General features: G+C 36.5%; 1 long non-coding RNA gene across 1 annotated transcript; it reads left to right on the top strand.

Annotated features, from left to right (window-relative positions):
• Nucleotides 1-13469: 13469 nt before the first annotated feature.
• LOC140496612 (uncharacterized) lies at nt 13470-33684 on the top strand. Its single transcript, XR_011964343.1, has 2 exons — nt 13470-13944; nt 32568-33684. It is a non-coding gene; the product is annotated as an uncharacterized lncRNA (long non-coding RNA).
• The last annotated feature ends 38405 nt before the right edge of the window (nt 33685-72089 follow it).

Genomic DNA, 72089 nt, shown 5'->3' with positions numbered 1-72089 from the left:
ACAGGCACGGTATTCAGGTGCAAACTACGCGGCCGGAGAGCTTAATTAGTATCAGGAAAGCCTGAAGGCGCTCTTAGCGCGGGAGGGGCCCTTACAGGACAGAAGGCGCCTCTTCCCTTTTCCTCTCTTCGCTCTCCCTTCCCCCTCTCTCCCCACTTCCACTTCTGCTTCCAATCTCTTACTGTAAGATCTTTGCCTCCTTGGGAGATTTCTCTCTCCCTCCTAAGGAAGAGCTCCCCCTGCACATGTAACCAGGACCCTGAATAAAGCCTAACCCTTGACTCCGGAAAGTCTCTTCTCTCATACGTTTATCCGGTTTGGCCAATCGAAGACCTGGGACAGGTAAGGTAAGACTCGGGTAGCCCTCAGGCCTCTAGGCCTGGCAGTAGATGAAAATAAGAGGATAGCAAGTAGATGTGAAATGAGACAAACTTGTTAGCATTTCCATAGTGACCTATTTTCATCAGCAATGTTAGTGAAAACAGAGCATTTGGATTCAAATACCTTATTCTCCAAAGATTTTCTGAGAAGCTGTTTGAGAAATGACATTTGGGAAATGAAAATCAAGTAGAAAATGAAATCAAGTAGAGAAACTAGACCAGATGATATTCACTGAGACCACAAAATTTTAAAGGTTCCTAGAGATGGCTTTTTGATATATTTAAAAGTGGTTTTTGTTTCAAAAGACTCTAAAAGATAATAGTTGGCTACATTATCACCTAAGAATGTAAATGAGATGATATAAGAAAATTTACAAACCTACTTTCTAATTTCTGTTAAAACTTTATGAGATGAGGCATTTTTAATGTCATATCTATGAAATTGTTTTTTAATGTATTTTAATAAATTTATTTCAATATAACTGATTTTCTTTATAATCCTATGTGTTTTATTTTTGACCTTGAAAGTATAGTTCTGAAAAGGGCTCCATAGGTTTCACTAGACTGCCAAAAGGGTTCATGATACACAAAATATTAAGAACCAATACTTTATCATGATCATATAAAAACACATCCTTAAAAATATGAGAAGGTAATAGGTAAGCTTAGGCAGAAGATTTTATACAACCTGCATCTTAATATGGTATTTATACAATTGAATACAAAGTCTAGGTGATATATATATATATATATATACATATACATATTTAGTGTTTATTAATCATAATAAAGAATATGATTCCCACCCATAATGTTAAGATCATATATTAAGATCCTATGACCAAAAAACAGGGTCCAGGATAATGTTGGTCACAGAACTAGCTTTGTTCAACAACCTGCCAAGGAACCAAACAGGGAAAGTTGCCTAATAGAAGGCATCCTACACAAAGTTCAATAAGAAAAAGTAACAGCCTTCAAATATTTCTGTTGATGAAAGACAATGTGCTGGTTTATCAAGCCCTCCTTAGAACACTATGACACATTCTGAATGAGATCCATGGACATTCAAAACAAATGAATTTCATCCATACAGGAAAAACAAATGGGATGAAAAATTTATATTGCTCAAATTATGATTGGCATGCAAGAGACTACAGGTATCAGAAAGGAGCTTCATGCAAATAACTAGATAAAAAAATATTAAATAGAAAGAAAAGAATGGGTTAGACAGAACATGAGAAAATTATATAGTACTTTGCAATAGGACACAGGAAAATTCACAGTGATTTCTAGTCAAATTGGTTTTACTTGCTACTCTTCCAACTTAATTTTCCATTTCCTGTTTCTGTACTTCTGTGGGGGTTTTTTGGCCATACTACAAGGTCCCTCTTTACTTCAAACTCTTAGATCCTTAGATCTAAGAGGATTGCATTGCATTGTTTACTTCTTTCCCAGTGGGGCTATTCCTTCAAATTATCTTGAATTAACTTATCCGCATATACATTGTATCCCACCAGCAAAGAACAAGCTCATTGAGAGCCAGGAATATTTTTGCTTTGTTTTGTCTTTGCCTTCCTCATGTCTATTATGACTTCTTTCACCTAGAAACCACTGATTTAATACATTTGGATTGAGTTACCAAGCTCCTTGTTCCGAAATAACCCCTTTATTTCTTCAGTGCCAACATTATTGTAGTGAGTTAACAACTGGGACACCAAAATCTAAGGAGAATGAGAATTACAGGTGATACAAAGGGCAAAGATGCAATGGGGCTCTATGGGAGCTCCAGCCTAGCTAGGATGATCTGTATATTACATTAAAAGAAGTATAAAACATCTCACCAAGGACATATGTGACTCAAAATGTTGGTTGGTGGATATGTAGCAAGAATGAAGAATTATTGCTAGATAACCCAAGTGTTGGGACTGTTAAAATCCAGCCTCAGACACTTATTAGCTGTATGACCCTGGATAAGTCTCTTAACCCTGTTTGTACCCGTTCTTCATTTGCAAAATGAACAAGAGAAGGAAATAGCAAAGCTTTCCAATATTTCTGCCAAGAAAACCCAAAATGGGGTTTTTGGACATGACTAAAATGACAACAACATGGCATATATGGTATAATATTCTAAACTTATTTGCCAGGACATTGGTGGTCCAGTGGTAAAATTCATGTCATCATCTTAATGTCATGGTTCTCTTTGAGAACAAAGCACAAACACAACAACCTCTTGTCTCCCACACCAGAGACCAAGGTCCTACTTCTAGCAAATGTAGCTACCTTGGGGGCAGCGAGATGGTACAGTGGATAGAGTGAAATGTCCAGAGTTAGGAAAACTCATGTCCTGACTTCAGACATTTACTAGCTGTATGACTCTGGGCAAGTCACTTAACCCTGCTTATCTGGGTTTCCTCATTTGTAAAATAAGATGGAGAAAGAAGTGGCAAAACATCTCAGGCTCTGCTAAGAAAGCCCCAGATGGGGTCATGAGGGGTCGGCATGTTTAAACAACAATGAGTACTCTTGGGAAAAGTACCCACATTGAAGAATAATAAATATAAGTTCCATACAATAATTATAATTATTAATAGAATGGTTTTATTATTATTATGTAGGACTTTGAGGTTTGCAAAGAGTTTTGCAAAGATTATCTCAGGTCATAATATCCTTATTAACTCATACAATTAAAAAGGAGATGTACTATATATAATTATGAATAGTGGACAATGATAAAATAATTTAGTGATACACTATAATTTGGGATCAGATCTGAATTTCTAATTACATTTTATTTAATCTAAAAATTAAACTAGGCACACGACAATTGAAAAGTCAAGGAGATGGCCCCAAAAGTTCTATATCATAATGGCAACTTAAATTGCAAGTTTGGGACAGAAAAAAAGAAGAAACTATGAGAATTGTTCTTCACACTTTCATCTAATCACTTCTGTCATTGGCTCCCACCTCAACATTCATTTTGATGTTATGCTATTTCCATTGTGCAGCCAGGTTATTCTTCTGAGCTTTCCACCTTAATGTGGTTCTCCTAGGCTGGAGTACTTATGCTTCTCCCACCCTCCCAAACTTATCCATATCCTATCAATTCATCACAGTTCAGATCAGTTCTTATATCCTACTCTAAGACACTTTTCAACAGTTCTTTTTCTTGTTGGTCATTACTTTTGACAACACCAAACCTTTGAATGATGAAATAAAAGTATAGCTCAGGAAGTAGAGGCATAAGGAGTCTACTTGGTCTGTGCAAGATGAGGAAAAAGGGAAGGCAAAAGAAAAGAAAAATGAAGAAAAGAAACATTCTCTGTGTCTTTTTTGTTGTTACTTTGCCTCTAAACTTCAGTTCACTAACAGGGAAATATTATGTTCCTGAGCATGTGAAAAATGGCAGTTTTTTTTGTTTTGTTTTAGCACAAAATCCTTGAAACCCACCATTATATATACTATATGAACTGAAAACACATGAAAACACACAAAGGATCTATAAGTATATTCCATAATAGTGAAGTGATAAAATATACTTTTATTTTAGCTTCCTTTTAGACACACATTTTGACTAGAGAAAAAAATGAGTTTATTTTTGAAAGCAATATACAAGTCATATTTTCTTAAGTTTTGGTTTGCATCCAATTTTAAATATCCATTTTAACACTGAAAATTTGGGAATTGGATTGTAAATGAAAAGATAGATGCATATTCATATTTTGGGGAAAATTGGGAGGAAATTTGATCCATTTTTCATAAGTTTTCTTTCTCCTTTTAAAAATATGAAATGTATGCCTCCAGCACTTGAAACAATTTTTGCTTCTTGTTATTGCTTGAACCCTCTTCTTGCCCTCAAATTAGAGATTTTAATAATTTACATCACCAATTCTTTAAATACTCTGCTACACAAGCTGATCAAGTCCTCAGTTTCCTGAATGCCACATATCAATTACTCACCAATTGGGATACAACTTAGACTTCCAGATTCTAAGTATATTCCAAACTCTCTGGTCATATCCACTTGAACTCTGTCTAGGATAGTTTGCCCACTGTTATGACTACAGCTATCATCTCTATACATCAGATTCCTCAGTCTCCATGTCTACCCACAGCTAGTTCTACAACTGAACTCCATCAAGGTATCTGTACCTTTCTGCTACATGTAACAACTTTCATGTTCTATAGTCTCAAGAAATTCAAGATCATTCACACAAAATAAATTTTTTAAAAAGTCTTTCTCCTAAAATAATTTTATTTTCCAGACTTTTTTCTTATCAGTAGCATCATCTTCCTTCCATACCCAGGCTCAAAACCTTTAGAGTCATGCTAGTTAGTCTCTTTCCCATACCCAGTCACACCCCTAAGCTGTTTTATTCTTCCTTCATAATGTGCATCACTTACTGTATTCATTCTGCTATCATCCCATTCCAGTCCCTGACTACTTCATATCAGGGCTATGGCAATAACTTTTAAGATCTCCTTGTCCAAATTCCCCATACAATTTGCAGATTAATTTTCCCGTAATACTGTTTTGTTTATGGCACTTCTCTCAACCCTTTACTTTCTGCTCCAAAACTTTCAGTATTTCCCTATTATCTACAAAGTCTAAATACTTTAGTCTAACATTCAAAGACATTAGCAGTTTTGCTCTAGTTTATTTCTCCAATATTCTCTCCCACTCATCCTCTTAATGAAGCCCTTCTGCATACCAAAGCTGAATTGTCATTGGCACAGGTAGAATTATAGACTGATACAATGATAAAATGTTGGCACATAAAAAACATGTGATAAAGACTTGTTGACTTGAAATTAATGGCAATCATAACTTAAATCATATTTCTTCTCAGCTCCTGCTGTACTTTATTTACATCACTGCAAATCAAGTGTGTATCCTTCTTATACAACTTTTTATCTCCTTGATTAATTTGCACTTATGTCATGCTTGTAATTTTATTTCTTGATTGTGACCTCCTAAAAGAGCAGGGATAGTGCCTGGGCATGCATATATATATATATATATATATATATATATATATATATATATATATATATATATATATATATATATATATATATAGAGAGAGAGAGAGAGAGAGAGAGAGAGAGAGAGAGAGAGAGAGAGAGAGAGAGAGAGAGAGAGAGAGAGAGAGAAGACAGAGAGAGAGAGAAAGACAGAGAGAAAGACAGAGAGAAAGACAGAGAGAGACAGAGACAGAGACAGAGACAGAGAGAATGAGAATGAGATCTGTACAAGTAGAGGGAGCACTCCTCATAATTTCCACAATCCATGGAAGGCATCAAAGCAAATAGCAAAAATAAAAATACCATTTACAAACAAGCATGGCTTAATGATTTTGCAATGTTGTGATTATATCATAATACAGTAATCATTTATTAAAAGGACCTTATGGTAATGTCCTGGCTGACTTTAAACTCAAAATTCGAGTTGGGAATTTTGCCATTTAAAATGCAACTAAATGCATAATAGTAATAGTAATCCACATACTGTGTGTAATTCTCATTACAACTCTGTAATATAAATATTTTTTCTTGAAGACATTAAGTAAACTTTTTTTTTCACATTTGACAAATAATTGATAGCTAATGCCATGGTTTTGGTGTTTGCTACAAGCAGTTGGCACACTCCTCCCCCTACTCTTCCCCTACCCATCAATATATATGCATACACACATACCCAATTTTTGCAATGCTACTTCTCAGGTTATTGTAAAGTGAATAAAAGGTAAAAGCCAGAAGATGGAAGGACAGACAGGAGGATCAAGAGACTGCAAATTGACTTTAGCAAAAGTCCAATGGCTTTTGACAAAGATGATTTGCTAGTAAAGAAACTGAATTGAGAGTACTTGCTTGATGATGCCTAGGATTCATGCCCATTTGTGGCCCTTGAATCCTTACTCTATCGCCAAAAACCTATGGGATGGTGGACAAATGACTTTATCGTATGTGCCTCCATTTTCCTGATCTGTACAATGAAGAGGTTGGGTAATGGCCTCTAAGGTCTATTTTGGCTCTATATCTATGGTTCTATCAAATGTGTGTCCTTTTGTCTTACTTTGAGAACTTTTAGGACATTGCTTCACTTACTGCAGATACTAGTTTTCCATATATTCCATGTCAATAAATCAAGAAAACTTTTAGTGCTCTGATGGAAACCTCCTGAAAAACCTAAGTATTCCTTAAACTTTTCATTAGATACTATTTTACATTGGACCTATTTGACTGCAATAGTTGGTGAGTAGGATGGGAGTTAGAAATACGTCAGTATGACAGTATGTTCATGTATTTAATACTTGTAGTTTAGATAAAATAAAACAGGTAGCACTGGGAATACAGCCCCACTGGTTAGGGCAATCATTGACAATGACAACATAAAATTCAAAAGGTGATGGATCTTGTTACCAAGATGATGATCTGTAGAGCAGGTCAGATCTACAACAACCAACAGGACACCTAAAAGGTGTCCATAAGAGGGGGGAGTTTTAGAATGGGAAAGCAACGTTACTTGGAGTAGCATGGAAGGAAGGATTTAGGTCATAATCAATAAATTTCTCTAAAACCCATCTTTGATGATGTCACTACCCTATTCAAATACCCTTTAGTGGCTTGTTCTGGCTATCTGTTCATCTCCCTGTATCTATCTCTATCATCTCTATATTTAGCTGTATTTCTATTATTTCCTCACCCTTCTTCTCTCTTTGGACTCAATTTACATGCCAACATATATTCCTCTATGCTTTTAATATTTATTTTGTTGTTTCTTCTGCCTGGGATAAGTTCTTCTCCTGTCTCTCTGTCATGTAGAAATTCTCTCATCATTCACAGATAGTCCAGCACAAAAGCTACCCCCTCCATGTAGCCTTTTCTTATTCTTTCAACTAGATTTATTCTCCCTCTGACACATCTCCCTGCATTTTTGTAACTCATATCTCAGACACTTTGACTTTTGCTTTGGTTATTTGCATAGTGACGATTTTCCCTGCCCAATTAAAACTGGCATGAGGAAAAAGGAAATGTTTTCTTTATCTTGGTAATCCCAAGGCATGTAGATGCCTGATAAACATTTGTCAGACTGAATAAACAAGTTATACATAATAAAAGTAGGAATAAAACTAGAACTATAGAGAGAATAAGAAAAATACGCTCCGAATGTCATAGGAAAGATGGACCTATTGACTCAAAATGAGAACTAGAATGATCTGGAATAGGAGCACTATAAACCTTTCTTTTTTAAAGAGTAGACAAAATAGGTCAATATTTCCTAGAAAAAAATAGATTGAGAGCATAGGACATTCAGAATAAAGACAAAAGGGTCTCTTAAAGATGAGATTTCAAACAAGGAAACATGAAGGGAAGCTAAAGTGTAGTACCACAAGATTAGATAGGAAATTAACATAAGTGCTATTGTTATTAATACAAATTAATACTAATAACTTCAAAACAAAGTAAAGAAAAGAAAAAATATGTCTGATAGAAAATGGGAAATATGTGAAGCAGCAAATTATTGATAGTGGTCTGTGAAGATAAGAATGCAGGGAAGAGTTTGTAAAGCAAAATAATTTGGAAAGTTAATGTTATTGGTGATAATCATGGCTGACCTTATGAAGACTGATATTCTACTGTTTCAGGAAGATATCTATACTTTAAAAATATTTCTCCCACCTGTCCACCATTCCACTTGAATATCTATTGTTAAAAATTCATTTCTGTAAGTCTTAAGTCTTTCTGCTTAGTTGAAATAAAAATAACTGTAAGAGGATGATACCTTCAAGCGTCATCAGCTACCACTCTCGTTGTTCATCAGATGCTTTTCAACTTATTCTAGAACAAGTTTCTACAGGAGAGGAGGACATGGGATAAAGAAGAGGCTCCAGGAAAGTAAATGGAGAACCTCATAGCAGGAGGTAAGAGTATCTGGGGTAGGACAAGATAACCTATTTCATGGTTTCACCTAAGGCTGATTGTAGTATGAAGAAAAGTACATTTTATCATATGCTTCCCATCCCCTCAACTTTGGGGGATATTTTCATGGTATGTATGTGTATATGTATATGTATATGTATATGTATATGTATATGTATATGTATATGTATATGTATATGTATATGTATATGTATATGTATATGTATATGTATATGTATATGTATATGTATATGTATACATACACATATATATACATATATATGTATATATATATACACACACACACCCACACACATACAGACACATACACACAGACATGTGTATATATGTATATACATACACACACATATATATATTTAATTAAAAACTGGATAACCTGAAGTACAGCTGTAACAATATGGAACATGTTTAAAGGTCAGAGCTGATCACAACAGAGCTGACTGCATGCTGTTTGGGCATCGCTAATGATTAAAGCCGCACAATTCCACTGGTAGTTTAAAGTAACTGCAGTGATAAAAGCCACCATGAATCACAAAGAGTCAAGGAAAATATTGAAGACAAAAGTTATCAACAGACGAATTTTTTTCATCAATGTTTGGCAGATGGGGCTCATCCACATGGCACTTGTTTCTTTAATTTTTAAAATTAAATTATTTAGTAAATAAATGTTATACAGAGAATATCTAAACTGAATGGGTGAAAATGGATATCATTAGCACAGAATATGTGTGAAACATTGTGGTTGCTTTTATCACTTGATTATTATGTACCAAATATTATGCTAAGTGATAGGGATACACTTTTTTTTTTTTTTTTTAATGAGCCATTTCTTGTTCTTGAGGAACTAATACTCTAATTGGGAGAGGCAACACATAAAAAAGAAATACAGCTTCATGTTAGATGGAATGGAAATCCTAGGGGTGCAGCTGGGTAGATGGCAGTCATGCCATCCATAAGGCAGATGACAGTACTTTTGTGGACCGGAGGGCATATTGTCATGGCAGATGTCAAGGCTTGATCATCTTCCCTTTCGCTGGAAGGAATAGATTTGGTGATATACACTGCATTTAAAAAGTATGAACAGTTCAAACAGGTTTTGGGTGGCACTGGCTAAAAATTAAATGACAAAGAGGGCATGGGAAAAAGGGAAGAGGGACTGGTGGTAGATTGTCCTGAGCTCAAGGAGCCCATATTCTGTTTTGGAAAGACAACATATATGGAGAAGTAAAGGCTATGAGGGCTCTTGTGCTGAAGAGCACTTAGATGCAAAGATTGACAAAGCCATTTCAGGAAAAATGACAGTTGATTTGGTCATGGTTCTGTAACTGGAAGAAAGAGAGAATAGTAGGGAAATGGCAAGGTAATGCATAAGTCATCAAAATTTTGTAAGTATTTTTGTTGATAAGGTAACTCAGGCAAATGAAATGGTATAAAGCATACCTCACAACTATAAGGTAGAATCTAAACCCAGGATTGGTCTCCCAATCACAAATTCCCCAATCCAGTGAAATTGATCTCCTTAGCATTTCTTGCACAAGAACGCCATCTCCTAACTACAATTTTTGCATTTATTTAATATATTATTTTTCCCCAAGTTACATGTAAAAACAATTTTTAACATTAGTTTTTAAAACTTTTCATTTCAAATTCTCTCTTTCCTCCCTCCCCATACCCCACTGATTGAGAAGGCAAGCAATTCAATATAGGTTATGCATGTGTAGTCATGCAAAACATATCCATAATAGTCATCCTGTGAAAGAAAACAAACAAAAATATACTCAAGAAAAATAAAGTTTAAAAGTATGCTTCAATCTATATTCATACACCATCAGTTATTTCTCTGAGGATGGATAGTATTTTTCATCATAAGCCCTTCAGAGTTTTTTGGATCTGAGAATGGCTAAATCATTCATAGCCAATCATCTTATAATATTAATGCTACTTTGTATACAGTACATTTCACTTTGTATCAGTCCATGTAAGTCTTTCCAGTATTTCTGAGAGCATCCTGTTCATCATTTCTTATAGTACTTATAGTACAATAGCATTCCATCATAACCAAATACTACAACTTGTTTCATCATTCCCTAATTGATGGGATCCCTTTAACTTCTAATTCTTTCCCCTCAGAAGAGAACTACTATAAATATTTTTGTACATATTGTTCCTTTTCATTCTTGTTTTTTATGTCTTTTGAGATATAGACCTAATAATGGTAGTGCTAGCTCAAAGGATATGCATGGTTTTATAATCCTTCAGGCATAGCTCCAAATTATTCTACAGAATGCTTGAATTAGTTCACAAGTCCACCAACGGTGCATAAATGTTTCATTTTCCCTCCAACATTTGTCATTTAACTTTTCTGCTCTATTAGATAATCAAATAGGTATGAGGTAGTACCTCAGAATTGTTTTCATTTGCGTTCCTCCAATCAATAATGAGTTAATTTTTTTCATGTGGCTATAGATAACTTTGATTACTTCATCTGAAAAATGATTATATCTTTTGATCATTTATCATTTGGGGAATGGCTCTTGTTTTTATAAATTTGACTCAGTTATCTATATGTTTGATAAATGAATCCTTTATCACAGTTTCTTTATTTTTTTCATAGTTACAATTGCTAACTCTATTTCTCTCTTCCTACTCCCCCAACCCCATTTATTCTCCCCTTTTACCCCATCCATCCCCAAAAGTGTTTTGTTTCTGACCATCATGTCCCCCAATCTGCTCTTCCTTCCATCACCACCCTCTTTTCTTATTCCCTCCACTTCCTACTTTCCGGTAGGGTAAGACAGATTTCTATAACCAAATGAGATTTTAAGTTATTCCCTTTTTAAGCCAATTCCAATTAAAGTGTTCACTCATTCCCCCTCACCTCCTACCTTTCTCTCTCCAGTGTGAAAGCTTTTTCTTGCCTCTTTTATTTAAAATAATTTGCTCCATTCTACCTCTCCCTTTCTCTTTCTGCCAGTACATTCCTCTCTCACCCCTTAATTTTATTTTTTTAGATATCATCCCTTTGTATTCAACTCCTATCTTTGCCCTCTGCTTGTATATATACTTACTAACTACTCTAATAATGAGAAAGGTCTTATGATTTACAAATATCATCTTTCCATGTAGGAATGTTAGCAGTTTAAGCTTATTAAATTCCTTGTGATTTTTCTTTTCTGTGTACCTTTTTATGATTGTCTTGAGTCTTATATTTGAAAGTCAAATTTTCTACTCAGCTCTAGTCTTTTCATCAAGAATGCTTGAAAACCTTCCATCTCACTGAATGTCTATTTTTTTTTTTTACTCTGAAGGCTTAAAACTCAGTATTGTTAGGTAAGTGATTCTTGGCTGTAATCCTAGCTCCTTTGCCTTCCCAAGCCTTCTAATCCCTTAATGTAGAAACTAAAAAGTGTTGTGTTATTCTGATTGGTTCCACAGTACTTGAATTGTTTCTTTCTGGCTGTTTGCAATATTTTCTCTTTGACCTGGGATCTCTGGATTGTGACTATAATATTACTGAAAGTTTTGGGATCTATTTCAAGAGGTGATTGGTGGATTTTTTCAGTTTCTATTTTACCTTCTGGTTGTAAAATATCAGGGCAGATTTCCTTGATAATTTCTTATAAGATTATGTCTAGGCTCTACTTTTGAGTATGGTTTTCAGGCAGTTCAATCATTTTAAAATTGTCTCTTCTAGATCTATTTTCTAGGCCAGTTGTTTTTCCAATGATGTATTTCACATTGTCTTCTATTTTTTTTCATTCTTTTAGTTTTGTTTTATTGATTCTTGATTTCTCATAAACTTATTAGCTTCCATTTGCTCCATTCTAATTTTTAAGGAACTATTTTCTTCAGTGAGCATTTAAATCTTCTTTTCCATTTGGTCAATTCTGCTTTTCAAGGCTTTCTTCTTCTCATTACCTTTTAGACCTCTTTTCCCATTTGGCCCAGTCTGCTTTTTAAGGGGTCATTTTCTTCAGTAATTTTTGTATCTCCTTTAGCAAGCTGTTGATTCTTTTCTCATGATTCATGATCCATCCTCAATTGTTCCCTAAATCCCACTGATACATTATTTGTACAAACACCAAGGATAGACCTTCACCAGTCCTGTAAAGTTGAAATGTCTACTAATGTCCAAAGGTCTAATACTGGTCCTCTGCCTGGCTCACTGTTAGAAGCAGTAAGATGCAGCTGACTAATTTCATGGCTCAGGTATTGTAGTTTCTTCTTCTTTCTCTGGCAGATCCATATTAAGTCACCAGTAATAGATGTGTCTAAAATCAAGACTCTCAATCATATGGAAAAGGTGATAGGAGAGCTTCAGTGGATCAGACCACAATTAGAAATACCTACAGGTGAATTACACCCATTATATGACGTGCTGAAAGGAGATCCCGACTTCAATTCACCACAAATTCTATCAGGCCATTCTAATGTTAAAAAATGGTGTAATAGCTATTGGAGATGAACTGCAGGCCATAGAAACACAATTCGCTTTAAGATGTGATTACAGATATTGTCATTTTTGCATGATGAACAAATTGTACAATGATACTGAATTTAATTGGGAAGAAACAAGAGCTCAGTTGCATGGTTTAACACTCACCAACATTTCCAGTGAAATGAAACTGTTGGAAAAATTGGCATTGGATATAAATACTCAAGGGACAAAAAAGTTAATACCTGAAAATTTTGTTTCAGACATGATGCAACTTTTTGGTCATTCCATCTCATTGTTTAATTGGCTAGGTCCATTGTTGTCAGGAGGTATTGTTATCTTGATTGTTATATGTCTTATACCAGTATGTCTCAAATGTGCCCTACGAACTGTAAAAGATATAATGTGGATGCTTACTGAAAATCAGTTCAAGCTGAGAGATGTACAAACCCGTGAAGGTCATCAGGTCTAAAACAAAAAGGGGGAGTTGTTAGGGGCACTGACCTCTTCACCATCTGGGATACCACACTGATGGACATCAGGTAAACTGAGTCCGGTACAGGAAAGGGTGAACAAGATGGTGCTGGAAGGGACGGCCCCACCCCTGGTTTGCACTATAGTTCCAGCTTGTGTTCATTACTATAGCTTCGGGTTTGTTTGTGTGTGTTACCATGGTTCACTGGGCTGGCTGGCAGAGACTATATAATCAGAATGCTTGCTTGAATAAATTGGAGTTGCTTCATGACCCACTCTCCCGCCTCATTCTTTTACTCGCGAGCTCCACAAGAGGACAAGCAACCTGCTGCTCAGGCATAAGACTTGCTCCTCTCAGTAAGCTATGCTGTCACCAATAGCAACTTGGTACCCAAACTGGGGCCACAAGCAGGGGGAAGGAGCAGGAAGCTCAGTCAAGGGAAATCAAGTCCCTTAAGAAACTCAGCCGAGGGAAGTCAGGTCTCTCAGGAACCCCAGCTGAGGGAATCAGGTCCCTCAGTAACCCCCTGATTGAGTCAGGCTCTCCAGAAGCCTAGACAGTGTACAGGAGCTATCAGGACAGGGTCAAAAGCCGATACCTGAGTGCGACAGGAAACAGTAGCCTGTCTGTCTCACCGAGTTCCTCTGGAAAGCAGATCTGAGAAGCAGACACAGGAGAAGACGCATTCAGCTCAAGTGAGACGACGTGTAACTGTGAGTAAGATTGAAATGGGGCAAAGCTCACAAAAGTTGAGTCAGGGTTAGTACACATTCTTTCTATATAACATGCTGAAGAATGTGTTCATAGAAAATGGTGGCAAGGCAGTGCAAATGAGAACATTCATCACATCCTCACAGACAGCCCCATTAGAGAGTAGTACAAGGGACAATAGCCCAGAAAGGCAGCCAGCACCCATATATGTAAACTTAGAAGAGAGATGGAAGAACAGACAGATGGTGCAGAATTTGCAGGACAGTGTAAAGAGCTAACTGATAAATTGAGAAACCTACTGAAGAAAGAGAAAAGACACCTCAGAGATAAGGCTCTGAAACGCCCAGGTGAAAAGGAGGAGGCTAGGCACCACTGGACTTTGTTTCAGAGTCTCCCTCACTTCCACTTGCAGTTTCACAACTTTTTCTTTCAAAAACATTTTAAGGAGTGGCCACAGATGTGAAATTTTCTTGAGTAAAAGTTAGAACCATCAAGATTTTTATTTTACTCTATAATCCAGAAATGGTGTTAGAGAAAGCAATTTGTAATCTGAATTTTGTTGAAACTAAAAGATGTTGGAAAAGTTATGTTATTTAGAAAACCAGGTATTTTCACCTTTGCCTATTAAAAAAGTTACAGCTAAAAAGCTGCTGTTTTAATGTTAAACCTAAAATTGTTAATGGATTACTATGTGTGGAAAGAAATGAATGGAGTAATAATTTATTTAGACTGGTTCAGCCCATTCAGAACAGTCCTCCTATATGTTTGGGATTGGCAGGCATGGGATACATGCCAATTCCTTTTATTTTGTAAAACTGCCAACGCTTCTTTCATGTGGACATGGTCATCAGTCCTAAGAAAATTGTTTGGCTTGTATAATTCATAAATAATGAATGTGACTTGTTCAAAAGTTGTAACAATTGGCTTTTATATCAGGACAAGTTTTAAATTTGAGAAGGAAGGATCTGAAATGAAATCTCTTATGTATGTGAGTCTTGTTAATGTGCATTGCTTATTTCAACTCCATGGGAATACAAATAACTGTACTGGGCTTTAAGTTGGGATTAGTGAAATTTGCTGTTTAAGGTAAAAGCATTTGGGACCACAAATACTTTTGTTTAAGTTTGAATTTGGGTATAGTTGTCTGCATTAAATCAGTATCTGAAAGGATATGCCACAAGTTACTTAGAGGGACTGTGATCCTTCATCCTGTACTGTTATCAGGTGAAATTTGTATCTGGAGAGGAAACACCTAGGGGACAATTCTAGACTCAGTCTAGGATAGGATCCTCCTGGTCAGTTTCCACACTCTGTCCTTTTATAAAGGAATGTTTCCCACCTGACTGTTCCTGAGTCTGGCTATAATACAGATACTGCATGACTGGAAAATTTCACTCCTATCTGAATTCAAACAGAGTCAAAGATGTTTTATATTTAGGAATTCTTTAATACCTAAGAATCTGGTTTGTTATCGTTTGTTCATTTGTGAGAAGATTTATGGTACTTTGCAGAGTACTTGCATAGTGGCTAAATAAAATTTCTTTTCCATAAGGTCTCTCTCCTTAGACACCTGAGTTTCAGGTATCCAGGGCTTGTGGACGGTTGGTTTGTTCCCCCTCCCCCCTTACCAGCTACCAGCTTTCTTTGTGAAAGTGCTGTGGGCTGTAGCTGAAACTTGGAAGGTACCCAAAAGTTACTTAAATCTGCCCTCTTTTTTCAAACCACATGAGCAATTAAGTTGGATTATCTGTGTTAGGGTATAAAAATTGTGCTTCAGTTTGTTTTTTTTTTAAGTTGCCTCCCTCCACCAGGTGGAGAGACGTCTCTTTCTCAAGAATTGTAATATCACCTATCACCCTCTGAATCATCAAGTTCCTCATACTGGTTAAAGACCTAACCCCTCCAATGTTGGGACCCTGTGAGGCAGGGTCAGCTCTACGTCCAGTCTCAGCAGGAAGCAGTTTCAGAAGCTGAGACCTTCATCCCTTATCCCAAAATATGTTGGGTCCCATCTGCTTAAAGGGAGACAGCATGGGGTACTTGAGTACATGTACTCGGACCCCAGAATTCAGGCCAGGTAGAAAGGATGAATAGAACCCTGGAGGAATGTATTGCTAAGCTTAAGGCTGAAACTGCCAAGACCAAAAATGAGATGCTTTAAGTGTGGAAAAACAGGACATTACCAGAGGGAAGAAAGGGACTCCAGAACCAAGGGAACAGAACGCCAGTTAAGAGTAGGCCAACCACACCCTGTCCAAAATGTAAGAAAACAGAACATTGGGCTTCAGAGTGTAGGTCATTCTCCCCTCTCAAGGGTAGTACTCAATATTTAAACATGCAGACGGGCGTCCCTCCAGCCCAGGAGACAAGGAGGGGCTACTGGGAGGACGCAGAAAGGATCCCACAGGCCACTTTAGAATTCAGGAGGAGGTACCAGACACTCAAGTCGGTGCCATACAGTCAAAATTAATTAGAAGCCTAGGGAATTTCCTGATACCTTGCACAACAGTGTGTTTACCAATAGAGGGAGTATGCATCAAAACAAAGCAAGAGATTATCATTTCTGCACCAGCAAATGCTTACACGGGCTTACAGGCTGTAGTACAGCAACCACCAATTGGTACCTTGCACAAGATCCTGATGTGCAACTCTAACAATGTGGAGGTCAGTGCCCCTAACAAACTATTAGCAAATAATTCATAAAAATTGAAATTGTTAAATGTGGAAATTGATGCAAATAGTGATGCTCTCTTATACCTTCTACTATTGCAGACTCAGAATCTGAATGAGTACTTATATTTGGGATTCTGAGCAGAAATAAGTCTAAAGCCTATTGAGTGTCTGAATTAAATCCAGCAATAACATGATCCACCACAAGAGGTATGCCAGTGGGATGTCTAAGGAATGGCAAACCCATCCATGAAGGAAAAAATAGGGCAGACATTTCCATGCTTATCAGAGCATATGAATGGCTTTTGTATTTGTAGCATGGGAGATTGAGTCTCAAACTATATACATACATACATATACATATACATACACATACACACACACATATATATGTAAAACTTTCTTGTAAAGGCAGTGATATGGACTAATGGATCACCTGATAGCAATTTCTGATTCAATGATAAAAGGCTAGGACTTTTATTTGCTGCTTTATATGATCTATATGCTTTTAAAATCTAGCATGCAGAGGTTGAATGCCACTTCATTATCACATAAATTATGTAAAGAAGAATGCAAAAATGTACCAGAAATTAGGAAACTTGGGTTCTTCCTCTGAGTTTTTTCCCTAGGAAGTTGCATAATTTTGGACATATCGTTTAACTTGTCCATGTGTTAGTTTCCTTATCTGTATAGTGCAGAGTTTTATTTCTTCTAACTATAACCTATGTTTCTGTGATTATTGATTCAAATTAATAACATAGAAAAACAAGTCATTTACAGTTCTCAAGTTTAAGGAGATTGAAGTACTGAGAAAACCATCTGGGCAAGCAAACAAGCATTCTTAGGGAATATATGATTAAAACTCTCTCTTTAATGTCATCATTTTCATGACAACAGGAGGCATCTCTCAAGTTGTAGGCATGTGTGATCATGTTTAAGGGGATCCCTGTCTACAGGAGAGAGCAATATCTCCCTTAAGAAAGTTCCCAGTAGAGGATAATCCCCAAACTGGTAGAAGAAATATTCTATTCTTCAGGGCTGTTTTTATAAAGGGGAAATCTCCATCCACTTCTAAATTGAACAAAAAGGTCAATTATCATCTCATTAGAAATTATGAATAGAGGGCAGTTGATGGGTCTAGATGTTGAGAACAGAAAAGGAAATTCTATATTATGAATTAAATATTTCACTGTACCTCTAGAACTATAAGGATTAATAAAACATGCTTAGAGTAACAAAAAAACTTATACAAACCACATTAATAAACAATGGCATGCAACTTTTCTACAAGCTCAAAACATTCATATACATAATCTCAGTTGTCCTCCTTAATTCATAAGTTAGGTAGAGACTAGGATTATTTTCATTTTTCATTTGAATAAATGAATGAAAAATGAATTTTTCCCACCCAATGGTGCCCACCATTGTTCTAAACCCTGGGGATTCCAGCACACACAAAAAAATGAAAATCATATGTCACATCGAGAAGCTTCACAAATGTTAAAACTCTATATCTGCCAGGTACTTTGCTAAACACCAGCAATCAAAAGAAAGCAAAGGTTAATCCCTGCTCTTGACCTTACAGTCTTATGGGAGAGAAACAACCAGAAACGAGTAGGTAATAAACAGGATGATGAGGAGACGGCCAAGAAGTGAAGTATGTGACAAATTGTAGTTCTGCTCAAGAGTTTATTGCTAAATTTTCAGTATTAACATTTTTACCTCAGAAATCAGAAAACGCTACAAATCAAGGCTTGATTCATTGTTTCTTGATTACCCAGACTTGAGTGATGAATAAAATGTGAACAATGCAGATTAAATATGAAAGCAGGTTGCATGTATGTTTTCCCTTCAGATATCCAGGTGTTAAACATTTAACAGCATACCATTGCCTTAATTGATTTCTCTGGAAGTTCTACCACTAGGGGACTGAAATCAAAATGGAACATGACTCTTACTCTAAGGTTTTCTTCTACAATACTGAGACGATTTTTAATTATCAAAACTATAAAATTTGACTTTACTGTGACACATTTGTCTGGCAATTAAAAACTTTACAGATCACACAATTATTGGAATTATGAGATTAGGGAAATAGATCCACAATCTTTAAGTTTAAGTTAAATGAGGCAGGTAGATGGTACAGTTGATAGAACTTTGATCCTGAATTCAGGATGACCAAAGGAAAAGATCTAGACTCAGACATTTAGTAGCTATCTGACCCTTGGCAAGTCACTTAATCTCTGTTTTACTCAGTTTCCTTATCTTTAAAATAGGGATAATAAGAGGATTTACCTCCAAGAGTTGTGAAGGTGGAATGAAATATTTATAAAATGTTTTGCAGACCCTAAAAACTATATAAATGTCATTTCTTAATATCATTGCTGTTATCATTATATGACATGAAATGCAGCTCTCCATCCTGACTTAAGACAACTGAGACTGAAGCATACTTCCCTCTCCTTTTACTTAATATATATTTATGTATAAAGCTTAAATATCAGAAAATAATACCTTTTACTTTTTTTCTTATGACAGAAATAGGATTGGACTTTTCTGTTGTGTGACTATGAAGCATAAATTAGTCAGTACTAGAGGAAATAGTATATAGTATCAGTTGTTAAGTTTTTACTGGCTGCAATTATGCAGTGTTGTATATTGGAATGTTCCAATTGATTTGGCTAATAAAAGGGAGAAAAACACTATACTCATGACATAAGTTGCAGCTTTACATGCCAAATTTCATCTTCTCATAATTGTTTGTGAACCTAATATAAGTCACAGAGAAGTGGTGGACTCCAGGTATGGAATAAGGTAAGCAGTAAGTTGTCAAACAGAGTTAATATGTCCATCCTTTTTGTTAACCAGGAGTTGTCATTAGGAAACCATAGAAATGAAACCAAAAGAAAAGAAAGAATCAATAAAACATTGATTTTTTTAAAAAGCACGCTGAATAAGCCAGTTGGGTTCTACACTTGGGAATATACCTCTCTCATTCTAGAAATAAGCTTTAATACTTATGCTGACTAAATATCCATTAAGGAAAACAACTCTATCTATCTAGCCGTGCAATTTTCAAAATTAACTCCAATCACATTTTTAAAATAACCGTATATACATATATGTGTGTATGTATGTGTATATATATGCATGTACATGTCTATACACATATACATAGAAATACATATGTACACATGCATAAACATGTATGCATGTGCACATACATAAACATGTATGTGTATATGTATATGCACATGCATACATATACATACACACTGATTGCGCACATTCTCAAGTGTTGCTAACTACTTACAAAATGCATGATTTGAGTGACTGGCATTGTCATTGTTTACAGTATAAAAATGCTCTCAGAGTATTGTGCACAATGCTATGTCAGAATTGATGTATATGTTTGTCCTTCATTGCTGAAGAAGACCATGCCATCAGAGAAATAATGACATGACTTGCACTTGACTTTGTTTTGAGTGCGGGAGGGCTGTGCAGGTCACCAGGCTCACTTCTCCTCCAGAGCCATCTGAATCCAGTGACCAGATATTCATCAGGATGACTATAGATGACCCAGGATGAGGCAATTGGGGTTAAGTGACTTGGCCAAGGTCACACAGCTAGTGAGTGTCAAGTGTCTGAGGTGAGATTTGAACTCGGGTCCTCCTGACTTCTGCACTGGTGCTTTATCCACCTTGCTGCCCTGTCAGAATTGATATATAAAGACTGAATATGTTAATATGCATTCCTACAATTTTTTGGGAATACAGGGAGCAAAGAATGGGGTCACAAAAATTCATTTATGTGGCATAGGATTCTGATATTCTTGTTCTATTAAATAAATGAAAATGCACAGTTGTTAAACCATAGGGAAGAAAGCATCAGTTGTAGGGCAAGATGAAGAAACGATGACACCCAGTTGGGTTTAAGCATGCTCAACTTGGAGCAGCTTTTATTTCTGCTTCTCCTGTGTGAGTTACTCTGGGACTTTTCGGTATGTTTCCTGCTATTAGAGATTGTGAATACAAAAGTTGGCCCACATTGAATAAAAATAAACTCTGGTCCACTTTTGACAAAAGATAATGCTGAGCAGCCCTCTATAGGCAATACTCTCATTAAACCAACGGAGATGTCAGGATCATCCATTAAGCTCCCATGGGTTGGCAGAGAGACTTGTTCAATTTTGACCTGTCTCCAGTGGAAAGTAAGAATGTGATTAAAAAGAAGACATGGGATTTTCTTAGATATTAATGAAGCAAGGACAGTAGCCTTGGTATGAGTGCTTGAGAGGTCAGTCTTGATTTTCATTAAAATGCTCTCTTTTAAGTGGCTTATAATATGTTCACGAACATTTAAAAAGGTATGGAATTTGGCAAGTGATGCTGCAGCTCAGACATGGCTATGAATTCTGCTTTTGTTGGCTAAAAATATCACAGCATTCCAATGTAAACCACTGCATAAGATGGTGAAGAGCAAGAATAGAAGAAACCCAAGACAATAGTATATATTATTCCTTTATTGACCTAGATATGCTTCCATATGCACACAATACAAAAGTGCAAATTTATTTCAGTTTTAAGAAAAAATAATAAATAATAATCATTTATAGCCTTACTCTCCACATAACTAAATTAACCAATATGACTATATCCTGGACCCCATCTAAATTCCTCAATTTATCTCATATTTACTAATAATAGAAGACACATATGATAAAAGTGTGTACCTGTAGTGGTTTTTTTCTAAATAGATTTTTAATACATTTGAGAGTTGTTATGTGTTATATTGACATTTTATAGTTTTTATTTACTAATACCAGCTAGTCCCATTAGGCCCACCTCAATTAATTTTTGGCCGTTGGATACTTTTCATTGTCAGTCTATGATTTGAGAGATAATTAAGCAGCTAATATTGGATCCGGCCCCTCAGGATTTAAAAGTAAAGGTTCTAGGGATTTCCAGTGTGAGGATACCGACCCCAAAACAGAGTGATCTCTAGCTCCTGTAGCCCATATATCATTATTTTCACAAATGAGGTGAAAGATGTGTATATAGGATGAAAGATGTGAACCAAGTTCTTGCAAATCAGTGGCAGAAAGAGTTTAATGGTTTCACCTAGAAGACTCACATTTTCTGTGAAATATTCTTTAATAAACTATGGTGTACAAAGCTTCCTTGGAATTGAAAATGAACGTTAAGCCCTATTTTACTGTTTCAGAGGACACTCCATACTTAATGGCATAACAGTATCACAAATACCATTTTAAAAAGACTTTAGGGGAGAGAAAAAAAGGAGCCACTTAGGGTATTGTTTGGCTTAAGGGATATTGATATATTCTTTCCTCCAAAGGTTCAAAAATGCATTCTCAGTGGTTTGTAGACTCTTGAAAGCCAGAAGTATGCTCGGTCCCCTGAGTATACCACTAAAGGTGGATTTAGTAGCAAAAATTATAGTGTGCAAGGGCAGAAATATTGTTACAGAATAAATTAATGGGATTTCTGTGCTTTTCCTGAGCCAGCAAAGTAGGGGGTGAGGGTGGGAGGAAGTAGGAAAAGATATTCTTTCAATGTAACATGGAATGAAGAACGAACGTGATTCACATTTTAATCCTGGATCATATATTATCATAACTATTCCCACAGTACTTGTAGTGACATTAGGACAGTGTTGCCAGCACACCATTTTATCAGAGGCACAATGAACAGTGCGCATATAATTATGCAGACACACCAAAAGAATTCAGACACTCTTATATGCTACCAAACAGGACTTGATAAGCCTGTCAAAGAACAATACAGTCTGTATTAGCAACTTTACTTCAATATTTTTTATTAGAGGAGAAAAAAAAACTTCACAAAACAACTCATCAGTAAAATAAGACCACATATCCCCAAAGTTCTTATGTCCTTTAGAAGCAATCTGCCTGTTTTAGGATTCCCGTAATCTCTCAAAAGAATAAGATTTATTAGTAGGCCAAAGTTAACATCATTTAAGAATATCATAAAGATCCTAGCTACCAGTAGGGCATACCCTTAGAATTCAGAGCTCAAAGTTATCTTAGAACCCATCTAGTGCAACCATTCATTTTACATTGGAGGAAAATGAGGTCCACAGAGGGAAATTAAATTACTTAAGTTTACCCAGAGGGTAAGTAACTGAACTGGCATTTGTAATGCTAGTGAGAGTTAAAGATCTTCCCTACCCATTAATGGGCCTGCCCATTAAGGGAAGCTTGATTAGGGGGCGCCCACATCTTTTGTTAATTTTCTAATGAGGTCCTGGTTCTCAAGAGTTATGATGGCTCAGGCTCTGAAAAGTGTATAAATACTCCAAGGGGAGGTTTTACTTTGAGGCTTACTCACTGGAAGTGTTTGTTTGGCCAGAGGAGACTCTGGGCAGCCACTAAGGAGCCCCCTGGCTTTGAAAACCTAGATGTTGGCATTTCTTTCTCTGGTAACTATGTATGTATGGTGAAACAATTGACTCTGTCTGTTGATCTGTGATGTATGTGTAGCTTACAGTCAGACAGATGGAAGTTCCATGTATTGGTTGATCTTTGTTTCACTGTTTGGACTTTCTCTGAAGTTCAGGATGCCGACATTTTCCCCTGACCTAAGTGAATGATATATGTGCTTGATTAAAGTAGATTGTTGACCCCTCAAAAGTTGCTTTCCTTTTAGAAAATCAGATCGAAGAACCTGTGATAGCAGGCTCTCCTCTGTGTGTCAGGGTCCCTGGTGTTACAGCATTCAAACCCATTTGGAGTCACTGACTCCAAATCGTAAATTCTTTTCTTTAGGCTACATTGTATCTCCATTAAGTGATGCCAGCTTTTGATGTTTCTGCAATCTTAAAAAAAAATTCATAGTTCTCATACTTCAAAGAATTTAAATCTACTAGTCAGATGCAATATGTAAAGAGAAAAGGATAATACAAAGAGACCATAATGGGTTCAAAGAAGAAATGTAGACAGAGAGATTTGAGGAGAGAGCTACGAAGGTTTTGGAAGAGTAAACCTGAGCTCTCACTGAACCTTCAAAAAAGAAAAACAAAGGCAAAAAAGTGCTTTCTAGGAACAGAAGAATGGTCTTTGCAAATGCAGGGAATTAGAAAGCAAGATGAGCAAAACTAAAGAGTCAATTATTCAATATGACTGGAGCCAGAATCTATAAATGTCAGCAATGGGGATTAAGGCTAGAAGCTAAACTAGAGCCGGATCCTAGAAGGTCTTAGATTTCAGTCTGAGAAGTGTTTATTTTGTTGTTTCATGCTATCTTCAGACAATAGGACTACATCAGAGGCTTTGGATCCAAAGAATGACTGAGTTAGACCCTTGAATTAGGAAAATTATTTTGGAAGCTGTGTGAAGGTTGGACTGAAGAAGAGGGACTGAGAGAGCAATTAGGGGATTATAGCAATGTGCTAGGTGAGAAACGTTGACCTAGGGTTATGACAGTGAGTGTGAAGAGAACAGATATGGGATACTTTTGTCAGAGATAGCAATGAATAAGTTTTACAAATTAATTAAAGGTGGGAAGTAAAGAGAAAGGCTGAGTCAAAGATGATACCCTAGGTTTTGAGCCTGGTGACTGGGAAGATGATCATGGAAGTGAGAGAACATATAAATTTGGGAGGAAGAGAAGGTTTTAGCTGGAGTGAGATGATGTTTTGGAATTCTGTCCATTGATTCCTTTTTATTTACTCAGTCTTCTGTATGACGAAAAACAATCATTTACTTGCCAGATAAACAACCAATTAGTGGAACAGTATCATGGCATGGGCCTCATAACAGGTGGGATACAAAGGCATTCACAAGAATGAAAAGGAAGCTAGAGAGCAAAAACAGAAACCCTGAGCAAGAATTTCAGTTTGTGCTAAGGGAGGCAGAAAATACCCTGCTGAGATCCGTTACTTCTTTAACTGCTGTGCCGAATGTTCCTATGGGAACTATAGAGTATTTATAGAATTCAGCAAAAGGAATTCTTAAACGGAAAGAGCCCCTTTTCCCAAGTAAGTGATAACAGAATCAAAAACCTAGCATCTCAACGTCTTATATTGTAATCCTCGTTGTTTTTGACAAACCATTAAACTATATCAATATATTTTATCACTAAATCCAATATCTAAAACTTAAAAGAATCAAGGCAACTGTACTTTATCTCAATAATAGTAATAATATATTAAAAATATTTCATTTTTCAAACATCGTAGCTAATGTCTATAATTTAACCCTTCACCTTCAGATGGCAAATTATTTTCTTTTCTTTTTTTTTTAATTTATTTAACTTTTAACATTCATTTTCACAAAATTTTGGGTTACAAATTTTCTCCCCTTTTATCCCCTCCCCCCCCAAACACCAAGCATTCTAATTGCCCCTGTGACCAATCTGCTCTCTCTTCTATCATCCCTCTCTGCCCTTGTCTCCATCTTCTCTTTTGTCCTGTAGGGCCAGATAGCTTTCTATACCCCTTTACCTGTATTTCTTATTTCCTAGTGGTAAGAACATTACAGTTGATCCTAACACTTTGAGTTCCAACTTCTTTACCTCCCTCCCTCTAAACCCCTTCCCTTTGGAAGGCAAGCAATTCAATATAGGCCAGATCTGTGCAGTTTTGCAAATGACTTCCATAATAGTTGTGTTGTATAGGACTAACTATATTTCCCTCCATCCTATCCTGTCCCCCATTACTTCTATTCTCTTTTGATCATATCCCTCCCCATGAGTGTCTACCTCGAATTGCATTCTCCTCCCCATGCCCTCCCTTCTATCATCCCTCCCACCCTGCTTGTCCCCTTGTCCCCCACTTTCCTGTATTGTGAGAGAGGGTTTTCCTACCAAAATGAGTGTGCATTTTATTCCTTCTTTTAGTGGAATGTGATGAGAGTACACTTCATGTTTTTCTCTCACCTCCCCTCTTTATCCCTCCACTAATGAGTCTTTTGCTTGCCTCTTTTATGAGAGATAATTTGCCCCATTCAGTTTCTCCCTTTCTCCTCCCAATATATTTCTCTCTCACTGCTTGATTTCACTTTTTTTTTAAGATATGATCCCATCCTCTTCAATTCACTCTGTGCACTCTGTCTCTATGTATGTGTGCGTGTGTGCATGTGTATGTGTGTACTCCCACCCAGTACCCAGATACTGAAATGTTTCAAGAGTTACAAATATTGTCTTTCCATGTAGGAATGTAAACAGTTCAACTTTAGTAAGCCCCTTACGACTTCTCTTTGTTGTTCACCTTTTCATGGTTCTCTTCATTCTTGTGTTTGAAAGTCAAATTTTCTTTTCAGCTCTGGTCTTTTCATCAAGAAAATTTGAAAATCCTCTATTTCATTGAAAGACCATTTTTTCCCCTCAAATATTATACTCAGTTTTGCTGGGTAGGTGATTCTTGGTTTTAGTCCTCCTTCCTTTGACTTCTGGAATATCCTATTCCATGCCTTTCGATCCCTTAATGTAGAGGCTGCTAGATCTTGTGTTATCCTGATTGTATTTCCACAATACTTGAACTGTTTCTTTCTAGCTGCTTGCAATATTTTCTCCTTGACCTGGGAACTCTGGAATTTGGCCACAATGTTCCTAGGAGTTTCTCTTTTTGGATCTCTTTCATGCAGTGTTCTGTGGATTCCTTGAATATTTATTTTGCCCTCTGGTTCTAGAATCTCAGGGCAGTTTTCCTTGATAATTTCATGGAAGATGATGTCTAGGCTCTTTTTTTGATCATGGCTTTCAGGTTGTCCCAAAATTTTTAAATTGTCTCTCCTGAATCTATTTTCCAGGTCAGTTGTTTTTCCAATGAGATATTTCACATTATCTTCCATTTTTCCATTCTTCTCTCTTTGTTCTGTGATATCATGCTTTCTTGCAAAGTCCTTAGCCTCCATCTGTGCCATTCTAGTTTTGAAAGAACTATTTTCTTAACTGAGCTTCTGAATCTCCTTTTCCATTTGGCTAATTCTGCTTTTGAAAGCATTCTTCTCCTCATTGGCTTTTTGAGCCTCTTTTGCCAATTGAGTTAGGCTAGTTTTCAAGGTGTTAATTTCTTCAACATTTTTTTGGGTCTCCTTTAGCAGGGAGCTGATCTGCTCTTCATGCTTTTCTTTCATCTCTCTCATTTCTCTTCCCAGTTTTTCCTCCACCCCTCTAACTTGATTTTCAAAATTCTTTTTGAGCTCTTCCATGGCCTGAGCCCATTGGGTGGGCTGGGACACAGAAGCCTTGATTTCTGTGTCTTTGCCTGATGGTAAGCATTGTTCTTCCTCATCAGAAAGGAAGGGAGGAAATGCCTGTTCTCCAAGAAAGTAGCCTTCAATAGTCTTATTTCTTTTCCCTTTTCTGGGCATTTTCCCAGTCAGTGACTTGACCTCTGAATATTCTCCTCACACCCACCTCACCTCCTGATCCTCCCAGCCAGCGTTTGGGGACTGAGATTCAAATGCTGCTTCCAGCCTTAGGGCTTTTGGCGGGGGCAGGGCTGCTATTCAGTATGAGTTTATGTTCAGGTGGTCAGGTCTGGGCAGGGCCACCTCTCAGGCTCAGTTCCCTCAGGGGGTTTATGCACAGACCTCCCACAATGGATCCAGGCTCCCGCCCGTTTGGGTAGCCCCTGTCTGCAGCCGCCTCTCAGCTTCTACCTCCCGGGGGTGCCCGAAACATGGGGGCACCCCAGTCCCTTCTCGACCCGCCAAAGAGACTCTCTCACCAACCCCTGTCACCTGTGGGAGGAGGGACTTGTGCGGCCGCTGGAGATCCCATCCCTGAAGCCTGCTTGGGTCTGTTTCTCTTGGTGCCATGGCCACAGCAGGGCTGGGCTGGGCTGGGCTCCGCGTGTGCAGCGCGACGGACCTTTAGCGAGAGGTTTGCAGGTCCCTCTGTGGGTGGAGGGACCTGCGTGGCCTCTGGAGATCCCGTCCCCGAAGCCCACTCGGATCTTTTCCTCTCGGTGCTGCGGCCACGGCAGGGCTGCCCTCAGCTCCCAGTCCCGGCGCCCAGTCCGCAGTGCGAAGGACCCCCCACGAGAGGTTTGCAGGTCCTTTGGGAATAGAAATCTCCCTTGCTCCAATATTCCGTGGCCTCTGGGTGCAGAATTTGCCGTGAGTTACTCCCCTGTAGCCGTTCTGTGGGTTGTGGGTTCGGAGCTATGTGTATGTGTGTCTGTCTACTCCCTGGCAAATTATTTTCAATACTAATGCATTTATCTGAAATACAGCCTAAATAAAATCTTAATATAAAATCCATATTTATAAGAGCCTTGATTTCAAATAATTAGCATAAATAGTATAACAAACATTCTCTATTATCACTTTATGCAAATTGTTCTAAATCAAACGTAAGTCTCCTATCTAGCCAATCAAGGGGTATACTTTTGAAAGCAAAAGATTTCCTTTTCATTTTTCATTAATGTACCAAACTGTTGTTAAAACAATTGTAGCTACAGACCTTGTGGAATATTCATCAATTTTTTATCTTTATGCAGTATGGTGACTGAAGAAACCACTAGAACTGCTAGGTATTTATGACAAGTTCTACTTATTGTACATGAACTGAATCCCCATATCAAAATTCCAATATGATGAATTCCCTGATCCTACTTCCTTAGTGTGGTGAAAGCTCTTAACTTTGAGCCTTTCTAATTCTCTATCATGCTTAAAAATACTACCCTCATACACACACACACATGTATGTGTGTGTGTACATATCTACATGAATATATACACATATATTTTATACACACATGTGTGTTTCTGTGTGTATATAGGCTGGTAGGTGGCAAAGCACTAGACCTAGAGTCAGGAAGAGCTGAGATCAAATGCATTCTCAGACACTTAGTAGCTGTGTGACACTGGACAAGCCACTTAACACTGTTTGCCTCAGTTTCCTCATCTACAAAATGAACTGGAGAAGGAAATGACAAACCACTCTAGTATGTTTGACAAGAAAATTCCAAATGGACTCACAAAGAGTCAGACATGACTGAAATGAGTGAACAACAACAAATATATTTACTTGTATGTATAAATTCATATGCATGCATATGTTTGTATACACACATACAAATTGCCCCCCTAGTTCTGCCTTTTCTTCCCCTTATGTAGAAACTGTATTGCCTTTGCTTATTAATTTTTTGACTCAGATTAATTGCCAAAGTAACCATGGGCTCCCAGATTGCCTTTCTCTGATGGTTTTTTACTTTCTTGTTAATGAATGAATGAATCATTCCATCAGTCTATTTTGATCCTTTATTGCAATAGTCTCAACATGAGATTAAGAAGTTCACAGCTAGTAACATGCAGGCTGGAGGAGTCACAACAGAAGCACAAGTAGAGCATGTGTTTATCAAAGAACGGCCAGAGACAGCTTGATCCTATGAATATCCAAGTGTGCCCAGGGGTTTAAGTGGTTAGCATTCAGTGGTCTCTTTACTCTTGTTCATGTTTGATTCCAACTCAAGGAAGCATCATTATTAATACATTTTGTACTCCACAGAGAGGGACACCATGATATAATGGTATAAACATTGGATGAGAAGCCAGGAAGCTTGAGTTTTAGGCCTAAACCTGCAAATTATTGGTCATTTATGTTACTTCTTTGACCATAACCTTTCACCTCTTCAAAAGTCCAACAACTTAGAGACAAACTGTGAAATAAAATTAGATAATGTGTGTACAACCACATAGAAAGCAGTATAAGCTATTAAAACATAAATATTGAAAACATTTTAAAGGTTATGTGTCTGTTACTGAAATTTCTCCTGTCAGCAGTATTTGGGCTATCAGAAATGTCAAACTAAGATTAACGGGGCTGCATGTGTTATTTGATTCCATTAACAGGCTATAGGTTTGATTGTCTAAGGTTTGTTTTCTAATATGTGTTCTAAAAGAGAAAATCAGTGTTAATGCACAAAATCATAGATTTAGAGTTGGAAAGGACTCTGTTGACCATCTAGTTTAACTGACATGTAGAAATAATTCCCTGCACATGTAACTAAGACCCTGAATAAAGCCTAACCCTTGTTCGACTCCAGAAAGTCTCTTCTCTCATACGTTTATCCAGTTTGGCCAGCCGAAGACCTGCGATATAGGTAAGGTAAGACTCGGGTAGCCCTCAGGCCTCTAGGCCTGGCAGTTGGTGCATTCCAAACAGGGACAGGCGCAGATATCCTGGGTGGTTGGGACACCCGGAAGGGGCTGTGAAAGACACAAGTCCCGAATCCTAGATTCAGAAGGAGAGAAAGAGTGAGTAGCTTCCCACACCCATGGGAAAAGGGCAGGGATGGGGAATCAATTGCCAGTAATAAAGCCAGAGGAACAGGAGGTCTGGGCTGAGATACTTTACAGGGAATGCAGGGAGGCGGGGGTCACTATAGAGTTAAATGACCTCCGAGAATTTTGTAAAAGGATTTGGAAGGTCTCTCCCTGGCTCGAGCAGACCGGAATATCAAGAGAAAGATGGGGAGCAGTCGGAGAACAAATGACCGCTTATGAACAACAATGCCCCAGGGAGCTGGAGGATTTAGATTTCCTGATATTCGGTGTGATTAAAAGTCTTTTGGAAGGCCCGGAGAGACCAGGGTGGGATTGGAATGAGAGTGGAAGCGGAGAGAGGGGAGGGGAGAACCCTGGCAAGCAGAAAGTTAAGGAGTGTAGAGAAAAAATAGGTTCGGAGCTCCATCTAGCAGATGGGAAAGGCGAGGCAGAGGAGAATACACCGTGTCTTCCCTCTGCTCCTCCTTATAGCATGCTCCATTGGTCAGACAGTCCAGGGCCACAGTCCAGTTTGGAAAAGGGAATACAAAAGGCCATAGAGAATGGAGAAGACGTAGGGACATTCCCTGTGCTAGAAATAGCGGACCCTAGTGTCCCCGGTGGGGTTCAGAGGAGCCACATACCCATAGAGTGGAAGAGAGTAGCGACTCTCAAAGAGGCTTGTACCAAGCACGGCCCCAATTCACTCTTTGTCATAGCCATGCTTGAGACTCTCAGTGGTCAGTTCGTTCTGACTCCTAATGACTGGAAGAGCTTAGCCAGAGCCTGCCTTACCCCTGGGCAGAATGTGATTTGGGTATCAGAATTTTCTCAGAAGGTAAAGAGCACTACCAGTGGGCTGGGGGCTCAGGCCCCCCAGGCTTATCAGCAATTTACAGGAACAGGGCAGTTTGAGGCTACAGGAAATTAATTACAGTACTCGGCCGCCGATTATGTCTTGATTGCCGGAATGGCTATTGCCGCCTGGAAGGTTATAGCCTCTAAGAAAGAGAGAGAGTTTCCCATGACTAGGATTATGCAAGGAAACACTGAGCCATTTACTAATTTTGTGGCCAGGCTGCAGGAGGCAGTGGGTCGAGACATGGGAGAGGAGAATCAAGGGACAGAGATAGTGTTAAAGACATTGCTGCGGCAGAATTGTAATCATGACTGCAAAAAGGCAATGCTGGGACTGCCAAAGAATGCATCTGTTGAAGAAATGATACAAAGATGTGAAAGGGTAGGAAGTCAGGTGTACTTGGCACAGGTGCAAGGGAAGTACCTGGCCGCAGCCTTAAATAACATCTCTCTGGAGAGAAAATGTTTTCACTGCGGAAAACTGGGACACCTTAAGAAAGAGTGTAGGAAAGAAATAAGTACAGGGAGGGGCCAGGACCCTTGTTTTTCATGTGGAAAGCCAGGTCACCTAGCTAGACAATGTAGGAAGTCGGGAAACGGGGTGAGGGGCCCCTCAAAGGCCCCAAAAGTGTACCCTTTGGCAGAGAATTGGGACGGCCCCTTGGAGGGAGAATACAGGAGATTATGGGGCCAGAGGAAGGAATGCAACACCTTTACAGCTTAGATAAGTGCCAGCTTGCAGCTCATCAGTTTACTATGATTCCCCTGAGAGACCCCATACAGGAGGAATCCCTGATATTACAGAACCCCTCTCATGCACCCGTAGTTATATATACAGGAGTTTATCCCACTGGCACCACAGCACTTCCATGTTCCAATGTGGCAGCCGAGCCAGCTCATATAGACAATCAGCTTCCCATAGCTATTGCCCTTCCCTCAAAGCACTCAGTTCAAATCCAGTTACTAAAGGAAATAGGACAGAATAGACCTGAGTGTACAATCTGGCTCAAGGGAATTCCCATGACTGGCCTCCTTGATACTGGAGCGGATAGAACCTGCCTTAGTGGTTGCTCAGTACCCCGGCACTGGAAGCTCAAAGAAAGCCAGAGACCAGTGTGGGGAATAGGAGGGTGCCAAAATACCTTAAAGACAATGCACCCAGTAAAGTGGGAGGCAGAGGATCGCCAAGGGACCATATGGCCGTTGGTGATTCCAGGACTTAGTTTTAACATCTGGGGCAGAGACATCATGAGCCGCCTGGGGATGAGGCTATCAAATTTTTAGTAAGGGCCATTGCAGTTGCACTGGAGTCCCCACCCTTGAATTGGAAGTCAGACACCCCGATTTGGGTGGAGCAATGGCCCCTGACTCAAGAAAAACTCCAGGCACCACAAATACTGGTTAAGGAGCGATTAGCACCCTGGAATGCTCTTGTGTTTGTTATAAAGAAAAAATCCGTAAAATTCAGGTTCCTTACAGATGTTAATCAAGCATTTGTAAGCACCAGGCAGCAGCAATACCAAAGTAAACAGCCAGTATGCATCCTTATCAACTTCACCTTAAAGGCGATCCTCGCTAAACAAAAAAGGGGAAGAGGTCGCCTAACACAATCAGAGCTTGATACAGCTGTGTATACACACAATTTTTTGCATATCTCAAAAAACTCACATACTGCTCCAGCTATGAGATATTTTGTGACTATTCCACGACAACACCGCAAGGAAAGTAATACCCAGGATGGAAATAAGGACACATGGGCCATGGTAAAGGATATGGCCTCAGGGAAATGGCAAGGTCGGTATAAGATACTAATATGGGGTCCGGGGTACGTTTGTGTCTCCACAGGAAAAGGAGATGCGTGGATTCCCATTAGAAGGATCCGTAGGTGGAAACCAGTGTCGGAGATGACGGAGACGCAGGAAACGACGAGTCCGGAGACCCCGGAGAAGGACCATGCACCACCTGAGTCTGCTGCTGACAGCTTTGACCCTGCTGCCCAGAGAGGAAGCAGCACTCATCCCAACCACTGACATTGCTGCCCACTCCATCTAGGCATCTCCTTTCAGCGGCTGAAGGAGGACTTTGGCATCACAAACCCAGGACACACGGTTGGGGGGGAGGTGACCAACTTTTCGCCTGAATACCACAGGCTTGGCCGTGAGGTCCATTTGCATGACTGAGGGGGTGGTGAAGTGTAAGGCGCCAGCACTAGCTGCTTCTCTTAGAATATGCTTTGGAATTAGTGATTGCACTTCCTCTTGTTGTAATTCAGCCATTTAGTTTCATCTTTGTTTTGTTGGATGCCTCTCTTTGTCAGTTGTGCTAGCTGCAGATTTCTGTGTAAATGAAGTTCTTGTTGTGGGGTACTCCTATGCTAAAGGCCTTCCTAACCCACTCAGCCTCCAGCCGCTATTTGCTCTAGGGCCATGTGCGCTCTGCGCAAAACAAAAAAGGGGAGATGTTGGGGGTGTAAGCTCAGTTCCATGTGGACAGTCTCGGGCGGGTAAAGGTGAGAGCTTCTAAACCTTAGAGTTCTCATGAGGCCCCCCAGGAAACAGCAGGGAATTGAGGAGTGAGATCTCGTGTATTTCCGCCTCTTCCCGTGAGAACGTGATGGGAGAGAGCATCCCCGCCCTCGAGACTGGCCCGGATCTGGGCACACCTATTGTTATCTAACAGGCATGGTATTCAGGTGCAAATTATGCGGCAGGAGAGCTTAAGTAGGGTCAGGAAAGCCTGAAGGCGCTCTTAGCGCTGAGGGGCCCTTACAGGACAGAAGGCCCCTTTTCCTTTCTTCGCTCTTCCCTCCCCCCTCTCTCCCCACTTCCACTTCTGCTTTCATTCTCTTACTGTAAGATCTTTGCCTCTTTGGGAGATTTCTCTCTCGCTCCTAAGGAAGAGTTCCCCCTGCACATGTAACCAAGACCCTGAATAAAGCCTAACCCTTGTTCGACTCTGGAAAGTCTCTTCTCTCATACGTTTATCCGGTTTGGCCAGCCGAAGACCTGCGATATAGGTAAGGTAAGACTTGGGTAGCCCTCAGGCCTCTAGGCCTGGCAAGACTTGAGTTCAAATTCAACCTCAGAGATTTACTAGCCATATGACCCTGGGCAATTCATTTAACTTTTGTTTGCTTTAGTTTCCTTATCAATAAAATAGAGATAATCATAGCACATTTCTTGCATCATTGTTGTGAGATCAAACGAGTTCTTGGAACATAGTAAACACTCTGCAAATGTTAGGGATTAGTATCTGTGGTTATAATAGAGAGGTGTCAAACTCCTAGTCTGAAAAACTATCAAGTCTGCCCAAATCATATTAAAGTGTAATTGGGAAATGTTTAGCAAATTATGTGAAAGTGCAATACAACATACATAATATTAATTTGTGGTATTTTAACTCAATATGTGTCATAGGGATCTGTTTCTATTTGAGCTTGAATCAGTAAGCCCTAGATTCAAGTCTTTACTCTGATACAAACTGGCTATAGGGCCCTATGAAAATCACTTCTCTTCTAAGTGTCCCAAGCGTATCTCTAATATTTCAAGCGTTGCAGTTCAGTAACTCCTTTTTCCTTATAGTAATGAAATGATAAGTTTAAGAAAAATCCTCAAGTTCTAGTAAATGTGAATTTTATTGTATTAGCTTAAGATCTATTTACTTTATGCCCATATGATGAAGTGCCCTGAAATAGTAAAAGAATGCATTTAGTCCTTTAAATCAGGAAATATGATTTCAATTCTTACAAAAATATGGTCAATTAATGTTTGGGTTTCAGTAAGATTAAAAAAAGTAATTGTAATATTAAATAAGGAACTTTAGTGGTAACTGAACTTATAGAATCCTTTCTCTCACATCTATATTTATGAAATTTAATTCCTTTCAATTGGTAAAAATCTATGTTCTCTCCCACTACTTCCATCAACCATTGTGGGGCGTTGGGGGGAAGAAAAGAAAAACAAAACCCTTGTAACAAATTTGCATAGTTAAGCAAAGTAAATTTCTACATTGGCCTAGCTAAACAAACAAACAAAACTATATGTGTGGGTGTATGTATGTGTATAGCATGAATATATATTTTATGGGTGTATTTATGCATGCGTGTATACATGTCTCAAAGTGAACGTTGAGTTCATCACCTACCTCTCTGTTAGGAAGTGGATAACATGTTTCCTTACTGGTCTTCTGAAATTTGGTTGGTCCTTGTGTTTATCAGATTTCTTACACGTTTTGAAGTTCTTCTGTCTTTATGATGTTGCTATAAATTTATCAAGTATTATATTAGTTTTGCTCACTTGACTGTTTCAGTTCATAGAAGTATTCTTGGGTTTCTCAGAAACCGTCATCATCATTTTTATCTGCATAGTAGTATTAATTACATATATTTTTGTTACATGTTAATTTGTTCAGCAGTTTTCTAATTGATGGTCACTTTCTTAGCTAACAGTTTCTTGCTCCCAAAAAAGAGAGGGCATAAATATTTTCATACATATAATATCCTTCATGCATATCTGATCTTTGATCTGATCTCTCTGGGAAATAGACTGCATAGTACTATCATTGGGTAAAAGGTTATGGGTGCTCATTAACTCTAAAGAAGTAAGAATAAATTGATATTCAGAATTGTTCATTTGGTTGCCTCATACAGACACAACCATAATTGTATTAGTTTCAAAAATAGAATTCTATGACATTTTGGAAAGAAAACTGGAATAAGAGGGCCAGATTTATATTCCTGTTACAAATATATTTTGAGAAACTGAACACCTGCAAAAAAACCAAAAAAACAAAAAAGAAACAAACAAAAAAAAAACTAAAGGCTGTTTTCCAAGATGACAGGGAGTAAGTAGGATTTGAACCCTGTTTTACTCCAGTGCGCTCTCCAGGATACTATGGAAATCTATTCTTTTTTTTTATTTTATTTTTAGTTTTCAACATTCTTTTCCACAAAATTTTGAGTGTGTGTGTCTGTGTGTGAGTGTATAATCCCTCCAGCAACCCGAATGCTGAGAAAAGTTTCAAGAGTTGCAAATATTATCTTTCCATGTAGGAAGGTAAACAGTTCAACTTTAGTAAGTCCCTTATGATTTCTCTTTCCTGTTTACCTTTTCAGGCTTCTCTTCATTCTTGTGTCTGAAAGTCCAATTTTCTGTTCAGCTCTGGTCTTTTCACCAAGAATGCTTGAAAGTCCTCTATTTCACTGAATGACCATTTTAATCCCCTGAGGTATTATACTCAGTTTTGCTAGGTAGGTTTTAATCCTAGTTCCTTTGACCTCTGGAATATCATATTCTATGTCCTTGGATCACTTAATGTAGAAGCTGCTAGATCTTGTGTTATTCTGATTGTATTTCCACAATACTCAAATTGTTTCTTTCTAGCTGTTTGCAATATTTTCTCCTTGACCAGGGAACTCTGGAATTTGGCTATAATGTCCCTAGGAGTTTCTCTTTTTGGATCTCTTTCAGGGGGTGACTGGTGAATTTTTTCAAGATTTATTTTATCCTATGGTTCTAGAATATTAGGTCATTTTTCTTTAATAATATCATGAAAGATGATGTGTAGGCTGTTTTTGATCATGTTAGTTCCATAATTTTTAAATTGTCTATCCTGGTTCTATTTTCTAGGTCAGTTGTTTTCCCAATGAGATATTTCACATTATCTTCTATTTTTTTTATTCTTTTGGTTTTGTTTTCTAATTTCTTCATTTCTCATAAAGTCATTAGCTTCCATCTGCTCCATTCTAATTTTTAAAGAATTATTTTCTTAAGTGAGCTTCTGAATCTCCTTTTCCATTTGGCTAATTCTGCTTTTTAAAACATTCTTCTCCTCATTGACTTTTTGGAGCTCTTTTGCCATTTGGGTTAATCTATTTATAAAGATGTTATTTTCTTCAGCATTTTTTGGGTCTCCTTTAGGAAGTTGTTGACTCACTTTTCATGATTTTCTTGCATTGCTCTCACTTCTCTTCCTAATTTTTCCTCCACCTCTCTTACTTTATTTTCAAAATCCTTTTTGAGCTCTTCCATGACCTGATACCATTGCATATTTATTTTGGAAGTTTTGGATGCAGAAGCCTTGATTTTTAGATCTTCCTCTGATGGTATGCATTGTTCTTCCTCATCCTAAAGGATGGAAGAAAATACCTGTTCATCAAGAAAATAGCCTTCTATAGTCTTATTTTTTCCCTTTTTTGGGCATTTTCCCAGTCAGTTACTTGACTTTTGAGTCCTTTGTCAAAAGGAGGGTATACTCTGGGCACCTGTAAGTTCTCAGTTCCTCCAAGGTGGCACAGTCAAGAGAGAGGAGTTAACGCTTCTCCTGGCCCGCACTCTTGTCTGTGAGAAACCACAAGCACTCTTTTCTGCCAAAGATCTTTCAGTAGGGTTCCCTCTCCAGAGTCTCCACCAGCTTCACCATGCTAATGCTCCTCCTGACCCCAGGGCCACCACTCAGGGCTGAGATCCAGATCAACAGCTCAATTCCCCCAGGGACATTAGGGCAAGGGCTCAAAAAATGGAGGCTGCTGCTGCAGTTGTTGCTCCTGGAGGGGCTAGACTGTGTTCCCTTCTCACCCAGGTGAAAAAGGTTTCTCACTGACCTTTGAAGCTGTCTTTGACATTTGTGGGTTGAGGGATCTCTGAACCACAGCTGCTGCCTGGGATTCTGCCCTCTGAGGCCTGCTCCAGTCCTGTTCCTGCTGGTGCTGCATGGCCAAGACTAGGCTATGTTCTGCTCTGTGCCCAGTGTGATAGACCTTTCCTGTTAGCTTTCTAGGTTGTCTTGGGCTGGAAATCTCTTTCATTCTATCATTTTGTGGCTTCTGCTGCTCTAGAATTTGTTTAGAGTCATTTTTTACAGGTATTTTATGGGCTATGGGAAGGAGCTTCTACAGGACCATCTTTCTACTCTGCCGTCTTGACTCTGCCCCTTATGGAATTTTATTCTTGAAATTTTAGCATAACTCTGATTGTGTCTAGATGAGTCAGTCACATGAACAGGACTGGTCATTATTTTAAGGAAAACATATATCTGATTCCCCTCCTAATCACCTCCATTTGTTGATTTGGTTATAAGTGGACAAAATTGTTCACTTGTTTGAATATTCCATAGACACATCCTTATTCTCCTTTTCTCCTTTGGGTAACACTGACTGAAAAGGCTTATTACATACACTGCCAGTGTAATGATTTCATAGCAATTATGTGAACCAGTTGCACTAACTATAATCCAATTTCTTGGTATTTTATCTTTTTCCACAGCTTTTAATTTTATGACTTTTCACTAAATTCCTCCTCTGTTCTCTTATTATGCCACAGGAATGTTTCTGAGTTCTCAACCTTTGTGCTAACAGAGGACAGGAGGGAAATGCTTGAAATTCAGGTCCAATAAATGGATATTTAAAGATCAGCCTAGCTCATTACCATACAGTTAGCCATTTGACAACCCGCCCCCCTTCTTTAGCAACATGTGAAACAGTTTGCAATAGTGGAAGGACTAGCTATTCCAATAAAATCATAAAAGTATTAAAGAAGTAAAATAAAACATTAAAGTATCATGTTAATATAAGAGGAGATACATTTTTAATGGCTCTGGAGTGAGAGGACATAGATTCGAGTTTCACTTGTCAATACTCCTTGTGTGTCCACATGCAATTCATTCAACTTTAGTAAGCCCTAGTTTTCTCATCTATAAACTGAAAGAGTTTGGGCTAGATTTCCTATAACGTCCCTTCCAGATGTGCATCAATGATCCTCTGATCCATGTGGCTTATATTTGGGCATAAGTCCATTCATTGTCTATGATGTCATAATTATGAAAAATATGGACTAGATTTAGTAGATACTCTGAATGGTTCTGATTAAAGTGATTATTTCATCCCAATGCTTTAGGAACATTAACTTGGCAATTGTGTGTATGATGTTCTGGGGGAAAAAGTATCTAGTTAATACAGGAAGGGTTAAATACTACTTGGTTACTAGAATAAAACTGGCAAAGGATAATAAGCTGCTGACCTAAATGTTGGCAGTGGGAATGAAATGGAGAGGATTGGTATACTGGGTTGAAATCCTAGCTCTGAATTTTCCTATATGTATGCTTATGTGTTGAAGTGAGGGAGCTAAGACTCAATAGTGTCTAATGTTCCTTATAATTCTAAATTCTTTTCTAAGTACAGTTGATCCAATTTAGTGACCACGTAGATAGGGGAGGGAAAGGAAAAGAAGGAATAAAAAAATGACTGACATTTGGATTCCGGATGATTGGGCAGATGGTGCCGTTGACAAATATGAGACAATAAATGATAAAGGGGCCCAGTTTACCTTTCTAAACATATTCTATATTAGTCTCCTTCATTCACACAATAATATAATCAGAAAAGTCTTATTCATATTCCTTACATATGGCATTATATTTCTCATTTCTAGACCATTGTACAGGCTGTCTCCCATGGTTGGAATGTGTTTCTTGCCTCTGAAAATCTCCCATTTCCAAATCTAAGTTCAAATGCCATTTTTATCATAGGCTTTACCCATCTGCCCTCACCTTCCCCACTTCATACTAATGCTTTTCACAAACAAATTAGTTTCTATGTGCTCTGTACATATTTTGCATCTCATTATATTTTAAAATCTAGGTCTTTTAATAGGCTCTAAGTTGGCTCTTTGAGGGTGGGCATTGGTCTCATTTATGTCTTGGTATCTCCAGGGCAGAGCTCTATGCCTGGAATATAGTAGGAACTAAGAAAACAAAAACAAACAAAGCTTATTGATTGACTGATAGAGTTCAGTTTTAAACAAATTCATTGTGCTGAAGGTCGGGAATAGCCAGGAGGAAGCTGGACATGCTGGTCTGATGCTCCAAAGAAAACTTTAGGTGATAGAGATAAATATTTGTTCATGTGAAAACAGAAATGATATGTGAAACTAGAATAGTAGATACAACTGCAATAACAACAACAGAAGACTAATTGTTTAATGACAGAGAAACAACTTGGAATTTTTCTAGGGCAGATTCACTTGATGGGTGGGACACTAGGTACAGTAGGCTCATGCAGAGAGCAGAAGGACTATAGGAACAGATCTACTGGGGAAGAGAGAAATCTAACTCCTAGGCAATCCAGCACACCCAAAACAGCACAGAAATTGAGGAGGATAATAAGAAGTAGAGAGAAGGGCACAATAGTACCATGTATAATGATAATTTAAATGGGAAGATCTTTCCCATTCATTAATCGACCCACATGACCTGCCTGGGTGGAGCAGGAAGGTTAGAACAAGAACAGGTAGAGGTAGAGCAGAGGTGAGAGGAACATTGATCATGACAGCAGTCAGAGCTAGGATGGATGTAGGCAAACAGGCAGCTGGCTAGTATGAGTGAGTTTGTTTGTGATTTTGTTTAAGGGAAGACTATTTGTGATTTGTTTAATGGAGCTGGTTTGTGGGAAGCCTAGCAGGGGGAAGGCTTGGAGGATCATCCTGTTCTCTGTCTTGTTATTGTGTATAGATTTGTGTTACTATGATGGATTTGAATTTCTGGTGTCTGAATAAATGTTTTGGTTCTGTCTTCCATGTGGAGAGTCTGTTATATTTTGTGATGCAGAATTGTGCTGGGATATTCATGGCTGCCACAGGCACTGTGAATATTACACTGGTGTCACACCATATGGCATCATGGATTGATGAAAGACTATAAGTAGGAATGCAGAGATGGTTATTGCCAGGGCATGTTGATACCCAGAAAAAGCTCTTGTTACCCAATGTTAGTCACTGCTATAAATGATAAAAACTGTATTAACATATTTGAAATGTTAAATCTATTTGTCTGTTCTAACTTGAAATAAATATCATGAGGTGATCATCAGATTGAAATAGGTCAGGAATTCAGTGGGAGGGTATAAGTGTGTACACATGTGTATATGTGGCATATGTATACATACACGTATATGTATATACACATATACTACATATACATGTATACAATAATGCACACACACATATATACACCACAGATGTGGAAATTCTCAAGGTCCCAAATGGCCTATATTTTTAAATGTTTAGGTGTAATATGAAGATACAATCGACCTAAAATTCTTATCAACACAATTTTAATAGTCCTGTGACATTGCCAGATCATCCTGTCTTGTCACAGATATGAAAGTAGTGTCAAATTTACCCTTTCACTTTTTCCAGATATGTTTTTAACTGCCAAAGGTTATGTCTAAGGTAATTTTACTCAACTCTGACCTGACCAGTAGAAGAGGGTAGAGAGATATGCATCATGGATATGAGTCAACGTACAACCACTTCTAAGGATCTGCTTAGGTGTTTTGCTAGTCATTCATTGTAAAAAAGAGCTCTCAGGTATGTGGAAATGATCTGTCTTATACTCTGTGTAGCCCTACCCCATGTAGTAAAGTGACTAGACCTTCAGTTTCTATAAGGAAGCGATAAATCAATCCATTTGCATATATTCTCATAAGCAAATGTGTAGTCAATGAAAATGTAGTGCTTTGTGTTCAAATATTTAATGATTAATGTCATCAATGGACATATAAATTCAAGAGCTTTTAAATTTTGTCATATTTCATCACTAAAAAAAGAAACAAATAGAATATATAAATTCATTAAATGGAATAGATGGCAATCCTTGATATAAATTTTTTTCTTTTTTTACTCCATGGCTTTTAACTTCACGGTGATTTGGGGAGTTGATTTAATATTTTTTCGTTGAATGTAAAATGGGACATACACACCTATCTCTGGTTGTGTGCACATACACATGTGAGCATATTGGGGCTTTTGATGATTACCTCTGTGATTTCATATGTGTAGGAAAACTCCCAGAGAACAAATTTCTTCCAGTGATGCTGATCAGCCCCCATTATCGTTCATTCTTCACTGTATAATCTCAATGAGTTAGTTTACTCACTAGTGAGAGCTTAAGTAATTAGCCCAGAAAGACAATGTATATCAGAGGCAAGACTTGCAGTGGGGGCTTCATAACTCTGAGAATGGCTCTCTTTCTACTATACCACAGCGGCCCTTGTATATATACAGAACAATACATAGTATATCTTTAGCATAAATTATCTATATTTTATGTATAAAAGTAGAATGTGAATGGAATAATAACCAATGAAATTTTTGAATGAAAATGAATATTAATAATTGTCTAGCTCATAGAATATTTATTCTTTGTGAAAAAAGTTTATAATTCTAACTTATCTCTTATACATTATTAGTCTGAATATTGATTAGGCAAAGTCTTGCTGATTTTTTATATGAAGGCTCCTTTTTATTTACTTTAAAAATAATCATTTTCTATGGAAATGCAGAAAAAGTTTTTATATTTGCTTCATTGAGGTTTTTCCTCCCCCATTTTTAATTCAACTAGTCATCAGCTACAATTCCTCAACTGCACATACCTTTGTGGTCTATTTTTGCTAAATGCTTCTTCTCTGGAATTTAAATTATGAAGAAAAAGTGGCTGACTAATCTGAATTTTTCAATTTATTCATGTTCAATAAAAAGCTATTCATCAGCTTAAATTCTGCTGTGAGTTCAAATCAAATTTAACTCACCTGGGAGTAAACAAAAGTGCTCTTCTTCCCCAGCACATAGGCTGTAGATAAAAATAACAAACATTTTTTCAAGGATCTCAGTATTCTAAGTCAATTTTCCTTTAACATGTTTGACAGAAAGAAAACCAAGATGGGGGCATGGAAATGAAGAGTACAGTGATGGAATCATAGATCTGGGATGTAAACTACTTCCTTGTGAAACAGATTCTTGTAATATATTTGACTTAAAACCAATAGAACTGATTTATTTTTATGTATTTATACATAAAGATAAATTTTCACACATACCATGAAAATTCCTTAGGGGAAGGGAATGTATCATTTTGGACTTTGTATCCTCTTCTTACACATAGTATGGAATTAATAAATGTTTGTGGGATTTAACTTAATTATAATGACAGCAACTTCATGACATAGAGACTAAAGGGCTGGTTTTGGAGTCAGGAAGACCTGGTTTCAAGTAATACCTCTGATAATACTTGCTATCTATCACTGGGTATAAAATATTTGTCTCCTCAATAACCTAGACAATTCCAAAGACTACAAAGTTCAGATAAGATACCAAACTGCATTAGTAGAGGACATTCCCTAGTGAAGAGTTCCCTGTATCAGTGAAATTACAGGTCAGACCTCTCTCTCCTATTATGATTGGCAGGGCTCATTGGATATTTGGCACTCATGAAAGTAATGAAAGACATGTAAAACCTGTGTAATGGGCACCAGTTCATTATTGAGCGTAAAACAACATCTGGTATATGGTAAGCCCTTAATAATGAATATTTAATAAACACTTGCTAATTGATTTGTACCTAGTCAATACTGGAAAATATGGACAAACCAGCCCCAGAATACCAGAACTATAAGGAAACTTAATAATCTAGTCCAACCCAATCATCAGTCTAATGAGGAAACTGAAGCCCCAATGCGTATTTGAGTGACATGAATGCAGATTTAGAGTTAAGACCCAAGTCATCTAAGTTCAATGGTGTTTCCATTACAGTACAAGCAGGTATGCATTAGAGGATGTGTCAAGTATGTTAGCACATCCTTAGCAAGCATTACTGGTGACTAGGATACCTCCAAGGAAGGACCAATAGTAATATACAGCCACTCTGCAGGTATCAGTGTCTCTCCCTCCACTAGTTATTGTGCATTGACTTTTTGTCAATGTATTGTATCCCCCAAGTACAGTATAAGCAGTTTGAGGGCAGGGACATTTATTTTTTTAATTCTCAGTGTCCACCTGACCAAGTGTCTTGTTTAAACAAATTGAATTCAATTATAATGTGGGTTATGACTCATTAGAAAGCTCCTACTCACGAAAAAAAAAAAAAAACCATAACATGTCACATGTAGAAATATTGCCAACCTATTCCTGAGCCCTCCTATGAATAGTTGATAAATAAGGTAAGTAGCATAGCACTAGAACGAGTGGTGGCAGACTGGGATTTCATACTTATCTGAGTAAGCAATACATTAATCCATTAAAAAAAAATAAACTCATACTTTTGAATTTTACAATTCAACTGGCTTGTCACCAAACTTTCCTCTGTGCTTAAAACACTAGTCTCACTTTGCCTTCAAAAATCCCCGACCTAAAATAGTCAAAATGGTATGAGTTTGATTTATCAGACTGTCTTTGTTATTTCCAAGAACAGCTTAGTTCCAAATCTCTATGCAGCTATTTTTAGCTACAGAAAGATCTAGGTAAAGCCAGCTCTCTCCCTTTTTCTTCAGAGACACTGATTTCTGTATCATTGGGAGTTTGGGCAGCTAAGTTTTATAGTCCCAGGGAAGGTGAAGAGAAAATATTTTAGTCATAGTGTGACCCCTGGACCAAGAGGTCCAAAAACTGGACTACTTGAACTACAAAGAAAGGACTGAAATCAGGAGACAAAAGCAAGTGTTGTCATTGGTAAATTGAGGGCATTCTGTAACAAAGTAGCATATTTAAAATTTAGTAACTTTTTTTTTTTTTACTAATTTAAGGCTCCCAGCAATGAGTTTACTTAACCAACCAACAAACAGAATAAATGACTCATATGTCCTTTGTGAAATTCTAGTATTTGACTTGATACTGAGAGAAAGTTCAGGGGGAAAAAATGACCTAGAGAATTATCTATAGTTGAAAGGAATTTTTAGAGATGCCTTGTGCCATGTCCTTTGTGATACATTGCCTCTGCCTGAGTTTTTGTTCCCAAAATTGACCTTTTAAAATCGTTCTAATAGAAATATCATATGACCATCATCTTTTTATGCTTTCATTTTCTTGGAAACAACAAAGTGTTATATGTATATATATGTGGGTGTGTAATTTATATACATAGATATACATACATAATTTATATGTGTGTGCACAATATACACATATATACATATAGATACACACAATATACATGTGTGCATGTATACACATGCAAATATATGTGTGTATATATATGTGAATGCATATACATACATATGTGGATTTGTGTGTATATCATTTTTCAAGAAAAAAGTACTAATCCTTTTTTCAGGTATTATGAAAATTTCTTTTGTTAGCCCAAAAGATCTGTTAAAAGAAACTCTAGCACATGAATTCAAATGAGTGATTAAAGAAGTTTTAATGACTCAACTTCATGCTAATGTCAAACAAACTAAGGAAATTTTCTTAATATAAAAAAATAGCAAAACCAAAATGTTGATTTCACCTACTGAATTTCAGACTGTTCCTTTAGAGTAAGAGATAGATAGATTGTTGAAAAAGTCTCAATTTTTGGTTATGATTCAAATGGTGCTGCAAAACAGTTAGCATTTCATTTACCCAAGAACAAATGCCAGCATCTAATAACCTTTGGCATGTAGTTACTTGAAGATTATTGAAGGATGATCATTATTCTGAAAGGAATTATGGGTTGTAAAATAATAAATTGAGACCTTTAAGGAACCTTGGAGACATTCTAGTTCAGCTTCCTCCATTTGCAGATGAGGACGCTGGGGCCAGGGAAGATATGCCACTTACCCATGGTCACACAAGTAGTAGGCATCATAAGTGGAATTTGATCATTGGTCATTTGACTCAAAATCTAATGCCATTTTCAATGTACCTCATTGCTTCTGCTTTATGAATGACGGATTTCCACTTGCTTGGATAGGATACACAGACCGTGGTATGTTATCCTGGAGTTTTCTTCTAATTTTATTCACTTGAAGCATAAATCCATTGCATTCAATATAGTATAAACTTAGGTTAGCAGATGATAACTTAGGGAAGGCTAAAATATATTATAAAAGTGAATTCTGCATCTGTGGTAAGTGGCTCCTTATTGCCTAAAATAAAATATAGATTCTTTATCCAGGAATTGTCTCAACATTCTGGCTTCATTCTACATTTCTGACTATTAACTCTTACCTATTACTTATCTTCCTATCGCCTATGTTCTCATTTAACTGAATGGATTTCCATTCCACAGTTCTTGTCCTGTATTTTTCTCTTTTTGTGCCTTTTCTTATATCAACCACCCTCTTGGAATGGACTTTCTCATCTCCATCTTCTTCTGTTGAACTGCCTGTCTTCCTTTAAGATCTAATGCCGATATTATCTCCTTCATGAAGCAATCTTTAAAGATCTCTGCCCCAACTGAAATGACCTCTCCTTACTGAAATTTCTAATAGGTCTTTGCCTGGACCTCTCCTTTAGACTATTCTTCATCTCCCGGTTATGTCTGTACATGCTTTTCCTCTCATTGTTCTGTTTTCAAGCAAGGTCTATTTAAGATCTCTTGGAGGCAGCAGGGTGTATTGAAAGGACACTAGATCTGAAGTAAAAGAAAATGGGTTATGACCTTGACTCTGTGGTTTATGATCACTATAACATAGGGCAAGTAATAATTCCTCTGGACTTTTACTTTCTAACTGTGTCTATGCTTGGATTTAGAAAATCAGGGTTTAAAACCAAGTTTTGCTATTTACTACTTCTGTGACCTTGAGCAAGTCATTAAACTTAGATCCCTGGGTAGTTCTCATATAAAATGAAGATCTTGACCTTCATGGACCTTTTTGGCAGTAAATTCTTAGATTCTATAACTAAATGATTTATATTATTCTTTCTGGCTCAGCATCTTATGATCTTATGTGTGTTACATATAGTTGGTGCTTAAGATTTTGTTTGAATTGAATCTACACAAACAATCAATATAGACTTTGCTTCTATTCCAGCAATATCACATATTGTAAACAACTGGACACAATAACATGTTTTTTCTACTTCTCACCCAAGGGCATTTTGTTGACAATATTTCCTCATGTTCCACTTGGAGAAGGGTGGATACTAGAACTTGGATGGAGTCAAGCTTGAATCTCTCTCTCTGTCTCTCTCTCTCTGCCTCTCCCTCTCTCTCTCCTTCTCCCTCTCCCTCTCTGTCTCTCTCTGAAAAATCTGGGGACTTTGCTTTGAGACACAACAGCATGGTCTGATGGAAAGAGTACTATAATTTAAGTCAGACTCATTACTTATAAGAAGTTTGAGAAATCATTTACACTCTTTGAATCTGAGCTTCCTTCTCTGTCAAATAAGGATAATGATACTTCTACCTTGCAGCTGAGAAAACCATGTAGAGAAAATCTAGGTGACAAAGTTTAGACTGGAGCTAAAGCCAGGAAGACCTGAGTTCAAATCCAGTTTCTGACAATTACTAGATGTGTGACCTCGGGCAGGTCATATAAACTCTATTTGCCTCAGTTTCTTCATCTGTAAAATGGAGATAAGATAGCACCTACCTTACAGAGTTGTTGCAAAGATCAAATGAAATTATAATTGTGAAGTACTTACCACAATGCCTGGTACCTAAGTGCTATATAAATATTCTGTTGTTATTATTTAAGATAATCACATGTACATAAAAGTCACATAAATTAGGCAATATGGAATAGTAGACAAAAAGCTGGCCTCAGAGGGAAGAAGCCTTGGGTTCAAAATATTCCTTTGCTAAATATTGATGCTGTGATCCTAGGCCAGTCAATTTACCTTTCCATATCTCAGGAAATAAAGGCAGTAAAGGTGATGACTTGTCCTGGTAGAGGAAGTGCTTCACCAGGAGATATATACACTAATGAAATAATTAATCCAACAGTCAATTTTTACATTCACATCTATATCAACACACCTGTGTCTATGTATGTCAGTATCTATATCCTTCTCTAAATCTCTCTACCTAAAAGTATCTGTCTTTCTTTTATAGATTTTATAGATTTATAAATTCTGTTGACAAGGTTAATGTCTACTATTTCTAATGTATTGGCATTACCTGAGAAGTAGGTCTGAGGGTTAGACATGGCGGTGAGGGTTAGACAAGTGGACAAGCCAGTATATGTCAGAGACAGAAATTAAAGAAAAGTTTTCTAGGCCTTGAGACCAACCGTGTGGTTTTTTTCATATATATAAGTGTATATGTATGTATCTCTATATATATTTATACATATATATATGTGTGTATGTGTATATATATATATATATATATATATATATATATGCATATCTATGTAGGTGTATGTATGTGTGTATATATCCAGACAGATCAATACATAGATGACAGATTTGATAGATAAACAGATATTGCCTTACAGAGCCTCAGAGCCTTCCAAATCAATAAAAATTTGGAAAACATGTGGCTACTGCTTAATAGCAGGATGAACATATATGTATGCAGCTTGTTTGTACATGCCTGTTTCCATTTAGTTTCCCACATTAGACTGAGCACCTTCAGAGCAGGAACTGTCTTTTTCCTTTGTTTGTATCCCAAGCACAGTGCCTGGCATATAGTAGGTACTTAATAAATGTTTACTGATTGACTCTCTGGCTGAATTAATGCAGAGAAAACACAGAAATAGAAAACTGTAAATGACTACAACGTTCTAGGTAGCAAAAAAAAAACCTTCCGTACTGCAGCCGATCCCTAATTTAATGATCACTTCTGGTCTCGGAGAACAGAGGATGAAAGTACTTTCCTCTACAAACTAAAAACTCTAAGGACTAAAACAAAACTAAAACAATAAACACAAAACCCAGCTTGGTTATACAAGGTGATTTACTAAGAGGGAGAAAGGGATAGAATACAAGGAAAATTTTAGGCAACGTAAAAACAAAATATATTGTTGAAATTTATGTTTGCAAGCTTACAGAAAGGAAGTTTAAGGACTATAGATCCACAATGTTGTCTCTGATTTTTGATGGGTTTGATTTGTCAGCCAGTTTGCCTTAACTGCTTTGCTTTGTTACAAGAAAGCATTTAATGATGATAGGAAAGGACAATATCAGGAAATGACTATGGTGTGAAAAAGATCAATAAAATATTATTTGAAGAAGACAAAACCTAAAGAAATGTAACTTATATGCCAAGAAAGAGAATTATCAGGTCCTACCATAACCTACTGAAATAATCATCTCAAATGAAAAGTTATTTTCTCACATTTTTTTCAGATGTTATATCTGTGGAAGTTAAAAGGACCAACAACCAGAAACTTAACTGTGAAAGACAATGAAGAATTTGGGAAGTCTGATTGCATTTCCCAGATATTTAATGAAAATCCAACTATTGAATCGGGGGAAGGAATTCTGCGTACTTTCATCTATTTTCTTCTAACTTAAGCAAAGTTTTTCAGAGCAACAATTCATTTTTAAAGCACTTGATGTCTGGGACAGAGTATAGTAATGTATGGCTATGGTATAGACTATACTGTCACAGGCAAGAGTACATCTGACACACCACACAGCTTCATTCGGATTCTGAATGGAAATAAATGAACAAATGAAAAGGAGGGAGGAGACAGAAAACCCTCAGTACTATGATGGCAAACATAAAGGGGAGATTGTGTTTAACAGCCTTTTACAATGCCTTTTTATGTTTGGGGCTGCAAAGCACAGTGACGTGACTCATAAACCTAAACTGCAAATGACTCGTTATTGTTCCAAATGTTCCTTGGAAATGTAATGTGTAGCCAACAATATTGGTTAGGGGCATTTTCTTTTATTTGATAGAAAAAAACCATGAAAGCAAAGATTTTTGCTTTGAGGAAAAAGAAATTGTTGCATTACTTTAAATACACTGTTCTCACATAACACAATAGGTCCTATTAATCTCTGAATAATACATACAAATTCAGTATTTTTATTTTACCATCATACTGTGCAAAAGAAAGCTTTCCTTTCATTAAAAAAGACTTCATCCTGAGGTAAGAGTATATTTTAATGAGCTTTTTACTTCACATGTACCTACATTGTGGTGACTACCTCAATTTTGTATTAAAAATAACCCATGTTTTGTCTAAGCTAAATGAGGCATCTTAATCATTAAATCTACCCTGGACTAAAAGAAATGTTTTTTCTTATATTAATCAACAAGTATTAATAATCACCTCCTAAGTGCTGCATATGATGCTAGACACCAGAGACACAGGTAAAAAAAAAATGAAACAATCTTTATTCATGTGTGCCCATATGTGTGCTTCTGTATACTTACATGCCTGTTTATGTGTGTGCATAATAATCAAATCTTCAGTTCTGTAAGGAAACTAAATTTCTAGCTATGGAGGCTCAGAGGACCAAAGTTTCAAGATACTAAGAGAATTATGTAATAAAAGTGATTAGTAAAGTTCATCTGGCACACAGGTTCTATGTAGGCACATAAATCATACAAATAATTATTTCTCTGTTGTGACAGAGGCTCAGGCAGTGAGGAACTCTAAGAGAAGCCTCCAGAGATTCTTACCACATTTATGAACTACAATCTCATCCATATAAAAGACAAATTCTGGTACAACAGATCATCCTGGGACAATGTTCAAAGGAAGGATCAAATAATACAAAGCAAAATTAATGTAATATATTCTTAATAAATATTAGTCTAATTTTCTTCAAGAAAGTGGTTAAGATCAATTGCCCTTATAAGTCCAACAAAGTTTTACTTAGAAAAATAAAGAAATAGAGGTAGTAATGATAATGAAAAAATAAGGATACTTATAATAACTTTTATTTAACACTATTCTAATATTTACAAAGCACGTTCTATTATATTATTTTTTCATTCTCAAAATGAAGATTATTTTCTCCATTTTACAGATGAAGAAACTGAGATTCAGAGAAGTTATAGGACTTATCTAGGATCACACAAACTAGTAAGTGTTAGAGGCAGGATTTGAGCTCTCATAGACCTGACTTCAAGTTTATAGTCAAACACAGGATGGCTACTGTGCTGGACTTATAGTGAAGAAGACCAGTTTTCAGAAAGAATTTCTGATACTTAACCAGCTGTTTACCATAGGTTTAACCTTTCTGAACTTCACTTTTCAGATCTGTGAAATGACAATATCCGTGGTATCTGTCTCACAGGATTGTTATAAGTTCACTTTGCAAACTTCAAAGTACTTTACTTAACAGTTTCTTCTTTTCTGCCTTCCTACACTAGGAAAGTCAATTTCCTGAACTATAGATGGGGGAATGATATATTCATAATCTATATCACTTGCATTTTTTAAGGAAAATACTTTATAAAACTTAAAAATGTGAAATACTGGTATAGTGACAAAAATGTTTGTTTTTTAGGTACAATTTCTATGTTCATATTAGGAAGACAAAACACAATTTACTCCAATAGACTACCTAGAAAATAGTCAATTGCTTTCGAGATATATGCTGACCTTCCTATTTCTCTTATTTTCTCTAAGATGTTTGCATCTTCCTTGTGCATCTGTGATTTCCTTTACCTCTATATGAATATGAGAAATGACAATATTTTAAATACACATAATCACTGAGGATCAAAAAAATCAATAGAAGCTCTGATATTTTTCACATATGTTGAGTTGAAGATCAACAAAATTAATGTTAAAAAAACTTATAAAAATTATGAGAAGAGGAAATTAGACTCCTATTGTTTCTGCCCATGTATTTACTCACTGTATGAAAACTAAACAGCATCTAGGAGGAGTAAAAAAAAGACCAAAAGAAAGGAGAGATGAAAAATGAAAGTGTGAGTGAAAAGGACACAGAGAGTACTTGGAAAAAAAATTGTAAATTTGTTACTGGAAAAGAAAACACTATAGAAAAAGCTTTACAATAGGCAAGGATTTGTTTCACTCTACATAAAGAGACATAAACACAAGGAAAATGCATGGATTATAAAAAAGAAACAGATTTAAGTTGTTCAGAACTAATCAATAATTGAAGTTATATAGGAAACACTCACAGATTTGAGTAGGTTCTTTTATTCATAAACACCAAAAATTAGAAAATAACATAAAAGCATTTTTACTAGGGGTTTGCTTTGAGAGAAACAACAGAAGGGTTCCATTGGTTATAATTGTAAAGGTGAGAGAGTGAATAAATCAATCAAATCATCCTCTCCACTTAAAATAAATAATATGCCAAGCACTGATACATTTTTCAGGTGAGAACATATATCAATTCTTTATTAGGTATGAACATGAACTACAGATCTCCCCAGATGTCACCCAGTTTTTCTTGATGAACCAAAGAACTCTGTCATGACCTCTAGGACCTATTTAAAACCATTAAGCTCATTGGAGTCAAGAGATTCCAGTATTTCGCATAAGAAAGAAAAGGACATCCCTGAGAAGAAATTTCTTGGGAATGGGCCTGAGGTTGCCTTGTCTTTGGAGGATCTTGTGAGTTTCAAAGGAACAGGAGGATTTCGAACTTCCCATCTTTCCAAGGATATCACGGAATTGCCTCTGAGACAGCAATAGCTAAGAACAATGTCTATAACAGGAGACAAGGACAGATTGAATGGGATGAGGGAAAAATACCTTTAAGACACTACAAAGAGCCCGATTGAACTTGAACCTATGAAATACCTATGGAGACTTGGACACTTAAGTCCAGCACAGTAGTCAATTTAAGTCCAGCACTTTAAGTCCAGCACAGGAGTCAAAAATACCTATGAAATCTATAAACTTTAACCTCTTGGCCTACTTAACTCAAGAAAGCTCCGCTACCAGGGATTCAGTAAGGAAAATTCTTGGACCAGAGCAGACAAAAGATGTCAGCACACTCTTGTTCTCAAGAATATCTCAACTCCTGTGAGGGATCTTCAGTTCTAGGAATTTCATAAATATTGAATTTGTAACATCCTTCTCAAAATTCAGGCAGTTTATAGATTACAACACTGTCATTTTTCCCCTTACTGTGACTTTTCATATTTCTCTCACTAAAATAAATAAATGAATTTCTTGTTACTTAATCAACATGGAAATTGAAAATAATTCTCTTAAAACTTCGAGTCATTCATGAATCTGATTACCTATGATTAATGAAATTGTGTAAAAGATGGTTTTTGAGTCTCATTTCCCTGAAAGAAAGAAAAGAAAGCAGGTGCTTCTTTTCTATGAGATATTGAACATGCATGAATGTAACTTTCCCCCCACTTTTTAATGATTGTTTCTAGTTCATCACAAAGGGAATGTTTCCTTTCCTAGGGAAAGTTCAATCACAACTAGATGTAGCTTTTTGCAATATACAAGCTCCTTGATAGAAATTGATTTTTTTCTACTTTAGTAAACCAATGTAACTTTTTTACAGGAAGAGGAAATTATCAAGAAGCATGTTAAAAAAATTTCTGATATAGATCAATGATTCTGCTTTTCATTTCCTTAAACAACCTATAAGTTAAAATCTTATGTCAAGACCCTGACCAGAAATTCAACTTTACTGAGTTTCTTTTTATCTGAGAAAGTACAAGCCAGCCACCATAAATTTCTTCTTCTCTCTTATCCATACATCAAAACTCCCCCAGATTTTCACTTTTCTCTTTATTAAACTATTCTTTAAGGAAGAAGAGATCTTATCCTTATTGAGACTAAAACCCCTACCTGTATCCTCAGCTCCTTCCTGGGCCATCTCCTATAGGGCATTGCACCACTAAGCAGTCTCCCTCTATTTCTCTCATCAAGTCTCCCAAGTTTACTTGTTCCTTCTTTAAAATAATAACATGTTTTATTTAAAGTTTTGAGTTCCAAATTTTATCCCTCCTCCTTTCTTCTATCCCCTCCTTAAGACAGTAAGTAATCAGATATAGTTTATACAGGAGCAATTATGTAAAACATTTCCAACATTTTGTATAAGAAGACTCAAATAAAAGGGAAAAGAAAGGAAGGAAGGAAAGAAGGAAGGAAGGAAGGAAGGAAGGAAGGAAGGAAGGAAGGAAGGAAGGAAGGAAGGAAGGAAGGAAGGAAGGAAGGAAGGAAAGAAGGGAAAAAAAGAAAGAAAAAGAAAGGAAAGAAGGGAGGAAGGAAGAAAGGAAGGAAGTGAAAAAATAGCACGCTTTGGTCTGTATTCTATCAATATCAGTTCTTTCTCTGGAGGCATATAGTATGCTTTATCATTAGTCCTTTGGGATTGTCTTGGATCATTGTATTGCTGAGAATAGCTAAGTCATTCACAGTTCTTCACATGATATTGCTGTTACTGTATACAATGTTCTACTGGTTCTGTTCACTTCACTCAGTGTCAGTTCATGTAAGTCTTTCCAGAGTTTTCAGAAATTATTCTGTTTGTTATTCCTTATAGCACAACAATATTCTATTACAAGCACATACAACAGCTTATTTAGTCATTCCCTAATTGACGAGATTCCCTTTGATTTCCAATGTTTAGCCATCACAACAAGAGCTGCTATCAATATTTTTAGACAAATAGGTCCTTTTCCCTTTTGGGATATCTTTGGGATATCGACTAGATTGCTGGATAAAGGGGTATGCATGGTTTTATAGCCCTTTTGGCATAGTTACAAAGTGTTTTCCAGAATGGTTGGAGTTCACAACTGTGATGCACAACAGCAGTGCATTAGTGTTCCAGGTTTTCCACATCCCTTTCAGCTTCATTTTCCTTTTTTTTAAATATTAGTCACTCTGACAGTTGTGGAGTGGTAATTCAGAGTCCATTTAATTTGCGTTTTTCCAATCAATAGTGATTTAGAGCATTTTTAAATGACTATAGATAGCTTCGATTTCTTTAACTGAAATCTGCCTGTTCATATACTTTGATCATTTATCAGCTGTGGAATGACCTGGTTTTTTTTTTTTTTTTATAAATTTGACTCAGTTGTCTATATATTTGAGAGATGAATCCTTTACCAAATATATTTGTTGCAAAAATTCTCCCTGCCCCAGTTTTCTGCTTTCCTTATGATTTTGGTTGCATTGGTTGTGATTGAACAAAATCTTTTTAAATTTTATGTAATCAAAATTATCTCTTTTATATTTTGGATTGTTCTCTGTATCCTCTTTGGTGCTTAATTCTTCCCTTTTCCACAAATCTGACAGATAAACTATTTCCTCCTCTCTAAATTTGCTTATCATATCATGTGTAAATATCATATCATATCATGTGTAAATCATGTACCCATTTAGATTTTATCTTGGTATATGGTGTGAAATGCTCTAGCATTTGTCAAGTAATAAGTTTTTGTTCAAAAGCTTGGCTCTTTGGGTTTATCTTGTACAACTTTACTATGGTCATTTACTATAATGTTTACTTGATCTTTCCCTGTGGCCCTCAAATAATCAGAGGTATATTTTGTCCATTAAAATAAATATTTACTTAATGTTATGATGTCCTAAAACTGTTGTGCTATTTTTGTCCTTTTCACTGCCTAACTCTTAGAATTTTCCACTGTCAATGTCTCTGTTTCCTTACCATCTACTTACTTGTCAACCACCTGGTATATAATTTCTGATCTTACTGTTCAACATATACTTCTTTCTCCTACTTTACAAATGATTTCAAATCCAGTGGCCTTCATGCTGTTTTTAGTCTCTCTGATTTCTAAGAAGATTTTAATGATATTGACCATTTCATCTTCCTTGACCTTGCCCTCTTTGATTGACTTACGTATCTTTACTATTCATAACCTATAATCATTTTGAGTTTATCATAGCATATGGCATAAGATGTTAGGCTAAACCTAATTTTTGACTGTATATTTTTCAGCTGATGAGTAATTCTTACCATTTTATGAATTCTTAACTAGGTAATTTATATTTTAGTGTTCATTGTGCACTGGCTATATATTTCTATTTAAAGCAACAATATCCCAATAGAAATTCATAGTAATTTTGAATTATCCCTTCTTCTAAGCTCCACATACTCAATCACTTGCCACATCATGCCAATTCCACCTACACAATATTGATTTAATCCTTCCCTTTCTCTACATTCAGTAACTTAGCTCATTCCCATATCATCTCTCTCCTGAATAAATATAATAATGTCCTAACTGGTCTGTCTGATTTGTCTCTTGCCTCTTAAACGCATCCCATCTACAGCTCCCTAAATAATCTTCCTTTTTAAATAAGTGCTTTTTAACGACAAGAAATCTATATTATCTTTCTCATCCCCTTAACAAAGAAAGAAAAGAAAAACAAATTCCTTGCAACAAAGACATAGTCAAGTGAAATAAAGTCTCACTTTGACTATATTAAAAATACATGTTTCAGTGTGCACTCTATATTAATCACTCCTCTCTCAGGAGGTAGATAGAATGTTTCAGCATTTTTATCCTTTGGAATTGTTATCATAGCACTGATCACAATTCTCACATCCTTCACAGTTGTTTGTCTTTATCTTGTGGTTATTGAAGTTTTTGTTGCCTAAATTGGTTTCCTGGTTTTGCTGGCTTCACTTTGCATCACTTCTTACAAGTTTTTGGACATCTGTGAAATAATTTTCTCATACAGCATCACATTATGCTACAATATTTATATACCACAATTCAGTTAATTATTCAATTCACAAGTATTCTTTTAATTTCCAGAATTCGCTTTGTTTCACCACCACAGCAATAGCTGTCACACCAACTAAACAATGTTCCTAAGGTAGATTAGTTCTCTAGATTAAAAAAAAAAAAAAAAAAGCAACTTCCAGTGGCTTCCCATTGTTTATAAGATAAAATGCAAACTCCTTAGCCTGACATTCAAGGTACTCTATAGCTGGGTGGCCATCTATCTTTCAAACTTTATTTTATATTACTCTTTGGTTTGCATTTTGAATTTCAGTCAAACAAGGTTACTTATTCTTCCTCAAAGGAGATCCACCATTTCCCACCTCCATGCCGTGGCACAAGTTATCCAATGAATCGGGGAATGCACCATTCCTTCTCTCAAGCTCTCAGAATTCTTGTCTTCCTTCAAGGTTCATCTCAGGTACCATGACTATAAGAAGCTCTGCTTGGCTTTTTCTATTTTTTGATGTTCATTCTCAATTCAATTATCATTGCCTTATTTTATGTCTATGGCACATGCTGTAGTCCATTGTAAGCTCGTTAAGGACAAGGACGATTTAAAGGACCACAGTCTTTGTATCTCCAATACTTTGCTCTCTGTAGCTGCTAAAAAAATGCTTGCTGCATTGAACTAATTTTATATTTTTTTCTTTATAGCATATGGGTGATCTATTATTGCTAGTAGCTTCCCTATGTCTACATCATATTCTACACCATTCTGTCAAAAGAACCTTGATCAAATTTGTTATCAGCAGTTCCCCTTGCCTTTGCCTAGGCACAGAGAGGCTATTTATGCAAACCTTTACTATCATTTACCATAAGGAGAGGTTACTCTTAACAATCCTCCCACATCCCAAAGGGATAGAGTTTGCAAAAACAATTTCCCTCCTGGCCACTTACTATAAGGAATTAAATGCAAATCTCATAGAATTATAGTTTTGGCTTCGCAAATCTTATCCACTTCACCTCTCTACCAGGAAAATTGCTATCTTGGAAATAAACAGTTGCCCTACAAGGATGAAGAATGCCTTAGATTCATGTGAGGCTGTATAAACCACAAACATGAATCCAAGTCACATATGCATCACATTTTACATATGTAATTGTGAAATATGCTCATTCTGCATACATAATTAGTGCAGCACAGATGGCACTGTGGCTTAGTTTAAAATAATGCATTCATTTAAATACTGTACCATAACTTAACTTTTCATTATAATGTCAGACTACTGGAAAAGTTTACTAAAATAAAATTCAGTAAAACCATGCAAATATGATAGCACTGATAATCTATATAAAGTAGCATTAGGCACCCCTGCATAATTTGGCTACACCAAAGATATATGATTGACTATCTTGCCTTTAATTTATAGGTATATAGATCATGTAATCTGAAATTTTGTTTGCTCAGCTCCAATATCCTCATTTGATTTCTGTTCCTAAATGACTAAAAGAAACAACTAAGCAGAAAGCATTTTATCACATTAATGTAACACTCAAAATTTGATTTAACAATATGATAGATGGAAGGATGGGGTCATTACTTTGCAATGCATTTATCATCTTTTACAATTCTCTCCTAAACTAAATTAACATGAAGTCAGTGTTTTAAGTCTAGCTTTACCAATGTAGGTTTTTTGTTCATAAATAATAGTCATAGAAAAAAATAACAAAATCACTAAATGCTATAAAAAAGACAGTAAGAGGAATTATTAAAGTGCTGGAACATAAAGTACACTACATGAGAAGGCAATCCTGAAGTGGACAAATCATTTGTCTTTCAGACAATATCCCTTCCATTGCAACAAGAAACAGCACTAGACTCCTCAGATTATTCTGAAATCTGTGAAAGATCACTACTTATGACAAAAGACAAAGCCATATTAAGCAACTCAGTAATTAGAAAGTCTGTCGATTTATAACAATATTTAAGATTCGGAACAATCAGTGACCCTACTAGACGCAACAATCTTAATTTTCCATTCCAAAACCAAATGAGGGATTTTGTTTTTTTATTGATAAGTATTAGGAATACTTAACATTCAATTAGATTATATATTGATTCAATTAGAATAGCTATAGTCTTGTTATTAAAATGCATACAAAATTAATATAATGTTTAAAATTGATAATTTGGTCTTCCTCCCTTCATCTCGCTAATATCATTTTCCTTCTACACAATTTCTCAGAAGCTCAGATTTAGTATTTTTTTCTTACCTCTGACTTATGCATGCCTAATATTGCAATATTTCACTCAATTGGGACCTTTCCTCAATACTTTAAGGATCGGTGATTCCATCTGTTTGGATGCTACCTCTGCCAAACCAGATCGCAACTCCGAGGTGCTTTGGCAACCTATCTTTTTAAATTCCTGGAATTAAAAACGTGGGTCACCTATTGTTAAAGTATCTCAGTACTTAAACTAGAATAATCCTAGGAAAACAGAAGTGTAAGTTAACACTATGGCTTCATTCAAAGGTTTTGCAACTGGGTGTAGGGAGTGTCAGAGTAATTTCACTTCATTAGCACAGTATTGGAACACCCTGAACCTCCCATTCCCCCATTCATGTCTAGACAAAGGGATCTTTACATCTCTTTATAGGGAATCTCCATGGAGGGTGTTGGTAGAGGTAGATGTGATGACATAGATCAAAAGCTGGTGATGTTGTGGATGTTGGTGTTCCTGTCATAGTTTCCAAAGTGATTGACTTCATTTCTTACCCCTATCTTTCTACTGCTGTCTCTCTGGTCTCTTGTGCAGTCCTGCTTCACATGAAAGACAGAAGACCTGTTCTGTGCAGATGATAGGGATGGTGTTTGTGTTGTCACTTCAATAGTGAGTAGACAAAGCAATTTCCTAGACCTATTATTCCAGTATCTCTAAGGAAAGAGAAATATGAGTTCATAAGCTATTCATAGTTTCATGTAGAACATTTGTGTAGGCTTTCGTTTTGTAAATTCAAGGTGCATTGTACTAAGTGTGCATGCTAGGAGATGGGAGACTATTAATCTTTTAACTGGGGAATTATTATAAAAGTAAGAAGATCTTAGAAAAAGCATTCCTGCTTCACCTTGTTGCCTTCTGGGACCTGACATCAATTGTTAACATCAACGAATCCACATTCAGAGAAATTGCTACACATAATTACAGACAAATAAAATGTTGAGTTTTCTCTCACATTTCCTCTACCTCCAGTTGTTCAGGTTAACTTGTCCTAAGGTGGATTATCAATGTATGCTTCTGTGTTTGAGAAAGATGATGCTGAAACTGCTCTAACCTTATTTAATTTTCAAAGAACTTGTAACTGGGGTGGTGTGGGATAATAAAAGGAGATTCTATAAACCTTCTGAATAGTGCATCTTAAGGTTTAATGACTTGGGTCACTCTTGATAACAAATCTGAATCCCTATATTATAAGTAAGCCTTTTTCCTCCTTATTTAATGCTCAATAGAGACAGGGGAAGAGACGTTCATTCAAATGATAATACTTTACATGCTCTTCAGTTTACTTATGATTTTCTAGTGAATTTATCTTAATTTATTGATTCTTTTTTTTACTCACAGGTCCTATTTTTTTTTTCACACCTGTATTCATCGATACTTTCTTCTAAAGATCTTTTTTCTTCTTTTAAAGTTATGGAAAATGGGATAGAGATAAAAATAAACATTCAGGTGTCTCAACTTGGAATATGGTGTAAAAAGTCTTACAGGAACAGGACCATCTAAGATAATAGGGGGAAAATTAGGCAAGAGGGTCACCTCCAGTTTTGTATTTCAAAAGCAGTATTTGTGATATGTTCAAAACATTCCTTTCTGATTGAAAATAATTTAATTATACGCATTGCTTTTAAATTATCCTCTGCATTTCATGTCAAAAAATTTCGAACTAGCAGAGGAATTCATGGAGGTAAGGTGTGATCTAAAGGGTTGGAAATATCTATTGATATTTTTTAAATACCTGAGAGTAAAAGAGGTTACCCAGAAGTGAAGGCCACCAGGGTCTTGTTTTGGAGTCAGGAAAACCTGGCTTTAAGTCGCATTTTGATGTATTTTACCTGTGTGACATGGGGTATTTCCTTTACCACTTTTTACCACAGGAAATAGCCTTGGTCTTATATATTAATATAATACATTAATTAATAATAGTAGTAGCTAGATGGGAGGATTTCTAAGGAGAATAAAAATACAGATCCTTCACAAATTTGTGTCCGAGGAGAGTAACACATTTTCCAGTACTATATTTTATTTATTTTCTTTTGTGGTACAGCAACTGAAGAAATAAGGTTCTAACTGAGTACTGTTAGGGGCAAAGAAGAGGGAGATTTGCTAACCAAATTGAAGGAAAATTCATTAGAATTTTTTTTTAAATTGAGAAGTCATGGAATCATGGGCTGGATTACTTGTACTATAATATTTTCTACTCTGTTTTTAAAGGGCATCCACTAACAACATGATAAAAAAAGAAGATACACGTAAGGAAAGTTAAAAAAACAAACAAAAATAGTCAGTCTTCTTTTTAAAGATCTCACCTTTCTTTGATTTCCCTTATAAACATCCACAAAATAAAATGAGAAAACATACTTGGATACAATATGAAAAATCTTGATTTATCTTGATAGCTAAGTGGTGCAGTGGATAGACTACCGTGCACTGAGTCAGGAAGACTCCTCCTCCTGAGTTCAAATCTGGTTCAGTGTCTGGTTCAGACACTGTGTGACCTTGGGCAAGTCACTTAACCCCGTTAATCTCTTCTTCATCTGTAAAATGAGCTGGAGAAAGAACTAGCAAACCATTTTACTAACTTTGCCAAGAAAACCCCAAATGGGGTCACAAAGAGTCAAATACAACTGAAATGACCAAACAACATATCAATCCTTAGACAAAATAGTAAAGCATATTAAATCATTTTTTTTTTTACCATTCCCCTGACTTTACCAGAATCCGCTTTGCACATAAGTAATTACATGATTCTTGAGCTAAGCCTTCTTTCCTTGGATCGTCTCTCCAGCTTTACCTCCCAATTTCTCAACTAATTGTCATGAATGTTATTGATTGTATAGCTTTAGTAAAAGTTACATACGACTTTGGAGTCATATGACAATAAAATTTCGAAGGGGCGCTAGTGATCAATTAGTCTACCCCTTCATTTTATAGATGGAAAAGCTGAGCCCAGGGGAGTAAATTAAGTGACCTTCTCAAGGCCACATAGGCCATGCATAGCAGAGCTTGATTTCAAACCCTAGTCTTCTGATAAAAATAAATCTCTCTTTCCATTACACCATATTGCTTCATGTGTTCTTTCCTCCTGAATTTTAATAAGGCCAATCTATTAACCAAGAGGTTCTTCAGTTGGGGTTGATAAGCCTTTTTATATTTAATACCCACACTTCAATATAATTTGTTTTCTTGGTAATTCTATGCATTTTATTTTGTGTGTTTTTAAATATTGTTCCAAGAAAAAGTCCAAAAGTTTCACCTGGCTGCCAAAGGGCTCCAGGACAAAAACAAAAGAAAAAAAACAGTTAAGAACGCTGATTCAATCCAGGGACTCTAATAGTGGGATTCCAGGTGTTGTCAACTAGATATATCACATTGTCAAGTATTGATCTACACTATATTGCAAACAGTGACTGGTCTAGGATCATACATCTAGTATGAGAAATAGCCTAACAATTTTTAAAAAATATTCATATGACAAGTAAACTATCTAGTAAGCCACCTAATTGCCCTATTTTATGCAAAATAAGTGGTATTAGGTAAATAATTAAATTTGCTGAAATGCACAAGAAACTTTACAACTTTTACACGTTAGAAATAAGCTTTAATGTGAAATATACCCTTCTTTGGTGGCAGTCACTTGTTTTACACATTTTAGCATTGAAATCACATGATTTAGACACAGTATTATATTCATTATAAAACCACACGTCACATTGGTTGGTAATTGTAACCCTGATGAACAATTTTATTTGGGAATTTCTGTAATTGTAGAAAAATCTGCCTCTCATTTTCTCAATATATTTATCATAATATTTGATCATTAATCCTTTCAAGGGATACAAGACTGCCAGACAAATTCCTTAAATTTTTGTTAGATATTTTCAAGTCTGGTGAATTTATAATTTTTTAGAATTTCCAGGCTAATCTGGACAACTTCTCTCAATAGTTTCGGCATAGCATTGAGTGAAAGTTTATGCTCCACCTATAAATGTTACATTTTTCCAATCTTTAGCATCCCAGTATTTTTATTATCTTAAATGTGATCAGAAGTTTTTTAAATTAAGAGCAAACATTAACAGCTGGTTTGGGGCTTCTCTGTCTGCCCCTCCTTTCTTGAAGATGCTCTCTCATACTTGAGACTTATACCACACAGTAGCAGAATCAACAAAAAATCTTCCAGCTGCCAAGTTCCTCTGAAAAGCTTTGTTTAAATTTTCTGCAAATTAATTAGATGACTATATTTTAATTAGAATATTTGGAAGTTGAAGCAAAAGTAGCATTGTACATATTTTAATACAAGTATTAAATACATTTTATAGAAAAAAAAGACATTTCATCACAATAGGCCTTCTTGCTAGTCTCCATAAATGCTATTCCAACCTCTCTCCATACCTTTTATTATGCCTAGAAAACTCTCCCTCCCTACTCCTACATCTTGAAATCACTATTTCCATCTCAGCCTCAGCTTAAATGATACCTTTTCTTCCAAGAAAGACCTTTCTTTTTAAAAATTAATTGTTAATTTTTAGTTTTCAACATTCATTTTCACAAGATATTAAGTTCCAGATTTTCTCCCCATCTCAAGACACCATGCACTCTGATTTCCTCTTCCCCCAATCTGTCTTCTCTTCTGCCACACCCTCCCCTTTCCTTATGCCATTCCCCTCTATTTTCTTGAAGAGCAAGATAGATTTCTATACCCCACTTCAGGTATGTCTTATTTCTCAGTCCCATGCAGAAACAATGTTTAGCATTCGTTTTCAAAACTTTGAGTTCCAACTTCTCTCTCTTCCTCCCTCCCCACCCACCTCCATTGAACAGTCATATTGTGAAAGACTATATTTCCCTCCATCATATCCTGCCCCCATCTATTCTATTCTCCCTTTTGACCCTATCCTTCCAAAAGAGTATTTACTTCTCATAACGATTTCTTCCATTTACCCTCCCTTCTATCATTCCCTCCTCTTGCTTAACCCATGCATCTTACTTTCCTGTAGGGTAAGATAGATTTTTATACCCAACTGAGTGTACATGTTATATCTTCCTTAAAACAAATCTGATGAGAGTAAGGTTTACTCTTGTCTTCTAATCTCCCCGCCACTTCCCTCCCATTGTAAAAGTTTTTTTTTTCTTGTCTCTTTTATGAAAAAGGTAATTTGCCCCATTCTATTTCTCCTTTTCTCCTCCTGATATATTTCTCCCTCCCCCCTTACTTTTATTTTTTTAGATATCATCTCTTCATATTCAACTCACCCTGTGCCCTCTATCTAAATATCTATATCTATATATCTATATGTCTATATATGTGTGTGTGTGTGTGTGTATATACACATATATGTATATAAAATACATATATGTATATAAAATCCCTCCAAATACTCAAATCCTGAGAAAACTCTCAAGGGTTACAAATATTATCTTTCAATGTAGGAATGCAAACAGTTCAACTGTAGTAAGTCCTTTTTGATTTCTCTTTCTTGTTTGCCTTTTCATACTTCTCTTGATTTTTGTGTTTGAAAGTCAAATTTTCTATTCAGCTCTGATCTTTTCATCAAGAATGCTTGAAAGGCCTCTATTTCATTGAATATCAATATTTCCCCTGATATATTATACTCAGTTTTTCAGGGTAGGTGATTTTTTATTTTAATCGTAGCTCCTTTGACCTCTAGAATATCATATTTCAAGTCCTCTGATCCCTTAGTGTAGAAACTGCTAGATCTTGTGTTATCCTGAGTGTGTTTCCACAACACTCAAATTGTTTCTTTCTTGTTGCTTGCAATATTTTTTCTTTGACCTGGCAACTCTGGAATTTGGCTAGAATATTCCTAGGAGTTTTCCTTTGGGATCTCTTTCAGGGGGTGCTCAGTAGATTCTTTAAATATCTTTTTTAACTTCTGGTTCTAGAATATCAGGACAGTTTTCCTTGATAATCTCTTGAAAGATGATGTTTAGGCTCTTTTTGGTTCATAGCTTTCAGATAGCCCAATAATTTTAAAATTGTCTTTCCTGGATCCATATTCCAAGTCAGTTGTTTTTCCAATGACATATTTCACGTTGTGTTCCATTTTTTCGATTTTTTTTTATAATTTCTTGATTTTTCATAAAGTCATTAGCTTCCATATAGTTAATTCTAATCTTTAAGGAATTATTTTCTTCAGTGAACTTTTGAACCTCCTTTTCAATTTGACCAGTTCTGCTTTTTAAGGCATTCTTCTCCTCATTGACATTTTAAATCTCTTTTGCCATTTGGATTATTCTATTTTAAGGTGTCATTTTTGGAGGGTTCCTTTAGTAATCAGTTGACTCATTTTTCATGATTTTCTTGCATCACTCTTCTTTATCTTCCCAATTTTTCCTCTACTTTTCTTACTTGCTTTTCAAAATCCTTTTTGAGCTCTTCCATGGCCTGAGAAATCTCTATTTTTCTTGGAGGCTTTGGATGTAGGAGTTTTGACTTTGTTTTCTTCTTCTGGTTTTATGTTTTGATCTTTCTTGTCACCAAAGTAAGATTCTATAGTCTGATTTTTTTTCAGTTTTTTCTCATTTCCCCAGCCAATTACTTGACTTTTTAAGCTCTTCATCAAAGTAATTCTCTGCTTCCAGTGGGGGTGAGGTCAGCTACTTGATTCTACCACAATCTGTAGTCCTAGGACTCTAGAAACAGCCATTGTCAGTGCTGCTGCCGTGGCTGCTGCAACTACTACTGAGCAAGAACTTTCTTGACCCCCACCCCCTTCTACTGCTAGCAGTTTTCTATCCCATGATATTAATTACTATACATTTTTTATTTACTTATCTGAGAACATGTTATTTTTCCTCAGAAGAATATAAGTTCCTTAATGATTTCATGTGTTTGTATCAAAAGCATCAACCATACCTACTCCAGCGCTGGAATGACATTAGGTCCCTAAAAAAATGTTTGTTCAATTTAAGTAAACTCAGCCAATCGGAAAAATGGTAATGCAAACAAAACCTCACCCAAACTAGAAAAAAAATCCTCTGAAAGTTTATCCTGAGTGAAGTTCTCAATCACCTTTGCAATGTGAAGAAGGAATTTTAGATAAATAAAGCTGGAAATATTATTCAATATTCATCCCCTACCTATGATTTTCATAGGTACAGGGAACTCCTGGAGTAGAAACTCCATTCACTGATGCAAATTAGTAGCTCATATATGTATGACAGTATTAAGGTGACTTGTGTTACCAGGAACTTAGGTGAGTCACTCACTGTCTCTTGAACTCAGGTCTTTTTAATACCAAATATCTTCCCTCTCCATCCACAATATCATGTTTTCTATTTCTCCTCAATACATGTGTGCTAGAAAAATGTTTTTTTAGTGGTTTTCAGGTGTCATAAACATTGCTATGGATTTTGTTTTTCCTTTGTTGTGTTTTTTTTTTCCAGGAAAACAACTTTCTCAATCAGTCAACATCCCACTGTATAGGAGGATATGTAATATCCTTGAATACTAATGTTTTCTTTGATTAATACACATACACATTCCTGTGACTATTCACAATCCATAAATAGTTTGAAGACTTAGAACCCAGAAAAAAGATCAAACTATCATTTCATCACTGAAGTCTTCCATATCATTTCCTATTAGAAATTATGGTGGTACTTTGAACAGATTGGTAACATAAACTTCATTCCTCACTGTTATTTTGTATAAACTTTGAACAATGAAATTATTTAGACTCTACCCATGCACAGATAACTAATAATTTGGGTATTCTGACTAAATTGACTAGTCTAATCATACTAACAAATGATGTGACTAATATTTCATATTGAATTGATTGGTAAAATGGATTGTGCTTATGGATAAAAGTTGCAAGAATATTTACTTACATCTTGATATTTTGGGGTTCTTTTGCTAAAAATATGGATAAATTAAATGCACAAGAATACAATTTATGAGTAAAGACTGGAAAGAAAACAAATGCTATCAAAAATATTCCCTATACCCCATCTCCCACTTAAAAAAGAATCCTACTGAGTAGGGGGAAAGAATTTGAGAATAAGAAAGCGAGAATATACATTGTTTTATTTTTCCAGACAACCCTGACAGGTAGTATAATCATAAGGCTTGTGGGTTTCACGACGGATATCTATGTCCCACTGACCATAGCAGTTATGTGTCTCTGAGAGGTCCTCTCCATAAACTGAAATGAAAATAAGACTTTGAGAGATGGAGAGAAATGATTGCCTTTTCAAACTGGAAGAATTTAAATACATGGAAATACAGATGAAGCTGAGAGGGAGGGATGGATAAAGAGTGGGAGAGGAGGAAGGTGAAAGGGAATGGGAGTAAGAGGGGAGGAAGAGATAGCTCAAAAGATATTCACAGGGCAACTAATGCCTAAAAGAATTGTACTATGTACACAAAATTTAAAAAATGCAGAGATAGGATGATATTAAAGGACTGTTAGAGGCAAAGACAAGTGTAACTGCTCAAATGATAAAATGAAACTTTGTTTTACTGACAGTAGTCAAATCAAAATTTTAGGAGCTGATAAACAGCAACCGGAAAAAGTTATTTAATGACACACCTATTCCCAAATAGCATTAACGAGCCTTTTTCTGTTCCCAAAGGTTGGAGATGGATCTTGCAAGTGTACCCGTAAATTATATAAATTCATTATGTACAATGGCAATTTCCTTTCTCCAGTGATGATGTGCCCCTTTCCAAAATTGGATTAGGCACATGTAATTGCAAATGCAATATATAGTATGAGATTTAAATTCAATTGAGATTTGTAATCTTAATAATTGTTAACAAGTGGCCAATAAAATAACACACACTGAAGAAGCTAAAGGACTTTTTTTCCTTATCAGCCTTTAAAATCCAAGTATTTCAAATTTAGCTAAGATATGTTCACTGAGCTTGAAGATGATAATCTATTATGTTCAAACAAGCCTCTCAAGCAAAGAGTTTTACTTTTTTCTTTTCCTTTTTAAGCAGTCTTTTTTTTCTATGCTTTTAATTTTCAACTTTTCACTTTAAAAGGCATAGGTCAGTATGTATCACATCTGCAAGGAGGGACATTGCTTAGATCTAAAATTCTGCCTAACAAGTTTCATTTCTGAAGGGAGCACTAATGTTTATTATACAGAGCATAAGATTCCAAGTTGGATGAGACCTGGGTTCCAATTCCACTTCTAATGTTTGCTAGTTGGGTGACCATGGGACTATCACCTAATCTCTATGAACCCTACTTTCTTCATCTATAAAATTAGAATTTTAAAAATTATAATATTTAACTCACACAAATATTATAAGTATCACATGAGACACTTTTAAAAAAATGCTTTAGAGCCAAATGTATTTACAGGAGATTTTACACACACCACAGGAGAGAGGCAGAGACAGAGAAAGAGACAGAGAGACAGAGACAGAGAGAGATTTCCAAGAGTAAATTTGGAATATAACTAGTTGAGGACACAAAAAGAGATACCATTATAGAATTTTAGTACACCACCCATTCAGACTGCAAATTTTCAAAGTACAGAATGCAAAATTGACTTATAGGCAAAATCTAGATTTAAGATCTAAATATAGAGATAGTTTATATTGCTAAGAAATGCTGATAGCCAGCTTGGAACTTCAAAGTTTAGGAATTCAAGGTTAAAGGTTAAAGATCTTATGATAATAATGATAATAATGATCAGTCCACTACCACTAACTAGCTCAATTACTGATGCAGAAAGGTAAGTTGGTCACAAAAGAATTAGAGCCATTCATTCTAGGAACATGCTGTCATGATGCTGCAGGAGAAGAAGAAAAAAAAATGTTTATATATGTAAACATATGGCAATAATTGCTCATTTAGATATATTTTGTATGTAATGGTATATGTTGGTGGGTGTGATAATCATGGCTAGTGTCTTACATGTATTAGCTACATTTGTCTATTAGATAGGCACAATATTTGTTTATTTGCATGTGGCATATATACACATTATTGCAATATTGATTTATTGATAGCACAGCAATTAGAACTGAACTGTGTAATTCGTGATTACTTGTATAAATGATACATTTGCAGATTCACATAGATCCCAACTGCTTATGTTGGCTGCAGGGTAGAACCTATTATGTACTTTGTCTTACCCTTATGGGATTATGGAGGACCTCCTCAGGATCTTAGAGACTTTGGATAACAGTCTGGGGCCTGTACAGACTGGACAGACACCAAGATGATAGACAATCTTAAATTCATAAGAATTTAAGAGAGCTCAGTTCACTTGGGAGTCCAAGTGTTCCGGAGAAAAGGACTTCTGCCTGAATTCTGGGACACCAGGTTTGGGAGGTAATTCCTAAGAGGTGACTGAATCAAATGTGAGACTTGAGCAGATGACACTGCCAAAGAGCAAGAACAGAAAAAATGGGTAGAAAGCAGGGGTACATAAGAGCTAAGACTAGGTCAAATGGGTATTTTTGACATTTTTGTTCTTATTGTTCAGTCATTTCAACCATGTCTGACTTAGTGGCCCCATTGTTTGCCCTTTTATTCTCCAGCATTTTACAGATGAGGAAACTGAACCAAACAGGGTTAAGTAACTTGACCAATGTTACACAGCTAGTCAGTATCCGAGGTCAAATGTGAACTAAGGTATTCCTGACTCCAAGCTCTGTGTTCTGTCCACTTCTGCCTAACTGTCCCCATTTTGACAGTGGGTGAATGTTTAGTCAATAGCTTACTTTTCATTGTTTTCTCAGAGTACAATGTCATCATATCCGTGAAGCACATTACAGCTGGCTGCATGTTCCTTGATTTTTTAATTTGTTTTGTATTACTTAATGTTGCTAATTAAATAATGATGATTATTTTCTAGGCTTATACATTTGTGATTCAAGATTAATTGAAGAGAAACTTTCCAATTAAAGAAAGGATGCCTCAGTTGAATACAGAGTTTCTGAAATTTTGGCAGTTTTCAAGAATATTTCAGAACATATCTTCATAAACTGCTTTGAAACTGGAGTATAAGTATTAATAAGCAAGTTAAACAGTAGCTTGATGTGTTTGTCTCTGAGAAATTTAGCACTGTATACCCAAAATCTATTGAGTGATATGTAATAATAATGAGGGGAGGGAGGAGACTGTGGAGAGCCTTGCTCTACTTATAAAATCTGAGTATCTGAAAAATTCTTCATTTTTGTAATGAGCAATTTAACATTCTAGAAAGTTAAAGCAAGCATATGTAGTAGTTCAAAACATGGAAGTTCAGAAGAGATTTAATATCAGTGGAAAATAACTGATGAAATAGAAATGGAAAGAAATGTAGGGAAACCTGATCGTTATTGTATAGTCTCTAACATTTAAAGAAAGAAGTTGGATATCATCAGGCACATGCCCTAGCAAACCATTTCAAATAATTCATCGAACAATATGTATGATCATGTGACAAAATGTAATGTAATGAGTCTACAATAGATTTATATCTCATTCCCTCTAACTGTATCTCCTTCCTCCAGGAGACTTTGGGATTGGGTACCTCACCTGTAGGTGGCTTAGGAGGAGAGAGGGTAGTGACCTTGAACAACCCTCCCTCACACAAAACAAAGTCAAGTGCAACCCTCCCTAACACAAAGTCAAGTGCAAGTCATGTCATCATTTCTCTGATGTCATGGTCCTCTTCAAAAATCAAGGACAAATACAATTTCCTCACTTTTAGTGAGTACCTGCAAAGGTCTTAGCCTAAAAGGCCACGATCCTCCATTGCATCCTGGGTCATTTCCAATTATCCTGATGAATATTAGGTCTCTAGATCCAGATGGCTCAGGAGAAGAGAGTGAGGCTGGTGACCTTGCATAGCCTTCCCTCAGTCAAAACAAATTCAAGTGCAAATCATGTCATCATTTCTCTGATGTCATGGTCCTCTTTGAAAATGAAGGACAAACACAACGTCAGCCATGCTATAGGAGAAAAGGTGCTGATTTTAGGCCTTGGGCTACCTTCTTTCTCCTTAAACCCACACCTTGGAAAACTATCATTTGACCAATTTGCTGAGGTGGAACCAAGAAGGAGGAGAAAATCCAGGAAGTTGCCTGACCTCTCCCCAGGTTACCTCAGAAACAACATTAAATCAAGCATGGTAGGTCATCTATGTTGCCTCCAGATCCTGTGCAGAAGGCAAACTGCCAGCCCTAGAACCCCTAGCACAACAGGCATGACTAGGCTTGGTTACCCCAGGGCAGTGGGTAAGTCAACAGTATTTGAAAGTCAGTGACTAACTAGGCCCCTGGCCCACAAGAAGTTTGGGACAGTGTCCTCTGTGAAGGAGATGAGCATATCTTTAAAAATCATAAAATAGGCTCAAAATGAGCAAACAAAGAAAAGAGCCCTGACCATATAAAGTTACTATCATGAAAGAGAAGATCAAAACACTGAGAAGAGGACAATGTTGTCAAAATGACTAAAAGTGAAGCCTCAAAGGGGAACAAGCCCAAAAGAACTTCTTGGGAGAACTTGAAAAGGATTTTAAAATTCACATAAGAGAGACAGAAGAAAAATTGGGGAAAGAAATGAGAGTTAAGAGTCAACAGCTTGGAAAAGGAAGGAAAAAAAATTGACTAAAGAAAAAAATTCTTTAAAAAACATAATTGGTGAATTACAGGAAAAATCCACTGAAGGAAACAGCTCCTTAAAAAGTAGAATTGGCCAAATGAAAAAGGAGTTACAAAAACTAACTGAAGAAAATAATTCCTTAAAAATTAGAATTGGGCAAATGGAAGCTAATGACTCCATGAAACATCAAGAATCAATCAAAATAATGAAAATAAATGGAAGAAAATATTAAATTCCTCATGGGAAAAACCATTAACCTTGAAAATATATCCAGGAGAGATAATTTAAGAATTATTGGACTGCCTGAAAGCCATGATGAAAAAAAGAACCTGCACAGAATCTTTCAACAAATTATCAAGAAAAATTGTCCCAATATCTTAGAACCAGAGGGTAAGATAGTCATTGAAAGAATTCACCAAGCATATTCTTAAAGAAATCCCAAAATTCTCCAAAAAATATTGTAACCAAATTCCAGAATTTTCAGGTCAAGGAGAAAATACTACAAGTAACCTGAAACAAATAATTCAAATATCAAGGAACCAGTCAGGATTACAGAGGCCTTAGCAACTTCTATGTTAAAACATCAGAGGGCTTGAAATATGATATTTCAGAAGGGATTAAAACCAACAATCATATACCCAGCAAAATTGAGCATAATCTTTCAGGGAAAAAGATGGACATTTAATGAAATAGGGAACTTTAAATATTTCCTGATGAAAAGACCAGAGCTGTACAGAAAATTCAAACTTCAAATACAAGACTCAAAGCATAAAAAAGATAAACAGAAAAGAAAAACAAAACTAAACATTGTATTCAATAATGTTAAGCTGTTTACACTCCTACAGGGGAAGATGATACTTATAACTCTTGAGAATTGTATCTCTATTAGGGCAGTTAAAGTTGACTTAGATGATTTACAAAATGGGACAAAAAAAAAAGAATTATTCTGGAAGAAGAAAAGGGGAGGCAGAATAAGGTAAACTACATCACATGAAGAGGCACAATCCTATTACACTAAAGGGGAAGCGGGAGGGAATGGGCATTGTTTAAACCTTATTCTCATCAGACTTGGCTCAAAGAGCGAATAACATGCACACTCAGATATAGCAATTTATCTTACTTTATAGAGAAGTAGTAAGGCAAAGGTAAAAGAAAGGAAATGGGGGAGGCTGATACAAGGGAGGGCAGAAGTAGGAGGAAGAGGGGGAAGAAGAGAGG

This window comes from Notamacropus eugenii, chromosome 1 (assembly GCF_028372415.1).
Source record: "Notamacropus eugenii isolate mMacEug1 chromosome 1, mMacEug1.pri_v2, whole genome shotgun sequence".
NCBI classification, from domain to species: domain Eukaryota; kingdom Metazoa; phylum Chordata; class Mammalia; order Diprotodontia; family Macropodidae; genus Notamacropus; species Notamacropus eugenii.
Note: the sequence above shows the minus strand (reverse complement) of the source record. Positions and strands in the feature narration are given on the sequence as shown.